The sequence below is a fragment of the Lissotriton helveticus genome, chromosome 1_1 (genome assembly GCF_964261635.1).
Source record: "Lissotriton helveticus chromosome 1_1, aLisHel1.1, whole genome shotgun sequence".
In the NCBI taxonomy this organism is placed as follows: Eukaryota; Metazoa; Chordata; class Amphibia; order Caudata; family Salamandridae; genus Lissotriton; species Lissotriton helveticus.
The window spans coordinates 945,807,234-945,879,322 of NC_136057.1; positions in this window are offsets into that span (position 1 = coordinate 945,807,234).

The following is a 72,089-nucleotide window of genomic DNA, read 5'->3' on the forward strand; positions in this document are numbered from 1 at the left end:
TGACGTCTTCCTGTCTTGCCGGGCTAGAGCGGTCTTGGTCGCTGTTATCACTCTGATTCGGGGAATCAGTGCTGGAGTCATAGATGCGAGCTTCGTCACAGATAATGGGTGTGCACCTTTTAAAGTGTGATATGTTCGGGGTTATTCGTTTGTGATCAGCCTCTGCTGTGATCATGGTCCCTTTCCGACTGGAGACTCACAGGGGATGAGCAAGATATCGACTGTCTGCTTTCGTTTTGCGATCAAGCCTGACCATCACCCAGTCTCCTTCTTGGATGTCTGCATGTCTTACATGCCTCCGTTTGTCGTCGTAGATTTTCATCTTCTGCTTCTTGTCGTGGTCTAGTTTGACCAATGTGTCATGATCAGTGGTCACAGTGTGAGATTGTGGGACATTATTCAGAGCGGGTAGTCGTGTGCGGGGAACTCGTCCGAGCCTTAGGGTGGCCGGGCATTGATTTGTGGTGCTGTGAGGCGTGGTGCGGTGTGCTCGCAGTACTTTGTTCAGAACTTGTTGTATGTCACGGTGAGTAAGTTCTGCCTGTTGGACTGCCTTCTTGAGTGTCCCCATAAATTGCTCTACCATGCCATTGGCTTGGGGCCATAGCGGTGTTATCTTCTTGTGCTTGAAATTAAGGTGTTTTGCAAATTCGGCAAACTCGTGACCATTGAATGGTGGCCCATTGTCTGATTTTACTCCTACGGGGATACCCCAGGCTGCAAAAGTCTCATCAAGGACAGGGATTACTGCCGTCGCTTTGGTGGAGGATACTTGATGTGCTATGGGGAATCAAGAGTATTCGTCCATGATGACGACTATGTACTTGCCCGACTTTAGAGGACCAAAGAAGTCGATGGCCACTTGTTGCCATACACCGTCCGGTAGTTCCGACATTTGCAAGGGAGCCGGTGGTTCATCACGGCTTACTAGTTGGCATGGGGTGCAATCCTTGAGTGTATTTTCCACCATCTGGTCGAGTAGTGGGAACCAAATGCGTTCCCGGAGCGCTTTCTTGGTGGCAACTATTCCTCTTTGGCCTTCGCGGGCCAGGTTGATGATTCCTTGTCGTAATCTCTGCGGGATTACTATCCTCGCTCCTCTCAGTAATAAACCATCCATGCTGATCGACAGTTCCTCTTGAATATGTTTGAATGCCACAAGTTCTTGAGTGTCATGGGCTGTGTCTGGAGAGTTGTCTTTCAATTGTCTCCATGAGTTAGTACGTATGCGATCCATGACGTCTTGAAACGTGGGGTCTTGGGTTTGAGGGTGTCGGGACATGTAGTCCGCTGGATTCTCTGATTTTCCAGGCTTGTGAATGATAGTGTATACATAATCTTGAAGGCGCAATCCCCATCTCTCGATGCGCGGGGGCATTTTAGCTCTGGGATTGCCGAATATTGTGATGAGGGCCTAGTGGCCGTGATGAGGGTAAAATGCTTTCCGTACACGAAAAGATAAAAGTGTTCACAGGCCCATACCACAGCAAGACTCCTTCTCAGGCTGCGAGCATGCCTTTTCGGTGTCGGTGAGACTGCGACTGGCATAGTCGACTATGTGGCGTTGGTCAGAGTCCTCGTGATATTGTGCAAGGATGGCGCCTAGTCCCACGGGGCTGGCGTCAACAGTTATTTCCGTCTTTCTCTTGGTGTCAAAATATGCTAGGTTGATGGCAGAGCTTACAGCCTTCTTGATCTTGTTGAATGCTTGGTCACAGGCATGTGTCCATAGGAATGGTTGACCCTGCCGAGTGAGTCCTCTGAGTGGGTAGCTGATAGTTGCGTAGTCTTTGATGTAGCGGGCGCAAAAGCTGGCCATCCCTAGAAATGATCGGAGGTCACTGACATCTTGTGGTTGTGGAGTATCTGCGAGGGCTGATACTTTCTCTGGGTCTGGTTTCATGCTGTCCTTGGAGAAGATGTGACCATAACATTTTGGGGTTGATTTGTGAAATTCACATTTGTCGGGGTTCAAAGTGAGATTGGCATTTAGCAGTGGGTGGCATACTCTGTCTAAGGCTGTGTCATGTTAAGTCTGATTGTTTCCGAACACCAAAATATCATCGCTGTAGTTGAAAGCATTCGGGATACCTTGAATCACCTGACGGATGGCTTCTTGGAATATCTCGGCGGCCGAGGATATCCCAAAATTAAGGCGTTTGTAGCGGAAAAGCCCTTGATGAGTCATGAATGTTGTGATGCAGCGTGATTTCTCATGCAGTTCTAACTGGTGGTATCCCTTGTTGAGATCCAATTTCGAGAAAACTGTCGTCCCGTTGAGGCGAGCGATCATATCGCTAATGCGGGGCCCTGGATGTTGCTCCCTTTCGATGGCCGTGTTGGGCACGCGCATGTCCACACACAAACGCACTTTGTTGTCTTGCCCTTTCTTGGGTACTACCACCACCGGCGATACCCAGGGCGTGGGTCCTGAAGAGCATTCGATGATGTTGGTTCTTAGTAGGTCTTGTAGTTCATCATCCACTGCCTGTTGTAGGTGAAATGGTACCTTTCTGTGGTGTTGCGCTACAGGCATTACTTGCTCATCAATATGCAACTTGACTTTGAATTGGTTGAGTTTCCCTAGAACCTTAAAGAGATTCGGAAATTTACTGACGATATCTGGGGCATCTTCTATCATGTAGAGGAGTTCAACGAGCTTCAGGCGTTCTGCGGTGGGCAAACTGAGGAGGCAGTCTGCTGCACCAGGACCATCAACTATGTGAACATAAGCCTGGATCTGTCAGTCTTTGTAGGCTAGTGTCGTGCGAAACCGGCCTAGACATGGTAAAGGTTTCCTGGACATCCATGTGTAAACTCGGACGGCCGCTGGTTCTAGTTTCGGTCTGGGTTTCATGCTTTGGTATTCAAGGGTGCACATATAATTCAGGGATGCTCCTGAGTCCAGCACAAATTTAGCAGGGTGATTTCCTATCCGGATGTCCAATTTGGGGTACTTCTTTAGTCGGTCTGGAACGGACACCATGCATATATATTCGTCGCTGTCCTGTGACACAGGTGTGGGTGACGATGATCCACTCCATGTTGATCTTCGGGATCTGTATGAGCTGACTGAGCGACCACTAGATCTTGACGAGCTAGAGGAGCGCCCTTCTCTCCCTTTTACCACTCGAGCATGGTGACGTGCACTCGGTCGTGATATGGTTGCCTTCCGCTCCGACTGTCGTGTTTGACAGGCTACTTCAAAGTGATTTTCTCTTCCACAGCGGTGGCATTGTTGGCCAATAGCAGGGCACTGCCCCGAGTGAGGATATTCTTGACCACACCTGTAGCACTTCGACGCCGGTTTGCTGTTCCTACTATATCGTGGTTCATGACGTGATGACATTCCTCGGGAGGTCTGTGTGGATTTCCTCGATTTGTGGTGGTCCGAGCGACGTTTCGTGTCCGTGCGGGCTTGCATTCTGAACGCCTGTTCCTTCTCAGGCTTGTTGGCTTCAATCTTTTTTGCATGATCTTCAGCTTGATCATTTATTCGTGTCAGCTCCTCTATTTCTTCCAAAGTGTAGTGTTTCTTCACTAATCGCCGACGCAGGGACTCGGATTGGCAGCCTTCGATTATGAGCAGTCGCAGCGCGTCTTCTGTGGTGAAGGTGTTGAACTCACGGTGTCGGGCTAAACGCCTAATGCGCGCAATGAAGTCACACATGGTTTCATCCTTTTCTTGTGACGCTAGATTGAACGTATAACGCTCAAAGTCCAGGTTATGTTTCTGTAAGAATTTCCGGTCGAGGGCCCCCTTTACATCATCATAGGAGGCGGCGCTGGCAGCGGGCAGTTCTTTGATAATTTGCTCAATGTCCTTCCCAACCAGGTTTCACAGCGCTATTAGTTTTTGTGTGGGATCCTGTACCTGGGACCCTGTCATTAAGTCTTCAAAGTCATCCGCCCAGCTTTTCCATTTGGGTCCCATGCTGTTTCCAGAAGTCAATTCCAGTGGGTCTGGTGGGCGTAAGTAGGATACCCCCATGAATACTTGAGGCGATGGTTGGGGTTGGGCCGCTGCCCCAGCGCCAGAGGTGTTAGGCTGAGTGGTCATCTTGACTCCACTTATCAACTGGTTGACTGGTTGCCACTTAATATTTTGTATTTTTGGTGATTTGTTATGTCTTGCCTGACTCTAAAATGGTCGCCGCAGAAAATCCAATGGCGGTCTATGGCCAGCGCCTGACTTCAAGATGGCTGCAGCTTAGGACAAACTCTTCTTTCACACTCTCGAGTTGCCTCTCTTCAGACGTTATCACAATGTCTCTATTTGCAACACGTCAGTCAGGCACATCCCTCGCTTGCTCTGCTTTCACTTACAGTGCTTGGAGGGGAAGAGCTCCCGGCTTCATCTCATTGTTCTCGCGCCTTCCACGCGCACTGCCAAGGTTCGGCCGACTCTCGGTGCGATCTGAGCCGTGATGATGATTTCTGCACTCGGGCTGCAAGTATTTGGCAGCGCTCCTGCTGGGCAGCGTCCAGGCGACGCACGGAGCTCCTCCGCGATTTCTTCGCGCCTTTTGTCGTCGCGGTGCTGCCGGCTCTCCCGTCTTCAGCCGTACGCTTACGGCAGGGGCGCAGGTGCTGTGGGTTGTAGGAATCCCACCCTCGTCGCCAGTGTACCGCCGTTTGCCCCCAATAAAGACTCAGAGCCAGGAGTTATATTAGGCACGTCTCTATTTCTCCATGCCTACCTCGATACTGCCGTTTTCTGGTCCCTTCCTGTTCCCCACCTGCCCTGTCTCAACATAGAGTCAGGCGGAGGCGATACGGGCGTAACACAGGCCCACGCATCCCCCGCAGTGCGGGCGGGCCCTCAAGCTCAAGGGAGCCCCCTCAGCACTGCACTTCGGCCTTAGAGCTCCTAATAGAGCCCAGAATCTGAGTGTGTTGCAATCTGGGAGCAGACCTGATTTAAATGTGAGATGGAAATGTTGTTTGTCCCTTTTCCCCATGTTGCACACTATTCGCTCAGTCATTCTACACTGGCGAAAATATGAAGACACGCACAGACTCCTGGAGAATGATTCACAAGTGTTCAGCGTATGGTGTTAGTGCACCATGTTAATCCACTTTATCCTGGGGACCTATATGACACACTGTCAATCTTCCATGTGCACTCCGCTTCCCTGTGCACCTTGTCGCCTACTACAAGCCGTTATAGGGCAAGGTTCTTGATCTGGGAGCAGGCCACACACACCCTCAACTGGTCCCCAGGGCCACTGGGCTGGTGGACGAGCGCCTGTAAATTCCAGCAGCACAACTAAAACTCACAGTGGCCAATCTCCTCCACCATGACCACACCACAATCAATCCTGCAGCCTAATGCCATATGATCCTGGGGTCTAAAATAATACTCTTTGCCAAATGCTAGTAGGAAGCCTCACTGATGTCTCAACGTGCGCTCACTCAGCCTGCCAGTGCCCACAGTAGCCAGGCACACAGCAGCCATCTTCCTCCTATCTTCAGCACTCACAGGATCCTGCATTATGGTAGGTCACATCATGTCTCCTCGACCTCTGTCCTGGCCGCCCTTCTGTCCCAGCCCCAGTCAGGTGTCGATCTGTTTCAGAAATCACCACAGCACCCAGCTCGGCTGACTGTCAGTCCAGCAGCTCTCCTCTAGTGCCGCTAAACAAGTCGAATTCCACGGGGACAGCCTAGCGGGTTCTGGCTGCTCACCACCATAGCCACACAGCACAGATATAGCCTCCTGCTCCGCTCCTACCACACGATGTGGCTCCTGTCAGTCCTGTGTTTCATCACTACACCCAAATTCTCAAACAGATGGTCGCAGCCACCAGGCAGGCCAAATCGGCTGGGCTGTTCAGAGCAGGAGCCCCTTGCAAGACCCCGTCTTTCGGCACCGCCTCACAGGCCAAATCTTGCCGCCATCTTTTCGCTGCCCTGTCGTTACCACCTAAGAGTTTGACAAAGCAGGCTGTCAAAGAAAAAACTAATTTCGACCCTGTCACAGTGTAGAGATTTTCTCTACAGCATAGCCTTAGTTTAAGGGTCGGATGGTAGCCTGTTACCTGTATATTTAATGAATATTCATGTCCAGCCGACAGAGCTGCCCGAATGTGCGACCATCTTGCCGTGGGCTCTCTAGCACCCCCTCAAATCAAGTATATTTGAAAGAGCAGTGAGCTTTTTTCTGTGTCACTATGTAAAAAAAATATATGACAACTTCATCCCAAATATAACATTATAACACTTGACAGCATTATGAAAAAATAATTGCTTCCTGCATTTCATAGCATCGCGCGCATTAAAGGAAGGCTCACTTCCCCTCTGAACCTACTGAACAATGATGTGGATTGGCCTGGGCAGCCTTCCTGTCTTAAACTGAAGAAAAGCTAATCCTTCATAAACTAAGACATCTATGTCGTTCCATGACAAATAAGGCATAGCGTATTGTTTTCACGTAGAAAGGAAACTGGTTATAACGATGCATTGATTGTTCCTTATTGTGACCTCAGCGGTGCAAAGCATGGAGGAAAAGGATTGTGCTTTCTTCTCCATGCGATACAACAACACATTTTCAAATATATTTGCAGAAGAATGCAACAATGTCAAAGCCGAAGGCCTCATGCTGGTTATTCCAGAGAGCTATTTTTGTGTATTAAATGGCACGTCAGTTATGCGGAAATACATTATACTGTGCATAAAAATAACGCCTATTCTTTGTTGTTATTTGAGAATGTATGCTGTCTTTGAATTCATTTTGTACATGTTCCTTCACTGGAGTAGCCAGCAGTGCACAATGATCTATTATGGCACAGAAACGCGGAAAATAAACTTGGAAACTTCAAAATAATGCTGTGCTAATGTACAATTTTTTTAAATAGAAACAACTCTATCTCCTGCATGTCAGCATAATGCCAAATACAGTGACATTGTGCTTTGTTTTATGCTGCAATGTAACTTAAGAACCGTCCTTATAGCATGCAGAAGAATGGCCAAGTAGAGACCTTTATAGAAAGTCCCTGATATTCCTCGATATTCCACCTAATATGTACTTTTTCGATTGTCGGAAATTACATATGTCCTTTCTTAGGTTCACAATTTTTAGTATTCCTTGAAATACTGCTAAAGGTTGCCTAATAGATTTTGAAGTGGATCAAACAACGTGCATTAAGTTAAACAGAATAGAAAATGGGGCATGTCATTTCCAGTAGTGGCCGGCATTGCTCATGGGTGGAGGGCAGGCACTTGGGTGGCGGGGGGATTCACTGAGGGTGTCACGGTGGCAGGAGAATAAAAGAATAAAAGAAATACAATTAAACTTACCTTTCCACCGGATCCTGCGTCTTCTCTGCTCCTGCTCTCCTGCCTCCTACAGGAACAGGAAGCAGGCAGCCAGACTCCCTTCCTTATCTAATCACAACTCTGCAATGGCAGCGTTGTGATTGGTCGGGACGGCACCCAGCCAGGGGCTAGTGTGGTGGGCATGTTCTCCATGCAGGATGCAATGCAGCCTGCATGGAGAAGGGCAGAGTGCGCATGACTGGTTTGGGCAGCCAGAGAGGGCACACCAAACAGTCTTTGCACACTCAGGAGTGGGCAAACCACTCCTCCCTGCCCAGCTCAAAGAGCAGAGCCGCCCGACCACCCACCCGCCCTCACTGAGCAAAGCAAACATAAAATGGTAATACCTAAAAGTTATTACCATTTTATATTTTGGCTTTCTCGCACTGTGAGAAAGCAGTGGGATGACGTTCCTCCACCCCATCCGCACCCGCTCAATTCTACCAGCACTGTAGTAAATTGTTGTAGGCATACCTGGATCTGGGGGAAGGGAGAAACAGAGGAGGCTCTATATTACAATCTCTTACCCCTGGGTTTGCGTTTGGCATCCTTATGCCTAATTGTGCAATCACAGGTCACATAGCAGGCACCAAGCAGACATGCTAAAAGTGCCTTGATAAGTCTTGAAAGACAATTTCAGTCTCTTCAACTTCTCTTAAATACCTCACCACTTGTTATGAAGTACCATTGTTGAGGTGTGGCGGGTGGGAATGGCTTCTTCAGCTACACCATGCAAGAGGTGTGCTGGAGGGGGTCTGCTACCTGGAAGCATAACTGCTTTCTCTCCTGCAGTGAAAATAAGAGCCAGTCTAAACAAAAGTGTAGGTAGTAGAGGCACTGTGACAGTAAGTGGGAAGATACTGCATCTAAGTAAGGCTATCTAATAAAGTAGTATGACTTTTGTGCACCTCTTTGCCAGTCCTGGATATTTTAAGACAACATAGCATCAGGACTCAAGACCCAGAGCCAAATGATTAGGGCATCACATCTAACCTGTCTAAATATCAATTTTAAAAGTAATTGTGCCATGATGGGAATCACCTTGGCATTTTGAACAGAAAATAGGTATATTTGGGGGATGGACTGATGCTTGGGTCAGAGTATGACTTTCAATAGATTGCAGCATGGTAGCTGCTCTGCCACTTATGAAACCGTGACCCAGAATTAGGTTGTCTATGAATATTTTAGCACATGAACATGCAGTGCACTAAGGGTGATGGAGGTGGCCCCCTTCCATCCGTGCTCGTCCCCAAGCGAGGGGCTATACGCACTGGCTCAGGAGCCAGCTAAACCAGACCAACCACGGTTCCATGGCACTGTGGTATTGTTACGTTTTAGGTAACCCTGGGCGTAGTGAGCGTGGTGGGGCTACGCAAAGCTTCGTGAAGTGGGGAGGGCGCTACGCCCACCCACACACTCCGTGTAGCCCCACTACGCTCCGCCCACCTCCCTCCCGCCCTCTTCTACATGGTTCTATTAATGTAAAATACATTTTAAAGTACATTAAAAGCACTTACCGTCTATGCAGCGTCCCGGGGCTCCATCTTCAGATGACGCGGCGAGTTCTTCTAGCCAAATGCGCATGCGCGGGCGCCCGCGAATGCGCATATCTCGCAAGAAATTATATTATAATAGGAATTATCATTTGAACAAACTTTGAAATTCACTGAAAAAACCATAGGTTTCAGGCACGTTATAGTTGGGAATTAGCATTTAAAAAACCTTAGAAATTCACTGAAAAAAACATAGATTTCTGGGGAGTTATAGTTAGGTGGACATTTCTCTTATACAAAACCATTGAAATTCCCCCGTTATAGTTAGTTCAGCTAACTATAACTTGCACGGCAGCAATGCACTGCTGATCACGTTACATATTACATCACTCATGACATGGTCAGTGATATCACTCATGACATCACTGATGACATCTCAAATTCTGTTTTCAAATGTACACTGCGATCAAAAGAGTTTACCACTTGATACCAGTGGCGCATAAGAACTACAGACAACATAAAATTCAGTCTCGATTTATTTAAGGTAGAAAAATAGTACTGTGTCCTCAGATTTTGTTAAAATATGTGACAAAAAAAAGCATTCCTCGATGTCTGTGTCAACTACTGCCTTCGATGTACTCTGCGGACAGCAGGGTTCACAACTTGAAGTCACCTTTGCATGTATACTACGGACAGTAAGGAATTCAACCTTGAATATTTTAATGCCGAGACAATTGTACTGTATGTGTTCTGATTTTGTTAAAATAAGTGACCAAAATAATTTGTCCATATCTCTGCTGACTACTGCCTTCGATTTACAGTGCGGACAGCAGGGTTCACATCTTGAATTCAGCTTTGAATCTATACTACGAACAGCATGAAATTTACCCTTTTTTAAGGTAGAGTTAATTGTACTTTGTGTCCTCAGATTTTGTTAAAAGATACGAGAAAAAAAATTCTTGATGTCAGTGATGACTACTGCCTTTGATCTACATTGTGAGGGCTCACCACTCAGATAGAATGATGAGTGTACATGATGCATTCCAGTAGACAAGAGACATTATACCACTGCGACCCCCCTGAACCACGAATCGTTACAGGGTACGCACACGCTGAGTTCTTTCGGTACTACTAACTCACTGCACCACAAGTCATTTCCCCGTAGCCTTATTAAAGCAGAATTCACTAGGCAAAAAACATTGCTCCCTGTACAGCCCCCCTGCATTACGCATTATCGCAGGGTACGTACAAGCTCAGCCCCAAAGATACTACTAACTCAGTGCACCACAAATCATTGGAAAGAAGAGTGAACAGTTGTATCTCAACAATGAGGCATACTATCACTTTTAAGTGGAATTCGTGCAGAATCCAATCGACAACAGACATTACTCCAATTACTGTGCCCCCCCAAGACAAACCATTATCGCAGGATATGTACACGCTAAGCACCAAAGGTACTAGTAACTCAGTGCACCAAAAATGATAATCACGTAGCCTTACTAAGGCAGCATTCACAACACATAAAACATTACTATCAGTACGGTAAGCCTGGACCACGCATCATTGCAGGCTCCACAGAACCTTGTTGAATTGGATACCACTAACTCAGTGCAAACCAAACTAAGTATAACACCTATCAAACCCTACACAATATCCCTTTATTATGCTTCCTTGAAAAACTTATTTTATATCACTTATAGATTTATTTGAATAATAAAATTTACGCTGCATATATGTTCTATCTTCTACTTCAATCATGACTGCAGATGATGCAGCCACCCTTAGTTGTACACTGAGGATAACAGGGTTTACAACTTCAATTCAGCTTTGTATCTACACTACAGACAGTAGAGAATTTAGCCTTGCTTTATTTAAAGCACACACAAAATATACTCCTGTTGCACTGCTAGTATGCACAAGCACGTGTAATCCCTACATCCTGTCAACTATGTTTACTAAGCAAGTACAACACAGCACCAAAATGTACCTCCACCACCTGCAATACCAAGCACCTCTGGGGTATCACCTTTAACATCGCAACCAGACATACGTCCCCATTTTGAGAAAGTTAGAATGCACTGAGTGAAATGCAATCATTTAATTTCTTATGGAGAGCAATCAGTAGACATAGTTTGCAGAACAATTGATAACCATTGATGATAGTTTTTTTTTAACCTCAAAATTCATTCCTGCACACCAGTATGCAACACTCAATATTTTGGGTACAGACCCCTCGAACCACGCATCATCTCAGGGTGAGCACACACTGAGCACCAGACGTACCACTAACTCAGTACACCATAAATAATAGCCACATGGCCTTATTAAGGCAAAATTCAGTTGCCAAAAGACATTCTTACCAGTTTATTCTGCTTGAACTACGCATCATCGCAGGCTCTACATAAACCGCCCCTACCTCAGTGTACCACAATTCATGAACACTTTCCGATAGAATCTTCTGCCTATTATTTCAAATATAGTGCTCCTACCTTAGTACAGCAGAAGTCATAAACCGTTTACGATTGAAAGTCTGTGTATGATATTATGATTGCTATTCTACTTGTTACCAACAGCAACGTAATAAAATGGAGTTGAGCGCATGTGTACCCACTTCAACTATCTATATGTCTATCTGTGTCTATGTATTTATTATGTTTCTATAATGCTGCTCCTGCGCCCTGCCACATTATATTGTGCTATAAATAGCGTATGCAACCGTCTTACCTCTGTCAATAAGTATGGACTATTCCTACTTTTTTTTAGCGTATTTCTACAGCGGAAAATCAACCCAAAACTATATTAGCAATTTATATGAGCAGTGTATTTACAGTACATTTTCATGCACGCATAGATAACGTCATTACTCTGCAATGTTAGGATGTGGATGCAATTCCAAACCTCGAACTCTGATTTCCAGCGCCAAGTTCGACAGTCTACCTGAAAGACCACATACGTATATATATTAGCTGTCCTTCATGTGCCAAAAACTGCAACGTAAACCTCTTACAGCCCTGTATCACTACTGCTATAACACTCCTCTGAATGTACTACAAACATTCATAAATCACAGAAATGCGTCACGTCCACCATCTTTTATGTGTGCAACTATGAATGAATATAGAGTCAGTGATACCCCGTACACATTTATACCAAATGGGAGTTCCATGGTGACTCATAGTGACCTGGATGTCGCAGTACAGAAAGGGAAGAAATACAACAGCGCTAATACAACAATTAGGCGATAAGGTAAAAGATATGAGAGAGTAATATAACGGAAGGTACAAGACAGTGATACACCGTAACTTTCATATTGGCCATTTGTGGAAATTTACAGACATAATAATACATTCGCGTTTAAGACCCTGGAGATCTCAGCACTACAAAACGGACACCCGATCGACTTGAATTCTCATATAACTCACAATGGAACCACGCCCATAGCTCCAGAATCATGGTTCAGAGCCTCGCGCAGCACTGGCATACGTCAGGCCAGCCCACTACGCGTACGCATCCAGGAAAAAACAAAAATGCAACAATTCCCAGATTTCCATTGTACTGATTTCTTAGTTCCAGGTCTAGTTGTCAAAACGGCACACACATACTGCCTCATGGCTGATATACACCCACACCACACCCATCTAGCCCATGCGTCACTACACACGTGACCTTGCAATAAAAAAGATGGAGCACACGTGCTCTATGCCATTTTAGAGTTGCTCCTATTGCCAGCGCTGTGATGGTCCATCCTGGTGGTTCAGACACCTCATGTAGGCCCGAACCACTGAGTACAAGGGCCAACCACTATGTGCCTGACCTCTTTGGTCACTGAGTTAGTGGTACCGCAAGGACTGAGCGGGTGAGGAACCTGCGATGATGACGGGAGCATGAATATGTTGTTAGCCATACCGATATCAAGACTCAGCACCATATATCATATTTCTTGGTGCCAGAGTGGGATTGCATGATGTAGAAGGTATCCTGTCCACAAAAAGGTGAGCAGTGAGGCCTCGGTGCGCATAGGAGAGAGTTGATAGGGTACAGCACACTAGATACAAAAAGGCGATGCAGCTTTTTAGGCATACACAGTCCTATATACCGTATCCTATTGCATTTTAAAAATTCCAATAGCAGGAACGTTTTTATAATCGGTCAAATGTCCGGTATATAAACTGTACAAATTGTTGTTTTTAAATGCAAGAGGAAAGGTGTGTGAAAGGGCAATGTAATTCTACTCCACATTAAGAAAGTAACAAATACCAATCATAACATCTTTCTTTTACTATCTTTTAGATGTAGAGCTTCAGGGTGCATTATGTCCCGGCATGTGGTGAAAAACACACTGGCGACAGAAAGGAGAGCTGCAAATATTCTTTGCAGTCACTCTCTCACTTCCTCTCTCCTTTGATAAACAAATGACACACAATGTTAACGTCCTTTTTTACTTACAGGTTGTGTTTCAAAAATTGGCGTTACCCCCCGCCCAAACACCTCCAAAGCTCTACGTTCGTGCATTAAGCGATGATGCGTGGCCATCGTAACAACGTCTGAGAAGGTTGCTTCGACACGTGGTGAACCCTCTTTAAATCACGCCAATGGTACAAGGTGAGCAAAGAAGGTTGTTTCCGAAACAACGACAAGTCATCTATGGACGGAGAGAGTGGATAGTGTGCAGCAGCTTCACTGCATAGGAATGTACAATTACCTCCGAGCTGTGAGAATAGATAGGTTACAACAGTCTGAGGGGCAGATTTACAAGACCCTTGCTCCACTTCTCCTTTACTTTTAACATAGGAAAGTGGTGCTCGGAGCTTGTAAATCTGCCTCTGAGTTTGCAGGAAAAAGCACTCACCTCTGGACTCTGCGAGTCAATGGGGTGCAACAGTCTAGATGCCACAATATTGAGAACTCACGGCTATGCAGTAGGAGTGTATGGGAGATAGCACTTTGGAAGAAAAAAAGCGCACAGACATCTCCTTACAGTGGAAGTTGATGAAATACATTATCCTGAGTGTACAAATAAATAAAGAAAAAATATATGTGTGCAGTTGTATGTACTATGCTATTACTAACTCTATATACTATCTTTCAGATCACTAAACTGGAGGGTGCACTATGAACCAGCACGTGCTTGGACACACAACAGAGGCAAAAGGTGAGCTACGAGTAATTTCTCCAGTATTAACTGCTCCATCTATAACTTTCTCTCTCTTACAGTTTTAATGTTGTTTTTTCTCTCTTTCTCTCTCTCACTCTCTCTCACATAGTTTCTCTTCTCTTTTAAAGTTATGGACACTGCTGTCCACTCTGCTGTGTACAACCAAAGCTGAGTTCAAGTTGTGAACTCTGTTGGTCACAGGGCTTACATAAGGTAAGCAGAGCGGCCTAGATATACTATGCCTCAGATTAAATGCATTAGAAACAAAAGAGCTTATTTACAATCCCCTTGCACCACTTTTGCATCACTTTTAACATGGAAAAAGTAACGCAAAAATGGCGCAAGGGGCTTGTAAATAAGCCCGAAAGAATATTGTCCTGCATAATGTCTTGATCTCTCACCAAATTCTGTTTCATCTCTAAATCATTTTAAAGACCTGTTAGTCCATACTGTAAATCTGATGCTGTATGCACTTCCGTACAGACACCTCTTGAACGCGGGCCTATAAGAGAGGTGGAATGTATCAGGCACACAGCAGACGTGCAAATAACCAAATATTGCCAAGTATTATCTTACCTTGTAATGTTTGACCTCATTTAGTCACATCGATCTAATTTTGAACACTTATTTTCATTTTTGTTTTGCAGATTACCTACCCTACTTCTATTGGAGTCCATATCACATTTTGTTTAATTGTTTTTTTAAAGTTATGTTTCTAGTTATTTATTACTTTGTTATCTTTAAGTTACGTTTCCAGTTATGTATTGTTGTTTTAATAAAAGTTAGTAAAAAAAAGTATATACGTCTTCTTTTTCTGACAACATTTCACTATTATTTAGTGTGATAATAATACAGTTAGAAAACATTTAAAAATTGAAATAATATTTATAACTTGAAGTATAATACTGAGGCTAACTCTTTACCAGCTCTTTACCAGAGTCTATAGCTACGACTAACGGATCCTATGGAAAACATTTAAAACTCCACTTAAGTGTTCCATGAACTGTTACTATTGTAACAGGCAGTAAGGCGTTTGGGGATAGAGTTGAAAGGTAGTGGCTGTACAGAAACCGTTATATTTACCCAGGATCCTCTACATGACAGAAAGGAAAGCAAAGTAAAACAGAACACTGTATAACAGATTTACAACCCCCTTGTGCCACTTTCGCATCCAAGGCCCCCCCCTGCAAAATTAGAAGTACGGGGCCTCAACGACCCCCCTCAAGCCCCGGGAACCACCACCCCTGGGGATTTGTGTGTTATGGGAAGCAGACTGCGTGGCCCTCCGCCTGGAGCCCCGAGGGCCTTGGAGACCACCATGCCCCAGGGCCGGCTCCTGTAGTGTCCCGGGGTACCTACCCCCGTGACACTGCTGTTTGCTATGAGAGGGCGGGAGTCTCACGGCTTCCACCCTCCCATAGCAAATTGGCTTGGATTTTGAAAGACAGAGCTGTGAAATCTATTCTCACTTTCAAAATCCAAACCAGATTGCTTTTCCACATGCAACTTAGCATCTCCCCATGTGGAAAAGTAATGCCGGCTCCCGAAGGATGCGGGGAGCAGGCGGGACCGTGAGGGCATTGTGGCTCCCCCTACGGTCCCCAACATTTTTTATAAGACCCGGGGCATAGGGGCTATTTTTTACGGTAAAATTAGAAGTTGCGCACCCAGTGCAGCGCACATTGCGGCCCCCTGGTGTGCACGTGCTGGATGCACGACTCATAATCTGTAAGGTGCGCAACTCCAGTGCCTTTGGTGCACGACTTCTACGCGTTTGGGAGCCAGCAATGCTTTTCCACATGGGGAGCTACTAACATGCAGCTCCCCATGTGGAAAAGAAATCTGATTTAGATTTTGAAAGAGAGAACTAATTTCCTTGCTATGGGAGGGCGGGATAGATACCCCGGGACACTGCAGGAGCCGACCCTCCCACAATACGTAATGCCCCGGGTAGTGGTGGACCCCAGGGCTTTGGAGACCTTGCAGCACCCCCCCTTAATTTTTTTGTAGCCCCGGAGGGTAACGGGGCCCTCGAATACTCCAGGAGTAGGGCCACGCAGTCTCCCTCCCACAATACATAAAGCCCCGGGGGGTGGTGGTCCCCGCGGCCTTGGGGCCCTTTGGGACCCCCATAAAATGTAATAATTTTGCCCCTGGTATTTACCCCCCCCCGGGGGCTAATTGTAAAAAAAGTTCCCTTTTATTTATTTTTAATTTTTTTTCGACAGAGTCCGTGCACACTACAGAAACCTGCTGGGTTTTTACAAAAATAAAAAAAAATTAAAAAAAATTGTGGGCCCTGGGTGTCGTTCTGGGACCCCCTAAGCAGGTCTAGAGGGTAAAAGTATTTCTACCCTGCCCCCTTTCTATGTATTGCACACATATTCCACTGACTTCTTCAGCCTCGCTTTTACCGATGCACAAAATGGCTGCCAACAGTTCCTTGTTTTGAATGTTGGCAACCACTTGACAGCCAATTAGCATTCAGCGCGTGATCGGAAGGGTGCGCTTATGGTGTGCTCATGGTGCGCTCTGGGTCCACAGGTCGACCGCGCCCATAGATATATACATGCTTTTAACTGTAATTTCTCAGGAACTACTGAACAGATTAACACCATTTAAGCAAAAGGCACAAGTCTGAACTGAGGACTACATCTTTGCCAAATTTGGTGCGATTCCGTTCAGCAGTTCGGGCTGTAGCTGTGGCTAACGGTCCTATGAAAAATTGCATGGGGAAAAATGCATTTTGGTAACCCCCTTTTTTCTCGGCCCCTGCTTGACAAATCATCCTGAAACTTTCAGGATAAGTGCAGACCAGAGCTGGCCAAGAGTTTGAAAAATTTTGCAAAGATTCATCAATCGGTGCCAAAGTTATTGGGAATAGAATGCTGCGGATTTCCAATGGATAATAGGTCCTAACTATAACTACCTACTGGCATCCTCAGTGATGTCACTGACCATGTCATGAATGATGTAACATGTGACATCATCAGCAGTGGATTGCGAGTGCGCAAGATATAGTGAGTACAACTAACTATATTGGAGGAATTTCAATGGTTTTGTACGAATGAAATGTCCAGCTAACAATAACACCCCTAAAACCTATGGTTTTTTCAGTGAATTTCTAAGGTTTTTTAAATGCTAATTCGTAACTATACCAGACCTGAAACCTATGTTTTTTTCAGTGAATTTCAAAGGTTTTTTAAATGCTCATTCCTAACTAGATCAGACCTGAAACCTATGGTTTTTTCAGTGAATTTTGAAGGTTTTGTACATGATAATTTTTAAATGTACTAATTGTTATATTTATTTTTTTGATACTGATTTACTACATTTTTTTAACTATTTATTTTTAACTATTTTATTTTTTAAATTACATTATAATTACATTATACATTACATTACAAAATATACTTTCTTAGAATGAAATACTTTAGTTTAAGTACTTTGCAAATAAGCAATAGACTATTAAGTACACTAGTTACAGTTGTTGCAATGGGCAACACAATTTCAAACACAATGCAACATTGATCTCAATGTGAATTTCTAGTTAAATGCAATTATTTACTTTATGGATTACTTTTCTAACCACAGGATTGGATCCTAGATTTAGTCCTTGGACATCTCCTGTAAACGGTTGAGTAAAAGTGTTTTAGTTACAGTCGTGATTTTTAAGAAATATTATTGTATTTTAAAAGTTGACACTTAGAAATGTTTTCACATATAATTACCAATGTCATCCTATAGCAGGAAATTCCTTTAGCAGTTAAGTAGTGCTATTGTCACTTTTTCTTACTCAGTGGTGGATCCTGGATCCAGCACTGGTGCATCTCCTGTAAACAGTTGAAAGAATGCGTTTAAGTCATACAGGCGATTTTTAAGGAATACTTTTAGTTTGTGAAAATAGACACTTAGAAACTTTCCTGGTGAAAACGAGACAATGGATTCCTATGGAAGGAAATACAGGTTACTTGTAAGTATGGTTAGAATTACTTTTCAGGGTTAGTGCCTGGCTAAAGAATGCAAAAACAACAAGTGATGGACTGAATGTGGATCAATGTCACACACTCCCCCAGTCAAAAGATCTGGGCCCAAATCCATCGTTTTTTTGCACTCCACACCACCCTGGGTTAGACAATGGCGATATGCAAATCAGCTCTGACCCTGTTGCCCCATGGGAACAGTCCAGTCCGAACTACAAAAGCCATGTCCTTCCCAGAACGGAATCAAGCATCCGAGGACCGGACCGGTTTCGAGGTAACACCTCTCTTCAGCCCGGCTAGCTTGACTCCAAGTGGTGTGGAGTGCCTGGGACCCACGTCTGGGCATCCCCAGCGCACTTAGGGCGGCAATTGCAAAAACAACAAGTGATGACTGAATGTGGATCAATGTCACACACTCCCCCAGTCAAAAGATCTGGGCCCAAATCCATCGTTTTTTTGCACTCCACACCACCCTGGGTTAGACAATGGCGATATGCAAATCAGCTCTGACCCTGTTGCCCCATGGGAACAGTCCAGTCCGAACTACAAAAGCCATGTCCTTCCCAGAACGGAATCAAGCATCCGAGGACCGGACCGGTTTCGAGGTAACACCTCTCTTCAGCCCGGCTAGCTTGACTCCAAGTGGTGTGGAGTGCCTGGGACCCACGTCTGGGCATCCCCAGCGCACTTAGGGCGGCAATTGCAAAAACAACAAGTGATGGACTGAATGTGGATCAATGTCACACACTCCCCCAGTCAAAAGATCTGGGCCCAAATCCATCGTTTTTTTGCACTCCACACCACCCTGGGTTAGACAATGGCGATATGCAAATCAGCTCTGACCCTGTTGCCCCATGGGAACAGTCCAGTCCGAACTACAAAAGCCATGTCCTTCCCAGAACGGAATCAAGCATCCGAGGACCGGACCGGTTTCGAGGTAACACCTCTCTTCAGCCCGGCTAGCTTGACTCCAAGTGGTGTGGAGTGCCTGGGACCCACGTCTGGGCATCCCCAGCGCACTTAGGGCGGCAATTGCAAAAACAACAAGTGATGGACTGAATGTGGATCAATGTCACACACTCCCCCAGTCAAAAGATCTGGGCCCAAATCCATCGTTTTTTTGCACTCCACACCACCCTGGGTTAGACAATGGCGATATGCAAATCAGCTCTGACCCTGTTGCCCCATGGGAACAGTCCAGTCCGAACTACAAAAGCCATGTCCTTCCCAGAACGGAATCAAGCATCCGAGGACCGGACCGGTTTCGAGGTAACACCTCTCTTCAGCCCGGCTAGCTTGACTCCAAGTGGTGTGGAGTGCCTGGGACCCACGTCTGGGCATCCCCAGCGCACTTAGGGCGGCAATTGCAAAAACAACAAGTGATGGACTGAATGTGGATCAATGTCACACACTCCCCCAGTCAAAAGATCTGGGCCCAAATCCATCGTTTTTTTGCACTCCACACCACCCTGGGTTAGACAATGGCGATATGCAAATCAGCTCTGACCCTGTTGCCCCATGGGAACAGTCCAGTCCGAACTACAAAAGCCATGTCCTTCCCAGAACGGAATCAAGCATCCGAGGACCGGACCGGCACTCCACACCACTTGGAGTCAAGCTAGCCGGGCTGAAGAGAGGTGTTACCTCGAAACCGGTCCGGTCCTCGGATGCTTGATTCCGGTCTGGGAAAGATATGGCTGTTGTAGTTCGGACTGGACTGTTCCCATGGGGCAACAGGGTCAGAGCTGATTTGCATAAAGCCATTATCTGACCCAGGGTGGTGTGGAGTGCAAAAAAACGATGGATTTGGGCCCAGATCTTTTGACTGGGGGAGTGTGTGACATTGATCCACATTCAGTCCATCACTTGTTGTTTTTTGCAATTGCCGCCCTAAGTGCGCTGGGGATGCCCAGACGTGGGTCCCAGGCACTCCACACCACTTGGAGTCAAGCTAGCCGGGCTGAAGAGAGGTGTTACCTCGAAACCGGTCCGGTCCTCGGATGCTTGATTCCGGTCTGGGAAAGATATGGCTGTTGTAGTTCGGACTGGACTGTTCCCATGGGGCAACAGGGTCAGAGCTGATTTGCATAAAGCCATTATCTGACCCAGGGTGGTGTGGAGTGCAAAAAAACGATGGATTTGGGCCCAGATCTTTTGACTGGGGGAGTGTGTGACATTGATCCACATTCAGTCCATCACTTGTTGTTTTTTGCAATTGCCGCCCTAAGTGCGCTGGGGATGCCCAGACGTGGGTCCCAGGCACTCCACACCACTTGGAGTCAAGCTAGCCGGGCTGAAGAGAGGTGTTACCTCGAAACCGGTCCGGTCCTCGGATGCTTGATTCCGGTCTGGGAAAGATATGGCTGTTGTAGTTCGGACTGGACTGTTCCCATGGGGCAACAGGGTCAGAGCTGATTTGCATAAAGCCATTATCTGACCCAGGGTGGTGTGGAGTGCAAAAAAACGATGGATTTGGGCCCAGATCTTTTGACTGGGGGAGTGTGTGACATTGATCCACATTCAGTCCATCACTTGTTGTTTTTTGCAATTGCCGCCCTAAGTGCGCTGGGCATGCCCAGACGTGGGTCCCAGGCACTCCACACCACTTGGAGTCAAGCTAGCCGGGCTGAAGAGAGGTGTTACCTCGAAACCGGTCCGGTCCTCGGATGCTTGATTCCGGTCTGGGAAAGATATGGCTGTTGTAGTTCGGACTGGACTGTTCCCATGGGGCAACAGGGTCAGAGCTGATTTGCATAAAGCCATTATCTGACCCAGGGTGGTGTGGAGTGCAAAAAAACGATGGATTTGGGCCCAGATCTTTTGACTGGGGGAGTGTGTGACATTGATCCACATTCAGTCCATCACTTGTTGTTTTTTGCAATTGCCGCCCTAAGTGCGCTGGGGATGCCCAGACGTGGGTCCCAGGCACTCCACACCACTTGGAGTCAAGCTAGCCGGGCTGAAGAGAGGTGTTACCTCGAAACCGGTCCGGTCCTCGGATGCTTGATTCCGGTCTGGGAAAGATATGGCTGTTGTAGTTCGGACTGGACTGTTCCCATGGGGCAACAGGGTCAGAGCTGATTTGCATAAAGCCATTATCTGACCCAGGGTGGTGTGGAGTGCAAAAAAACGATGGATTTGGGCCCAGATCTTTTGACTGGGGGAGTGTGTGACATTGATCCACATTCAGTCCATCACTTGTTGTTTTTTGCAATTGCCGCCCTAAGTGCGCTGGGGATGCCCAGACGTGGGTCCCAGGCACTCCACACCACTTGGAGTCAAGCTAGCCGGGCTGAAGAGAGGTGTTACCTCGAAACCGGTCCGGTCCTCGGATGCTTGATTCCGGTCTGGGAAAGATATGGCTGTTGTAGTTCGGACTGGACTGTTCCCATGGGGCAACAGGGTCAGAGCTGATTTGCATAAAGCCATTATCTGACCCAGGGTGGTGTGGAGTGCAAAAAAACGATGGATTTGGGCCCAGATCTTTTGACTGGGGGAGTGTGTGACATTGATCCACATTCAGTCCATCACTTGTTGTTTTTTGCAATTGCCGCCCTAAGTGCGCTGGGGATGCCCAGACGTGGGTCCCAGGCACTCCACACCACTTGGAGTCAAGCTAGCCGGGCTGAAGAGAGGTGTTACCTCGAAACCGGTCCGGTCCTCGGATGCTTGATTCCGGTCTGGGAAAGATATGGCTGTTGTAGTTCGGACTGGACTGTTCCCATGGGGCAACAGGGTCAGAGCTGATTTGCATAAAGCCATTATCTGACCCAGGGTGGTGTGGAGTGCAAAAAAACGATGGATTTGGGCCCAGATCTTTTGACTGGGGGAGTGTGTGACATTGATCCACATTCAGTCCATCACTTGTTGTTTTTTGCAATTGCCGCCCTAAGTGCGCTGGGGATGCCCAGACGTGGGTCCCAGGCACTCCACACCACTTGGAGTCAAGCTAGCCGGGCTGAAGAGAGGTGTTACCTCGAAACCGGTCCGGTCCTCGGATGCTTGATTCCGGTCTGGGAAAGATATGGCTGTTGTAGTTCGGACTGGACTGTTCCCATGGGGCAACAGGGTCAGAGCTGATTTGCATAAAGCCATTATCTGACCCAGGGTGGTGTGGAGTGCAAAAAAACGATGGATTTGGGCCCAGATCTTTTGACTGGGGGAGTGTGTGACATTGATCCACATTCAGTCCATCACTTGTTGTTTTTTGCAATTGCCGCCCTAAGTGCGCTGGGGATGCCCAGACGTGGGTCCCAGGCACTCCACACCACTTGGAGTCAAGCTAGCCGGGCTGAAGAGAGGTGTTACCTCGAAACCGGTCCGGTCCTCGGATGCTTGATTCCGGTCTGGGAAAGATATGGCTGTTGTAGTTCGGACTGGACTGTTCCCATGGGGCAACAGGGTCAGAGCTGATTTGCATAAAGCCATTATCTGACCCAGGGTGGTGTGGAGTGCAAAAAAACGATGGATTTGGGCCCAGATCTTTTGACTGGGGGAGTGTGTGACATTGATCCACATTCAGTCCATCACTTGTTGTTTTTTGCAATTGCCGCCCTAAGTGCGCTGGGGATGCCCAGACGTGGGTCCCAGGCACTCCACACCACTTGGAGTCAAGCTAGCCGGGCTGAAGAGAGGTGTTACCTCGAAACCGGTCCGGTCCTCGGATGCTTGATTCCGGTCTGGGAAAGATATGGCTGTTGTAGTTCGGACTGGACTGTTCCCATGGGGCAACAGGGTCAGAGCTGATTTGCATAAAGCCATTATCTGACCCAGGGTGGTGTGGAGTGCAAAAAAACGATGGATTTGGGCCCAGATCTTTTGACTGGGGGAGTGTGTGACATTGATCCACATTCAGTCCATCACTTGTTGTTTTTTGCAATTGCCGCCCTAAGTGCGCTGGGGATGCCCAGACGTGGGTCCCAGGCACTCCACACCACTTGGAGTCAAGCTAGCCGGGCTGAAGAGAGGTGTTACCTCGAAACCGGTCCGGTCCTCGGATGCTTGATTCCGGTCTGGGAAAGATATGGCTGTTGTAGTTCGGACTGGACTGTTCCCATGGCGCAACAGGGTCAGAGCTGATTTGCATAAAGCCATTATCTGACCCAGGGTGGTGTGGAGTGCAAAAAAACGATGGATTTGGGCCCAGATCTTTTGACTGGGGGAGGTGTGACATTGATCCACATTCAGTCCATCACTTGTTGTTGTTTGCAATTGCCGCCCTAAGTGCGCTGGGGATGCCCAGACGTGGGTCCCAGGCACTCCACACCACTTGGAGTCAAGCTAGCCGGGCTGAAGAGAGGTGTTACCTCGAAACCGGTCCGGTCCTCGGATGCTTGATTCCGGTCTGGGAAAGATATGGCTGTTGTAGTTCGGACTAGACTGTTCCCATGGGGCAACAGGGTCAGAGCTGATTTGCATAAAGCCATTATCTGACCCAGGGTGGTGTGGAGTGCAAAAAAACGATGGATTTGGGCCCAGATCTTTTGACTGGGGGAGTGTGTGACATTGATCCACATTCAGTCCATCACTTGTTGTTTTTTGCAATTGCCGCCCTAAGTGCGCTGGGGATGCCCAGACGTGGGTCCCAGGCACTCCACACCACTTGGAGTCAAGCTAGCCGGGCTGAAGAGAGGTGTTACCTCGAAACCGGTCCGGTCCTCGGATGCTTGATTCCGGTCTGGGAAAGATATGGCTGTTGTAGTTCGGACTGGACTGTTCCCATGGGGCAACAGGGTCAGAGCTGATTTGCATAAAGCCATTATCTGACCCAGGGTGGTGTGGAGTGCAAAAAAACGATGGATTTGGGCCCAGATCTTTTGACTGGGGGAGTGTGTGACATTGATCCACATTCAGTCCATCACTTGTTGTTTTTTGGCTAAAGAATGCAGCACTTAGTTCTCTGCTGATAACAGATGAGTAAATCGGAATTCGTAGTACAGCTGAATTTAGAAGAATATTTGTACAATGGTGAAGGAAGGGGGCGGGCCTGAGGTAACATGTGTACAAACACGCCCTGTGGCACGTTTTAAGTTGCATGATTAAGTGCCCTTGAATCCTGGGGTCCGCTGGGGGGCGACTAGCTCACCAGGTACCTCCAGTATGCGCCAGGAGGCTGCATTGCAGAGAGGTGTTCAGAGGCCATGCCCCTTTTTACAACACTCTGCAACGCAGCTCCTTGGCACTTACTGGAGGTAGCTGGTGGGCTCGTTGGCCCCCAGGGACCCTAAGTATTGACAAGGAATTAATTCCCTAACCTAAACCGCACCAAAGGCCGTGTTTGCACACATGTGAACTCAGGCCCCGCCCCCTACCTTCACCACTGTGCAAACACGCCCGTGGAGCATTTTAAGTTGGGGGAATAAGTCCCCTTGAATCCTGCGGTCCCCTGGCGGCCAACGAGCCCACCAGGTACCTCCACTAAGCACCAGGGAGCTGTGTTGCAGAGAGGTGTAAAAAGGGGCGTGGCCTCAGAACACGTCTCTGCAACACAGGCCCCTGGCACATACTGGAGGTTCCTGGTGGGCTAGTTGCCCACAGGGACCCCCAGTATTCAAGGGGAATTTGTTGCCCCTCTGCAAACGCACCAGGGGGTGCATTTACAGAGTGATGCTGGTAGGGGGCATGGCCTCCAGCCCGATCCCGTTTTCTTATTTTATTTTTTTAAGAAGGGGGGCTGCCCTGCCCCCTCCTATGGCCAGTTCTGGCCCAGTGGCCCCAACCCCGAGCCGTTTCTTTTATTATATGTTTTTTTTTGGGAGGGGGGCTGAGTGGCCCCCTCCCGGGTCACTACTAGCCCTGGGGACCCAGCCCCCGGGGCTGGCCCTTTTTTTTGGGAACCGTGGGGGGGTCCCTAATCTCCCCACGGTCCCGCTGGCTCCCCGTGTCCTGCAGGAGCCGGCATTGCTTTTCCATATGGGGAGCAGCTAACATGCTGCTCCCCATATGGAAAAGCAATTTGCTTTGCTTCATTGAAGCGAGAACAGGTTTCCCTGCTCTCGCTTCAATGAAGCAAAGCAGTTTGCAATGGCAGGGTGGGCACCCCGGGACACTGCAGGAGCCGGCCCTGGGGGTGGTGGTCCCCAGGGCCTGTACAAGTTCCAGGAGGGCCTCCCTCCCACATTTTCTAGAAGCCCTGGGGGGTGGTGGTCCACGGGGCTGGGGGGCCTGAGAGCCCCCCACCCATTTGTTTAAAGCCCAGAGGGGTGGCGGTCACCGGGGCTGCGGGGGGCCCCATGAGCCACCGCATACATTTAATTCTTGCCCCTCGGGTGGTGGTCCCCGGGGCTGGGGGGCCTGAGAGCCCTCACACCCATTTGTTTAAAGCCCAGGGGGTTGGTGGTCCCCGGGGTTGGTGGTCCCCGGGGCTGTGGGGGCCCCTGTGAGCCCCCCTCATACATTTAATTCTTGCCCCGGGGGTGGTGGTCCCCGGGGCTGGGGGGCCTGGGAGCCCCCTTCATACAATAAAATTGAGCCCCAGGGGGTGGCGGTCCCCGGGGCTTGGGGGGCCTCACAGTCCCTAGTTAACATTTTAAAGCCCCGGGGGTGGCAGTCCCCGGGGCTGCGGGGGGCCCCTGAGCCCCCCGCATATATTAAATTAGAGCCCCCCAACTTTTTTTCAATAATGCCCCCCGGGGGCAAATTTACATATTTTCCGCGAAATATGGCATTTCCTTTTTTTTTTACTATTGCTTGGATTCGCGGATCCTACGCGAATACCCCGATTTAAAAAAAAAAAAAAGGCTAGCAGGCCTAGGGGGTCAGGGTGAGTCTACCCTGCCCCCTTTTCGCGTTTTGCAGCGTTTGTTTTTGTTTTCTTGTGCCTCTGTTCTACCGAGGCACAAGATGGCTGACAACACTTCCTGAATTTGACAGTTGTCAGCCAATGGTGCTTGTAGGCTGCGTGTAGGGTACGCGGTCGCCAGTAGGTAGTTATAGTTAGGACCTATTATCCATAGGAAAACCACAACATTCTATTGGCAATAACTTTGGCGTCGATCAATGAATCTTCTTGAAAATTTCCAAACATTTGGCCAGCTCAGTTCCGCTCCTTCCCTGAAAGTTTGGGGTGATTGGTCAAGCGAGTGCCGAGACAAAAGGGGGTCCCAAAATGTGTTTTCCCCATGCAATTTCCCATAGGACCTTTAGCCACGGCTACAGCCCGAACGGCTGAACGGAATTGAACCAAATTTTGCAGAGAGGTATTCCTCAGTTCCGACTTGTTAACCCCTTCGACGCTCATGACGAGCCCAGCTCGTCATGGAGTTTCCATTGGTTTCAATGGAAATTACATGGACGATCATCAGGTACCCTTAGCATCCAAGTGGTTAATCTGTTCAGTAGTTCCTTAGAAAATTATGGTTAAAGTCATTTATATATCTATGGGCATGGGGGATCCGCGGATTGTGCGAGGATTGTCATCGTATTGTAAGTGCACCGCCCTGATCACGCGCTCAATGCTAATTGGCTGTCAAGTGGTTGTAAACATTCAAAACCAGGAACTGTTGGCAGCCCTTTTGTGCCTCGGTAGAAGCAAGGCGTAAGGAAGTCATTGGAATATATGTTCAAAACAGAGAAAGGGCCCACATTTTAATATTTTTAACCGTGATGCGTGTAGGATTTGTGGACTGTGCCGGAAAATAAATGAAATAAAAAGGAGGTTTTTTTTAAATAATTTGTCTCTGGGGGATTAAATTCTGGGGGCAAAATTATTAAATTTTATGTGGGGCCCAGAGGGGACCCCCAGCCTCGGGGATCATCAGTGCTTGGGTCTAAAAAGAAAAAAAATGGTTTATGTATTGTGGGAGGAGGACTACGTGGCTCCCCTACTGGAGCACTCGAGGGCTGGTTCCTGTAGTGTTCCGGGGTGTCCATCCCACACTCCCATAGCAAGAAAATCTGTTCTCTCTTTCAAAATCAAAATCAGATTGCTTTTCCACATGGGGAGTTATATGTTAGTAGCTCTTGATGTGCAAAAGTGGTGCCGAGTCCTAAACGCGTGGAAGTTTTGCATCAAAGGCGCTGGAGTGCGCGACTTAAAACAGCCCCTCCCAGTAATTTCCAATGTCTCCGGGGACCATATCCCCCGGGCCTCATAACAAATGTTGGGGACCGTGAGGGGAGCTACAATGCCCCCATGGTCCCGCCGGCTTCCCACTTCGGGAGTCGGCATTGCTTTTCAGCAAGGGGAGATGCTAACTAGTATGTAGAAATGCAATCTGCTTTTTATTTTGAAAGTGAGAACAGATTTTTCTGCTCTGTCTATCAAAATGCAAACTAAGTCTGCTATGGGAGGGTGGGAGCCGTGAGATTCCCGCCCACTCAAAGCAAACAGCAGTGTCCCGGGGGGTAGGCACCCCGAGACACTGCATGAACCGGCCGACGGGCTCCAGGGCTCTCAAGGGCTGTAGGCATAGGGTCACGCAGTCTGTCTCACACAATACACAAATTTATTCAGGTACACTGTAGAACTTGGTGCTGGAAATCAGTGTTCGAGTCTCGGAGTTGCATCCACATCCTGTTATTGTAGAGTAATGATGTAATGTACGCATGCCTGAAAATGTATTAGTTTTGGGTTGATTTTGCGCTATATAAATATGCTAAAAAAAAGAAGGAATAGCCCACACTTACTGTCACAGGTAGAATGGTTGCATACGCTAATTATAGCACAATATAATGTGGTAGGGCGGAGGAGCAGCATTTTACAAACACAATAAATACACAGACAAATTCAACAGATAGTTGAAGTGTGTACGGGCAGGTGTGCTCAACTCCATTTTATTACCTTGTTGTTGATTAGAAGTAGAAAAGTAATCATGATATCATATACAGATATTTAATCATAAACGGTTTATGACTTCTGCTGATGCGTGGTCCAGACAGACCGCACTGGTAAAAATGTGTTTTGACTATAGAATTTTACCTTAACAAGGGGACGTGGCTACTATTACTTACGGTGTACTGAGTTAGTGGTACGTCTGGTGTTTATCGTGTGCTCACCCTGCGATGATGCGTGGTCTGAACGGGCTGCACTGAAATCATTCTCTGTTGCATACTGGAGTATATGAACTTTTGAGGGGGAAAAAATAGCATCGATGGTTATCAATTGCTGTGAAAACTAGGTGTAGTGATTGCTCCTCATAACAAATTACACGATTCCTCTTCACGCAGTGCGTTGTAACTTTCACAAATTGGGGACGTATGTCTGGTGGCAATGTTGAGGGTGATACCCCAGAGGTGCTTGGTATTGCTGGTGGTGGAGGTACATTTTGGCGCAATCTTGTACATTGTTTGTTATCATAGTTCAAATGATACGCCTATTGAAGGTGCTTGCACATACTAGCAGTGCAACAGCACTATTTTTTTCTCTGATTTAAATAAATCAAGGCTGAATTTAATGCTGTCCGTAGTGTAGATGAAAAAATAAATACAAGTTGAGAACCCTACTGTGCACAGTGTACATAGAAGCTAGTAGTCGGTACAGTTATAGAACAATTTTTTTTTCACTTATTTTAACAAAATCTGAATACATACAGTATAATTGTCTCTGCATTAAATACATCAAGGTTGAATTTCCTACTGTCTATAGTGTAGATGCAAAGGTGCATTCAAGTTGTATACCCTGCTGTCTGCAGTGTAGATCTTAGGGTGGAGTGCATCATCAGCAATCATAGTGGAAGATGTCATTTAAGATGTCATCAGTGATTTTATCAGTAATATCACAGACCATGTTATGAATGATGTAATATGTGACAACATCACCAGTGGATTGTGGGTGCGAGAGTTAAAGTTCGTACAACTAACCATAACAGAGGAATTTCAATGGTTTTGTATGAGTGAAATGTCCAGCTAACTATAACATTCCTAAAACCTATGTTTTTTTCACTCAATTTTGTAAGGTTTTTTAAATGCTAATTCCTAATTATAACCTGCCTGAAACCTATGTTTTCTTCAGTGAATATATATATATATGTGATCACTGGGGGCCATGCGGCTGGGAATTCATCGAGCCGTTAATATGGAACATCAGCTTTTGGGATTATGGGCGGTCAGACTAAGCGATGCCCATCCAGGGTTTTGCAAACTTTTAAAACTTTGCAGAAGCTAAACGCACTACAAAGCCCAGGAATCAAAGCGGCCCAAATTAGGGCGGGCTATCAAGTTAAAAGTGCGTGGCAGTATGGGCACTCAATTCTGTCGAGCCTCTGAGGAAAGCGCAACAAGCGCTGAAACGCTTCAGGCTATATCGACTTTTTGGGGCTGCAAATAATATCGCTTTGCCTGTTCTTGTCCATACTCATTAAAGACCTGGCTGTCAGCTGTTGTGGTGTGCGTTCCTGTTGCTGAGGGGCAAAAGGAGCATTCATTTTTACACGGCGGTCCCACCCGTGAGGAGCGCACCATCCCTTGATCACTGGGGTCCATGCGGCTGGGAATTCATCGAGCCGTTAATATGGAACATTCGCTTTTGGGATTATGGGCGGTCAGACTAAGCGAGGCACATCCAGGGTTTTGGAAACTTTTAAAACTTTGCAGAAGCTAAACGCACTACAAAGCCCAGGAATCAATGCGGCCCAAAATTAGGGCGTGCTATCAAGTTAAAAGTGCGTGGCAGTATGGACACTCAATTCTGTCGAGCCTCTGAGGAAAGCGCATCAAGCGCTGAAACGCGTCAGGCTATATCGACTTTTTGGGGCTGCAAATAATATCACTTTGCCTGTTCTCGTCGTTACTCATTAAAGACCTGGCTGTCAGCTGTTGTGGTGTGCGTTCCTGTTGCTGAGGGGCAAAAGGAGCATTCATTTTTACACGGCGGTCACGGCCGTGAGGAGCGCACCATCCCTTGATCACTGGGGGCTATGCGGCTGGGAATTCATCGAGCCGTTAATATGGAACATCAGCTTTTGGGATTATGGGCGGTCAGACTAAGTGATGCCCATCCAGGGTTTTGGAAACTTTTAAAACTTTGCAGAATCTAAACGCACTACAAAGCCTAGGTATCAATGCGGCCCAAATTAGGGCGGGCTATCAAGTTAAAAGTGCGTGGCAGAATGGACACTCAATTCTGTTGAGCCTCTGAGGAAAGCGCATCAAGCGCTGAAACGCGTCAGGCTATATCTACTTTTTGGGGCTGCAAATAATATCGCTTTGCCTGTTCTCGTCGTTACTCATTAAAGACCTGGCTGTCAGCTGTTGTGGTGTGCGTTCCTGTTGCTGAGGGGCAAAAGGAGCTTTCATTTTTACACGGCGGTCCCGGCCGTGAGGAGCGCACCATCCCTTGATCACTGGGGCGATGCGGCTGGGAATTCATCGAGCCGTTAATATGGAACATCAGCTTTTGGGATTATGGGTGGTCAGACTAAGCGAGGCCCATCCAGGTTTTGGAAACTTTTAAAACTTTGCAGAAGCTAAACGCACTACAAAGCCCAGGAATCAATGCGGCCTAAATTAGGGCGGGCTATCAAGTTAAAAGTGCGTGGCAGTATGGACATTCAATTCTGTCGAGCCTCTGAGGAAAGCGCATCAAGCGCTGAAACGCGTCAGGCTATATCGACTTTCTGGGGCTGCAAATAATATCACTTTGCCTGTTCTCGTCCTTACTCATTAAAGACCTGGCTGTCAGCTGTTGTGGTGTGCGTTCCTGTTGCTGAGGGGCAAAAGGAGCTTTCATATATATATATACATATCGGCTCCAACGCGTGCAAGGTACAGCACACACGGGCACTCCGGGAAGGTTTAAAAACACCTTTAGTTTTGCAGACGCGTTTCAGCAGTGGGCTTTTATCAGTGCATTAAGGTGTTCAGGGTGTTAATTGTTCGTTCACAGCGCTTCGTTTTTGAAGAGAAGCATATCTCTCTTGATTGGTCAGTTTCACAAGCGTGGCAGTTGAAACAGGACTACGCCAAGAGTAATATTTTGTGAAGTTCTTACAATTTTGCTGCACATATTCACGATATTTTCTGTGCTTTTGGTGGCGTTTAAAATCAAGTCCGTTGTAATGTTATTAGCCACAAACGCTGTGCTCGCCTTTCCTCGCCAAGCCTCTTCTAACAGGTCGGGACCCCAGGCAACAATAATTAAAGTTGTACCTCGAATTTGCATAATTCAGACATATGGTCGCGGGCCCTTCCACGAAGAGACGGTTCAGCGTCTGTTAAAGTTCAACGCTCCAAGTTCCTTCACAGCAGACTTTAGAACTCAAGACGGGTGCTCTCGTTTATGTGAGGAAGGGACTCACTTGTAGATATCGTCTCCAACGCGTGCAAGGTACAGCACATATGGACACTCCGGGAAGGTTTAAAAACACCTTTATTTTTGCAGACGCGTTTCAGCAGTGGGCTTTCATCAGTGCATTAAGGTGTTCAGGATGTTAATTGTTCGTTCACAGCGCTTCGTTTTTATATATATATATATATATATATATATATATATATATATATGTATATATTTACCATAGTTGTTATCCTTAGCGAGAATGTTGATGCCTGCTGGCCACTTTGGAATAAAGGCTGTACAAATAATGGATGTTTTGTGAACAAGGTACGATATGATATTTAATACTTTGATACGTAATGATTAATATATTTATATTGGTCTTTGGCCTAAGCAAGTCTCAAGACAAAATTTGAAAATCCAAATAGCCTTTTTCCGGACTGTGTTAAGTTTTAAATTAGATGCAAATAGTTTTTGTACCCAATTTCAAACCGATTGTTCCAATTTAATTGCGGTATATCCCAGTTTTTTTTTCCAACACTGTTCCTTTCGATACTGTTGAATAAACGTGTGATATCAAAACGTGTAATAAAGGACATACCATGCAGTAAAGCTAGTATTTTAGTGTATTTTCACATGTTATTTGAGTGTATTGGCGGAGAGACATAAATTGGGCTAAATAAAGGACCAGATACAGAGCAGTAATATTTTTCCCCCTCAGGCTTGGTTTACCTCTAATTTTACATCACTACAGGTACTGAGTCTGAAAATAGTTAACAGGAAGAGCAGTCATAATAGCAATAGGATACAGTTTGTTGAGGACCACCAGTACAGTTATCAAGCATTGCTCAGAAAGTTCATGAATAGCAGATTTAAAGTATGGAAAGTGAAGGACGAGCTGAGTACTTACGTGGCCTGGCAAATACTCAGAGGACTCTTCTCCGACTTCATCCTTTACATTTTTTCTGGCAGACGATCTGTTTATTGGATGATCACAGAACCCCTGGTGGCATGCAGGCAGAACAAAACATTAAATTAATAGTGTAAAGTCACTACTAGTAAGCTTTCACATGAAGGCAGAGTTCTCCGGCTCAAGCCTAGAGACCCCCCTAAAGCACAGTATAGTGAAAATGTAAAAAGTAAAGTGAAAACACAACACAAGAGAAAAAGCCCAAACCATTTTGGAAAAAATAGAGTATATTTGAATAAATGATTTGACACCAAAATAACCAAACTCCCTTTGACAGAACCAAAGTTAGGGTTTTTTAAAGATTTTAGTGAAAATAGCACCAAAAAGCACAATGGAGTGCAGGTCAACTACAGTCACCAGACGAGTCCCGCTGAAAGTTCACCTTTTCAAATAACTACCTATAGTCCCATTCACAATGGTGGGGAAGCGAGGAGAAGGGAGAGCAAGGAGACCATCATGATACGCTGCAGAGTATTGTGAAGAGCAGGCTAGGTATTTTATCTGGAGCTTTGCATTTGCGGTGCCACAAGTGTTAGAATCTGTAGAGTGAAAAGGCAGGTGATGGAGCTTCGCATTGAATGGCAGTGTGGGCAGCAAGATCTTGGCATGGAAGGGGCCGCTTACAGCCATGAAGAGCCCAAAATCTTTAATATAGCTCTCCGAGGCAACACCAAGGGTCCAGGACCTGAGGGGCATCTCTTGGGGTTATGAACTCACTTCAGCTGTGTCCAGGTGCTGGTGTAGAATGTTGGGGGCCTTTTTATGTCCTTGAGGCTCAGATCCGGAGGCCAACAGATTAGCCCTTGGAGTCACTCTAGTAGCCCAGGGTTCAAGATGAAGTTGCATGTCCAATCTCTTTTCCCAGTCAAGAGGGCAGCAGGGCGAAACAACAGTAATTCAGCAAGGCAGCAGCACATTAGCAGTCCTGTAGAGTGGCAGTTCTTTCTGAAGCACATCAGTCCTTCTTCCTAGCAGAGTATCCACAGGTCCAGAAGTGTACTGAAGAGTTGGTATCTGAGATCCCCTTTTTACCCGTTTTATCATTTTTTTTCTACTGTAGACTATAGTGTCTCCACACCTAAAAAAACTTAGGTCAGTCCCATATTTTTATGTGCGGAGACTCCACAATCGTAACAATACTTCTGGTAAAGTGCGTTTCTGTTTCAAAAACTATTGTAAATTTACACAGAAGCCTAAGTTTACCTTTGTGAATTGTGCCCATATTGAACAGAGCTGCTTTTACCTTAAAAAATATACATCCACAGGGCTTGTTTGTGTGTCCTTGTGCAATTATCGATGCCAGTTTGGTTTGTGCACTTGGGCTGCTTAGGGCAAGCCCCCCTCCCCACCATTAAATGTGTATGCATAAATATTTTTAAAAAATTCTCTGATCGAAACTCGTTGCAAAAAATGAATACTCCTCTTTTATAAAAAAAATTCCACTAAGCATAATTAAACGCTTCACAGGAAATCCAACTCTAAACCTTTGAAAGGAAAAGCTGGAGATAAATCCCCTTTGGCTAACCGCTTTGCACACCGATTGAACTTACGTTATTTGGAACTATCTCTATAAATCAAGCCTTAATGCCTCAATGTTATTTTATTGTAGTATGATAACATTTCCCTACCCTGTACAGTCATAAAATAATCACCTCCCTTCTATTTCTAGTGTGCATAGTTATGCTATATGCAGGCTGACTATCAAGTCTCTTTCTCTCTGCTGCTATTAAGTTGATGGCAAGCACATTAAAAAAGATTGCATATTTTTACATTTGCTCTCTGAGTACAGACTTCAGATATTACAGCTACTTTGTAGAAATGGTCTTGTAAATGGAGGTACTTCACTGCGTTATTGAAAAGTCTCATTACATCTGGTAAAACCGTTCAAGGTATCTTCATTTTTCCATGAGAGTAGTAGTTCTTACGTGCCTTTCATGTAAAGATTTTACTGAATGTTTTAAACATCTTCTGGAAAAATAGGGATAATGTAAGGGACTGAAAGAGAATGATCGTTTAATATATAAGGTGTTTGAGAGATTTATTATTTGAATATTAATGAACACCCATAGATAACAACATTGGCTGCAAACAGGTTTTAAATATCATGTGCAGATGAGCCGTGTAATATGCTATTTTTACCATTCTTGAATGTGATGAGGGCCAATGACTTATGACAAGCAAAGTCTGAATAAGCCATGATGCACCTCCTTTCTTCATCAAACATTTGCATATTACACCCTGCACATTTGCATACGAGGTTTATACCATGGTATGTTTTCATGCGTACTTCTTTCAACAAAAACTATTTAACCATATCTAGAATGCAAGGGGGAAACGTATGCAGTGAGGTAAAATTATATGCAAAAGATATCTGACTATTAGGAGAGGTAAAGTAATTGCTATATGCAGTATGTGAGGCAGTAAATAGTAGTTCACAATACAAATTGTGCTGCAGTGTGATAATGAATTAAAATTGATCACTGTCATACTAAATGGAATCATGGTTTATAAATGTCACTATAACGTTTTGATGGTAATATAGACCCATATACTACAATTAGTCTGTCATTGCAAACCGCGACCAGGCATCAGGCACCAGCACTCTCTTGGGGACTTCATCCCCCAACAGCCTTCGCAGCAGGCACCGCCAACGCAAGTCACCCGTGCCAGGAGGCATTAAAGGCAGCCTGGGGCTCCCGCAGTGCCGGAGCACATCATTGCATACTGCGACAAGGCATCAGGCACCAGCATTCTCTTGGGGACTTCATCCCCCAACAGCCTTTGTGACAAGCTCCGTCAACGCAAGTCACCAGCGCCAGGAGGTGTTAAAGACAGCTCAGGGCTCCCGCAGCGCAAACAAAAGGTTGTTAGCAGGAATCAGGTACAGGAGCAAGCTGCCTTGCATCGTAGAGGGCCTGATAGTGAGGGTGGTAATGCATTGGAGACCGCAGTAGATCTGTCAACCTTCTCCTGTAGTAATAGCTTTCCCCCCCTATTAGATAACGTTGAGCCAGAGGACCTGCCGTCTAGCCAGGGTGTAGTACAAAAAGATAGCATGCAGACAAATAAACTCCTAAATGCGGATGACATAGCAGCAATAAGGCCAGTTCTAAATAGTCTCGATGCCAGTTGCGCAGGTAGCTTATCAAGTTGTGTTGCGGAGATTCTGCTCATACACAGAACTATGCACAGGAGTTGTACCTTCCTACCACCTTAGTACCTAAAATCCCCAAACCGACTAGCTATAGTGTCTCATTCGTTCTCCGAACACAACACTCCCAACTCTCCCAGGAATCGAGGCAGCAAGACATATCCACTCACTCACTCGTACTTGTCCACAATACGGATTGTCAGAGTCACTGTATAGTTCAAAATGTTTATTTTAACCATTGTGCTCTATAATGCAGTATAAGAGCCACTATCAGCAGCAAAATGCATAAACCTAAAACAGTTAGCATTGTTACAATACCGTAGAATATAAAAGGGGATGTCAACATATACAGACAGTGGAAAAAGGACTAAATGGCCTAACCACCCCCCCCCCCCCTTGGTAAGTTGAAGTTTATTATATAAACAAAGATGTCTGGGCTTTCTCAGCAGACCCCATACCTTAGAGCCTAGATGGTAGATTTACATCATAGGAACCGCATAGCTCTTCTCGAAGGAAAGGTCTCTCTTCAAATGTGTGTGAACAACATGCATCCTGTAGTATCAAAGCATGAGCTTCCAGCAGTGCAGCTGTGTTTAGCATGTTTTGTCTAGGTGCTAGGGACTGACCAGAACAGAAAAACAAGGGGCATGTTTATTGACCCTGCACATCGTGGTCAGACTAAAGTCCAGGAATAAGCAGAGAATGCAGAAAGCTGACAGTTCCCATGTGAAAGGCACAAACAGAGTCTTGCAAAATAAAGTCAGTCAGTAACATGCGCAAAAGCAGCATCATGGCAGCAGAGCTCATGCTAACTTATCAATGTCGTGAATAACCCTAACGGCCATAAAACAACCTCCCCTTGGTAAGGTCGTAGTATATAGACAAAAGACCAAAACAGAGTTCAAAGCCAAGCAGAGGTCAGAAGCGCTTGAAAAAAACTGTTTAGAATTAAAAAAATTAAAAATTACGTTGTTTACATTTTGTTGTTTCAAGGAAAACGCGATTAAGAAGGAAGGTGGATAATCCATAAAAGTATGTGAGCTTTTGAATGCAGTTCGTTCCAAAAGGTCATCCCTATCGTTAGTAGAAAAAAGGGATGCCATCCAATTAAGTATCATTAAAAACCACAGGGGAAGTCCAACAAACCTGAACTAAGGACAGTCAGTCTATACACCTAACAATTGGTTCAAGAGGAAAAATTGTTTAAAGCATACAATTCAACACATCAATATACAAACATTAGTAATGTGTCCTTCTATATTTTTTGCCACATTAAGAGTCAACAGCGTTTCGACCACTGTACAATTACTCGGTCATCATCAGGACTCTGATTTCTCTTGAGGGTCACAAACACTTCTGTTTAAAAGCACGGTCCAACCATCTTTCAATTACTTTGGGCCACGAGAAATTTCAATAATTGTTAAAAACGGCGAATATTCCTTCAACCAGTCAGAATCATTATTAGAATTCACGTTAGTCGTATCTCCCCTTTATTCAGAAGATAGAGTTTGCACTCCAGTGAGCAAATCACCACAATACCTTAGCACAGCAGTCTGATAATATTTCTGTGTTGCCGTTCCGATTTCAGAAGTCACTGCAAACAACACAGTGTTTTGCGGTGACTTCTGAAATCAGAACGGCAACACAGAAATAATGTCGGACTGCTGTGCTGAGGTATTGTGGTGATTTGCTCACCGGAGTGCAGACTCTATCGTCTGATTAAAGGGGAGATGCGACGAACGTGAATTATAATAATGATTCCGACTGGTTGAAGGAATATTTGCAGTTTTTAACAATATTGAAATTTCTCGTAGACCAACCTAATTGAAAGATGGTTGGACCGTGTTTTTAAACAGAAGTGTTTGTAACGCTCAAGAGAAATCAGAGTCCTGATGATGACTGTGTACTTGTACAGTGGTCGAAACGCCATCGACCCTTAATGTGGCCAAAAATATTAAAGGACACATTATTTTTGTTAATGTTGTTCCTCTATTATAATGTGTGTTTCTTTGTTTGCCACTTGTCTGGTTTGTGATATGTTTTTGTTTGTATACCAGCCCTTTATCTTGAAATTGAAATTGAAATTAAAATATTTATAAAGCGCACATACACCACGTGGTTTCTTGGCGCTAGGGACACAAACCAAGGGGGAGTGAAGAGCCGGACGACTAACGTGGAAAAGCTTGAGCAAACAAATGTTTTTAGAGATTTGCGGAATTCTAAATAATGGGGAGAGAACCTAAGGGAGAGGGGAAGGGTATTCCAGAAGGTGGGCGCGAGCGTAGAAAATTTTACGCCACCAGACCTCTTCTTCTTGAAACGAGGGACAACCAGAAGAGATTGTGAAGAGGAGCGCAGCTCTCTGCTGGGGCAGTATGCCTTGATCTCGGAAGAAATAAAGTGAGGGGCTATCCCTGCCCTAGCCTGGAAGGTGATACAACCCATCTTAAACAAGGCACGTTCCCGGATAGGCAACCAGTGCAGAGCTTTAAGCAGCGGGGTAACATGATGAGACTTGGACAGATTGTACACAAGTCGGGCTGCCTGCTTCTGCACCAGTTGGAGTCTCCGAATATTGTAAGCGGGGACACCGTTATACAGGGCGTTACCATAGTCTAAGCGGGAAATCACCATCGCAGACAAAATGAGTTTAAGGGCACAAAAAGAGAAAAAACGGGACACCTTACGAATAGTGCGAAGAGTGAGAAAGCATGAGGAGACAACTGAACTAATCTGTGAGTGCAGGGTGAGGTGCGCATTGAGTTTAATCCCTAAGGTTTTAACCGAGAAAGAAGGGGTGGGAGGGGGACCCAGGGAAGAAGGCCAAAAAAGAGGGGACCAGGGACTGGAGGAGCCTCCCGTCAGAACCAACTCGGTTTTGTCGGGGTTAAGCTTCAGATGGTTAAAGCTCATCCAGTGCCTAATCAAAAACATGATTGAGTGAAAGTAGTGAATAGACTCAGGGGAAGAGGATAAATTAAAAACCAATTGAAGATCATCAGCATAGTTGTAGATGGAAACGTCCATCTGCTGAAGTGCAAAAATAAGAGGGGAAATGTACAAATTAAACAACAAAGGAGACAAAGAGGAACCTTGTGGCACTCCGCAGTGGACCGATTGAGGGGAAGCAGAGAAGTTGTCCAGATGGACGGCCTGAGTGCGATCCCTCAAAAAGAATGCCAGCCAGACCAGGGCGGACCCTCCGATGCCGGCTGCCTCGACACGGGACAGAAGGATGGAATGGTCCACCGTGTCGAAGGCGGCGGACAAATCAAGGAGAACCAAAGCCTGGGGCTGGCCAGCATCCATGCCCTCTCTGAGGTTGTCCATCACAGAGAGGACAACGGACTCTGTGCAGTGTGCTGGACGAAACCCAGCCTGGCGGGAGGCTAAGCAGCCGTTCTAGTGACATGACGCTCCAGAATTTTGCCAAGGAAAGGGAGGAGGGAGATAGGGCGATAGTTAGCAAGTGAAGATGGGTCGGCACCAGGCTTTTTTTAAATGGGAATGATGATTGCCGATTTGTGGAACTGAGGGACCGTACCATGAGCCAGAGAGTTATTGAGGAAAGTGAGCGGAGGGGAGGGACAGGCCAGATAAATTTGTTTTAAAATGTGTGCAGGGCAGATATCGGATGGGGAACCTGACTTAACCGTCGAGAGGAGAGACAGGAAGGCTTCTGTAGTCAGAAGGGGAAAGTGTTCAAGATGCATCTGAGGAGAAAAAGGCTGTGGATCTGAATAAGAGGGGGAGGGAGGGACAACATTAGACTTAATAGCTATGATTTTGTCTGAGAATTAGCTATTGAGTGAATCACAGAGGGTCTGGGAAGGGGAGGGTTTGAGGGTTGCTCTGTCAGAAAAAGCCAGATCTTGCACAATAGAGAAGATGTCTCTGGGCTGGTTTTCGGCAAGCAAAATTTTAGAAGAGAAATACTCGGTTTTGGCAAGAAGAATGGACTTCTTGTATTGGTTCAGAAGAGTTGTGTACTGAATTTTAAGGGTGGGACTGTAAGTGCGTCGCCAGGCACGCTCCGCTTGTCGGAGAGCCAGTTTTTCCTCTTTCAATGCGGTATGAAACCACATATTAGCGTCATAATTGCGCCTGGCAGAAACTCGTCTGAGAGGGGCCACCAGATCGCAGCCTCTGCTGAGCCAATTATTTAGGGAGTCCATTTGACAGTGGAAGGGGAGATCTTCAAGATTAGGGCGAGAAACGGGGAGGGAGGAGCAAAGCGAAGGCATGTCCACATGAGTCCAATTCCGGGCCCATGTGTTCCTAGGGAGGGGAGAATTCTTAACAAGGGTAGGGCACAAAGAAAAAGAAACTAAAAAATGATCAGACCAAATAGAGGGGGAGACCACCAAAGAGGAAACAGGACAATTGAGCGACCAAACCTGGTCTAAAATATGGCCATGGATGTGAGTGGGACTGTGAACATGAGACACAAAATTGAAAGAGGAGAGAGAGTCAGAGAATTCTTTAGACGAAAAATCCTCAGCTGGATCGGAAGGCCAGAAATTAAAATCACCAAGCACCAGGATGGAGGAGTTATTGACTGCTAGGGTAGCTAGCAGGTCCTGGAAGGCGTGGAGGAAGTGCGCTGTAGTTTGAGGGGGACGATACACAAGCAAACAAGTGAGAGGTGGCGAGAAGGAGGCAGAGCGAACAACTAAGTAGTCAATGGGGGGAGCTGGTAATATCTGGAAGTGAAGATACGTACGGGCAATGAGAGCCACGCCACCACCAGCCTTGCCGGCCGGTCGGTCGGCGCGGATGGCATAATAGGAGGGGGGAGGGTGGCCAAGAGGGTTGGGAGAGATTCTGGGCAGAACCAAGTCTCTGTAAGAAGCAATAGATCAGGTTGGTGCGTGTCTAGCAGAACAAAGAGTTCATGAGAATTCTTGACCGCCGATCTAGTGTCCAAAAGGAGGACAGAGGTTGCAGCAGTCACAGGGATAAGAAGGGGCAACGCTGGAAGGCCAGGGGAAAGAGGGACTGGGGACGGAATATGGGGGGTGGGAGAAGTCGGCGTAAAGCCGAGTTTTGAGATTTTGGCAATGATCGAATCGGCCAAAGTCCACGGACCTTGCATAGTTCGAAGCTGGGCTGATGAAAAAGTTAAAAATTGGGCAGAGTGGAGTGCCCCTAGCCCCGGCGGCCGCGGACGGGCGCAGACGGGCTTGCCTTTGGCGCACCTTTGGCGCGCCGCCAGCGCGTCCGCTGCGCGTGCGCATGGGGCATCCCTTTTGAGCAAATGGGAGCGCGATAACTACAGCGCTCACCCGTGACCCACCATTGCCCCACCAAAGATAACTGGTAACTGTTCCAGCTGCTTTTACTATATGTAATAAATACCTTTTGATATATGACTTTTTGATTTAGGGGCTTCTTCTACTCTTCTCCCTTCCTTTTTCTTTCTTAATTTATTCTCTGATTCACTAAAGTTTATATATTGATGTGTTGAATTGTATGTTTTAAACGATTTTTCCTCTTGAACCAATTGTAAGGTGTATATCCAATTAAGTATGTCGAAGGAACAGACATGCTCTTCATATTGTGATACTTTGAAGAGCATATCTAGACAACTTGCTTGATATTCGATGAAACTTAGTAGTAGGAGTTTCTGCGCAGCCGCGCAGATATTCCATTCAGCCAAGATCCAAGTGCATCAGCACGTGCAATCTGCCCATTACCAGAACGGGCATGCTCATGGACCTCTAAGAGAGGTTGAAATCCGGTTATAATCTGGTTAAAATCCGGTACTGTACATGACGTATTGGAGAGGCATACATCCAAAGTCCAATAGAAAGGGCACCGCTGACAGTAGAACACAGGTTGCAGGCAAGTGAAGTAAGCAAAGCAAAAAGTTAGTCGATAATTCACGCTAAACGTTGCTGATGGCAAGTATCCAAAAAGTTGTTGCATTCAAACACAGTACAGTTGCAATTGGCCTGGTATGTTAATTAATACAAGATGAGCAGCCATTGTGTAGTAGAAGCAGAAGAATCTGTATTCCACCTGCAAGCGCCACTAACAAAGGCAACACACCGAAGCCGGTATTACTCCAAATCTCATCTGAAAAGAAGTCACAAGGCTGGATCCCACAAGTTTAAAAAAATGAGCAAGGCCTGTGGTATCAGACGCATTAAATATTTGATGTATAAGTTCCCCAAAGTGAAGTGGGAGGTTAGTATTCAGAAGTGACTGAATTTTGCTAGATATACTCGCCACCTGCAACTGAAATGTCTCTCAAGCTGAAGTGAGTTCCACTTCTTTTTGAAACAATAGCGCTTTGAGCCTGCTTAATTTGTTGAAATCTGTTTTCAAAGTAGGAATGGAAGGCCTAATAGAACTATATACTTTCCCATGCGAAGAGGAAAAAGCACATTGCTGCAACAAGTAACTTGTTGTGAAACTGTTACTAAATACTGGATTCCTGCCCGTATACCACAGCAGTCGTGGTTGTTCAAAATAAGATGACTGCCGTTAGTAAACAATGTAAAAGTGAGAAATATTGATGGAACAGGAGTTCCTTTAAAAAACAAGCAAGATTAGGCGCAGAAACATTGCAAGCGCCGTGCAACTTAACGTGTTTGCAAACCAGGAAATTTCCTACTGAGGAATCACAGCCCTACCCTGTTAGGAGAACTTCCTTATCCTCCAGTTGACATCTGTAAGTGAAAGGAAGGGACCATAATTCATAGAGAAATGCAATACCCAGGGGGTTCAAAATGGACTATAAGAAAATATTTCATACATGTTTTAAACAGAGAGAATGGGAGAGATATAACCCCATGAATCAATCAAACAGCTAAGTCTGTCTCCGCCACAGAGAATGGCAAGGGCTTTAATTGTTCAATGTGTAATGGCTTGTATGTAGCATGTTTCATGGACATAAATCTTTGTTTATCAGTCATATTAAAGGGTGAAAACAAAGCAGATGCATTTCAATAATCCGAAGGGACCTTACCCATTTTGAGAGTCTGTAATGTCCATGCAAACTGAGTAATTGATCTTAATTGAATTTGACCATGATATAACACAAATACATCATTCTGACCAATATCAATAACAGATAAAACAATATTATACAAGGTATAAATGTGTGAAGACCATGTATTGATGCTATTGTCGATCACAGAAAGGACCTTTTCCAAATTTGCCTGATCAATTTGACACAGATGAAAAGTTGCCTCCATCTGTGAAAGTTTCCAAATCTCATTGCAAGCTGAATTGAAAAACCTTTTATTTCTAGGGGCTCTAGGACCTAAGATAAAATCTGCCAAATTGATGTCACTCGATAAGAGTGATAAGTGTTGTTTTACTGACAACAAAGTGGAATGCTCTAACCATTGTTGGAATAATTTACCCACAGAGTAAGTGGTGACAGTATCTGCACTTGGAAAATGAGGATCTGGTCTAGCCTGTGTGAAACCTGATGTGACAATATAAAAACGCAGTTGACATGCATTTGAACTTATTTGCGAGACCAACAACTGGATTGGTCAATCTCTGAAACATTGAAAGTGTAATTTTGATACAAAGCTTGTAATACATCCAGCATATAATTAGTGTGTGTATTCCAATTATCATATTCCGCTAAGGAGAGGATAGATGGGATATTCAAATGTTTAGCTATTGGTAAGCCAAAACAAGTGGTTTGGTGCACTGTGTCATGTAAAAATAAAATGTAAGTCAGAATCAAGCGTGCACGATGCAGAGCTTCAGTACCCTGAACCTCCCAAGTTTTAGTGCCACAAATTGATTTTAAATCAATGGTATCTTTCCAGTGATCATAACCCTGTTTGTCCAACTCTGTTCTAAACTAATTGGAATAGATCAATGTAGTATGGGTAAGAATAAATTTGGGCAGCGATGAGGAATGCAATTTACAAAAATTGGATTCTGGATTAGAAGTGTTATAATGAAGAAAATGTATCTCTAATTGTTTAAGAACTACCCTGGATGGGGGTTGCACTATGTCCCCATTGAGTGTAATTAAAGACAGGTTGCAACATGTTTGTTTTGTTTAAGTAATGATACCCATAATGTTGATAACAGAATAAACCAACATATTTGGCAGATTTTAAATAAAAATCTTTAGCATCAAAAGCAGCATAATAGTTCAAATCAGAAAGCAGTACATGTACAGCCTGCACATCCCAATCATCGAAATGTATGTCCTGTGTTATAACATCTCCTAAGGAGACCAAAACACGTAAGGTATCTTACGTACTTCAATCGGGATGTGGATTTCAAAAGCTACTTTATCCCATACAATGCCATCTGCAACCGGGAAAGCCAAAATGTTCACAAGAGTTTGATCAAGTCTCATGATATTTTTTTTTTTTTTTTTTTATTTATACAAAATTTATAGCGCGCTCAGTTACCCAGGAGCATCCCGGCGCGAAACAGAAGAAGAGAAAGACAGCTGCTCAAGGCTACACGGGGAACAAATGAGTCTTGAGAAGTTTCCTGAAAGGAAGGATTTTAGACTCCGAACGAATCTTAAGGGGCAGGGAATTCCACGAAGACGCCACTTGCACTGGGAAACATCTGCCTCCAGAGCGAGCCTTCCTAACTCTAAATGACTGCAGAAGATGTCCTTGATCCGAGCGCAAGGGCCGTGTGGGCTTATAGGGGCGTACCATGGTGGAAAGAATGGGGGGGCCCTTGCCATGTAGAATCTTGTGGGCCATACACAGCGCTTTAAATTTCACCCGTTCCCTGACTGGGAGCCAGTGCAGCGTTTTCAAGGCCGGGGCAGCAGAGTGTCTTCTGGGCACATCCATCAACACTCTAGCAGCTGCATTTTGTGTTTGTTGGAGAATTTTAAAAGTCGCTTCGGGAGCACCGAGAAACAACGCATTCCCATAATCGAGCCTTGACAAGATTAGGCCGCGAATCAGCAGCTTCCTTGCAGGATCAGGAAGCAAAGGCAGCACCTTGCGGGCTGACCGCAGCAGCCCAAAACAGACCCCCGCGGTCTTCCTAGCGTGGGTCCTAAAGGACAGATTTTCATCCAACCAAACTCCCAAGGTCTTAATCTCCTTTTTGGGAGCTGGTGGGTCACCCAAAGACCGGGGCCAACAACTAGGAACAATGGAGGGACTAGATTTGCCTAGGAGCATCAGCTCAGTTTTTTCTCCATTAAGCTTTAATGCAGAGTGGGACATCCAACGATGGACATTGGCGAGGCAGTCATGCAAAACCTCGGGTTGTTCCCCTAGCTTGGTAAGGCCTACCACCAGCTGAGTATCATCAGCGTAGCTGATGATCTTTACTCCTGAGGGGGCCACCACTCTTTCAAGAGGAGTCATGTATATATTAAATAAGGTAGGGCTCAAAGATGAGCCCTGCGGGACTCCACATTGAAGAGGGAAGAGGGTCGATTTTTCTGCTCCTTCCCAAATTTGGTAGAAACGGTCGGAAAGGAAAGATTCTAGCCATTTTAGGGCCGTCCCTGACACCCCCACCTCTGACAGTCGTTGGAGGAGCACCTGATGACTTACGGTGTCGAAGGCAGCACTCAAGTCCAGGAGGATCACTGCCACTGACCCTCCTGTATCAAGAATGCTCCTTGCTTCCTCCACCACTGCCAGAAGAGCCATGTCAGTCCCCTGGCCGGGACGAAAGCCAGTCTGGGAGTCTCCCAACAAGTGATGCGACTCTAGATGACAAGAGAGCTGCCGGTTGACCAACTTCTCCGTAACTTTAGAAAAGCCGGGCAGAAGTGAGATAGGCCTAAAGTTGGCCAAATTAGAAGAATCCAGTCCTGGCTTTTTCAGTAGTGCTTTCACCACTGCCTTTTTCCATCTCTGTGGCACCATGCCCTGAGAGAGTGACAGATTAACTAGGTCAGTAAGCGGAGTAGACAGAGTGTTAGCTACTAGTTTAAGGTATTTCATGGGGACAGGGTCACTAGGAGATCCACTCTTCATCTCTTTCAAAGCTGTAATGACCTCCTCCTCAGAAAAAGGACCAAAGGAAGATAGCTCGTCCGGGCAAATAACTGGACTGACATCTGAGACCAGGGTCTGAGGAATTGCAGGCAGAGAGGACAAAATCTTCTCTATCTTAGAGTGAAAAAAGAGAGCCAGTTCTTCACACTTTTCTTTAGGATTGTCATATACAACTGGAGGGACGGGGGCCTTCAGAAGTTCCTTAAAATTTTTAAAGGATTCCCCTGGTGAGTTACTTGCCCTCTCGATCCTGACGCAGAAGAAATTCCTTTTGGCATCCTTCAGCGCATTTTTATATTTCCTCATCTCTCTTTTATAATTTTCTAGCCTTTCTTTCGTCCCCTCTCTCCTCCTTGCACGTTCTAATCTTTTACATGAGGTTCTAAGACCCCTAAGTTCGGGGGTATACCATGGAGCTGAGCCAATTCTTCTTTCCCTGACAGGTCTCCGTTATATGGGATATGGGACGAGATATGAGGTGCCAGAACTCCGTCAACCAAATTCACAGCAGAGTGCTCTGGCAAATAATGACCATTGATCAGCAAGGAATATACTGTGACAAATCCAATTGACATGAAAAGGAAAATTAGGATAAGTACCAACCAGATGTAGGCCCAAGGTGGGACCAGTTAAGTCTTTTTGAACCAAGAAATTAAAATACACCATTTTGTACATTGATGTGTCAATGTAGAAGATGAGGAGGATGAATCGGAAGAGAAGCTGGCATGATCTCCAAAGTAACCACTTGCACTCATGTTTATTAGTAGTGGTAGGGAGGCATCAGCATGATGTTGTCAAGGACTCTTCGATACCTCACTAGTGGACTCATCTGTAGGGTAAGTATACTCAACGTCTGTATTGGAAGAAGATGGAGGCAGAACAGGTGAGAGGTCAATAGCGGTGCCTATTACTCCCTCAACCACACAGGCACTAGTGGAAGAGGATGAAGTCGGTGGATTGGCTTGGCAGTTCGGGCTGGACTGTTTCCATGAGGCAAAGGGTCAGACTGATTTGCATTTGGACATGTCTGGACTGGGTTGGCAGAGTGAGCTAAAGAATGATGATGGATTAAACCCAGCTCAGTTGACTGGGGGTGTGTGCTTGCAATGTTCAACACTCTGTCCATCAACCCCTATGGTTTTGCTTTGTTCGCCCTAAGTTGGCAAGGTATGCCCAGACATGGGTCCCTTGCTCACTTTGCCACTGGATTCAAGCTAGCCTGGCTGATGATGGCTGATTAGCCAGAAACCGGTCCCAGGATTCTTGGTTCCAGTCCAGGGAAAACATGGCTTGGCAGTTCGGGCTGGACTGTTCCCATGAGGCACAGGGTCAGACTGATTTGCATATGGTCATGTCTGTACTGGGGTGGCGGAGTTAGCTAAAGAATGATGATGGATTAAACCCAGATCAGTTGACTGGGGGTGAGTGATTGCAATGTTTAACACTCCGTCCATCATCCCCTTTGGTTTTTCAAAGATAAGCATGACATCAGCTGATATCAAAGATGTAGCCCATTGAATCCAACAGGGATGTAAAGCCTTACAGTTTGGTATGCTTGCCTTTGTCACGGCTTCTAAAATATGGAGAGGCATAAGACCATAAGAACATTTTTCCCTTTGCCAGAGAGCGTTTCAGAATCACCATTCGGACTGCAGTCAAAACTTTTCCAATATTAAAAAAATTGAATTTCAGCAGCTGTGTATAAATGGGATTTGTATGCAATAATTACTCAACTTGTAATGAATTTTTCACTGTTTGACTTTTTATTGGTTTTAAACATGGATGTTTTATGAATTTTAGAATATTTTATTGCAATGGTTTTAATTACCTTTGCAAAATAAAAATAAACTTAAACTTAAACCCTCATTGAAACCCATCGTCCCAGGCACTATATGTATTACCAGGTTCGTGGTATTGTCACACATCAACATGTAGTTAGTACCAAGCAAATCAGATTGCAAAGATTGCAGAATTGAGGTATGTTCAAGAATGTTGGTTGTATCAACGCATATAGCAGTTTAATATGCTGGGCGTAATCGGGAATGTATGTCCTCCCGAAATTCAAGAAACCCAGCAAAGACTGAAGCTTTTTCATTGTAGAAGGAGGTCACAATTGTGCACATTTCTCTATAAAGTGGGGGGCCAACCCCCTACCTTCCATATGGAGCTTGTAGCCCAAAAAGAGCACCGCAAAATGTGGAAAGTGTAATTTTGCAAAATTTAATTTGTATGCATAGTCATTACATGACAAAATAATGCGATTGACTCGGACAAGATGTGACATTAGTTCATTGTCCATCAGATAAATATCATCAACGTATGAGAACGCATCAGGATCTATGCTGTCTAACAAAGACACAACACATGCAGCAATAGCCCAGGGGCTATTTTTATACCCTATAGGCAAAGGTGTACATTTTTTATGATTTTCAACAGCGGTGAATGCAGTCAAGTCACTGCTCTCAGGAGCCAAGTTGTGACTATAGAAACCATTGGATATATCCAGTGTAGTTTTGTATTTTTTACGAATTAGACTGTTCACTAACCCAGAGGTGTATGTGTTTTGTTCCGCAAATGTAAAACAATGACTATTCAAATTTCGATAATCTAAGACAATGCGATACAATCCGTCAGATTTTGATACCGGAAAAAGAGGATTATTCATCGGTGTTACGCAAGATTCAATCACTCCTTGATACTCCAACTGAGTCAGAATATCACAAATGGGAGCCTTAGCGTCTTGTTTGATTGGATATTGCGGCTGTGGCTGAGGCATAAACCGTAATGGGATCTCATGTGCTGGGAAATCTCTATCCCAGCCCACCTGATTACCGTACACCGCCGGAGCAAGGGCCAAAGCCCACTCGGCTGCAAAAGACTTTGCATGTTCATCAGGAACATAACTCATAAAACTCAGAAGTATCAAGTCTTTCCATTTGGGAGCGGCTAGCACAAATGGTGGTGGCCAATCTGCCTCTGCTAACAAAATGTCATATGAAGAGGCGAGATTTTCCCAGGAAACTGCTGTGATTGTACGCTGTATATCACCTTCAATTTGGAAGACTATTTCATAGAGTCTAACTGGCGGGGGCAACTTGTGTATCTGCTGTTTCTATTGTAATGAATGTATCAGCTGCTTTCGCCTCCAGATAGGGACGCAGTGCCTCCCGCACTATGGTAACGTCCGCTGCGCTGTTGAGCAGAGTCACCGCCCATGTCCAGTGTAGAAGATGTGTTCTCACCATCTGAGGCAAATTTTGCTGTCAAAGCAGCAACTTTCTTCTTCTGATGCGGTGGTTTAAAACAAGGCAGATCCTCTTGTTTGGCTTTAACATCAAACTGTCGAGGTTGATCTCATCACTGTTTTGTGGTCTGACCGTTGCCACAATCCTGGCAGTCGTCTCCACCAACTTGAGATTCCAATGTGTCCTGTAAAGAATGAGGAGAGCACAGCTCTATATGATTCCCTTAACTTATACTTTATACACCAGTTCGCTAAAATCAAAAGTAGCATCCCCTCCCGCACACTACCCACTATCTAGGCACCTACTATCAGAAATTCCCATGTAGTGGACCAAATACCTTTGATATCCGAGGATGAGTTCTTAGCTCTTTTATAAAAGGTATGTTCATGCTCCCCCGCAGATTCTTGTCCTCCTCACATCTTACAAGATGTTTTCACCATCTGCCCCAAACCGCCTCTGGCACTCCTCAATAACTCTCTAAGTTCAGGTTTAGTCCCCGATTCCTTTAAGATAGCTGAAGTCGTTCCCATTTTGAAGAAACCCAATAATTGCAGACCCCTTCTAAATGTGCAACTTTCGCCCCATTTCGTTGCTCCCTTACCTTAGTAAGGTGCTTGAGGCACATGTCACTAACTTCCTTAGTTCATACATTGAACGTTCCCAGTTCCTTGACCCGCAACAAGCAGGCTTCAGGCCAGCTCATTCTACTGAATTAGTCATCCTTTCAGTCATGGACGAACTTAGGAGGGGAGCGGATCTTAAGACCAGCTAGGCCTTAGTGCTCCTGGATTTGTCAGCTGCCTTCGACGCGGTCGACCACAACACCCTAATCGACCGTGTCGGCGACGCCGGCATCCAGGGACCGGCCCTCAGGTGGATCTCCTCTTTCCTTAGTAACCGACATCAGGCTGTCCGCCTCTCCAACTTCTCTGCGAAAAAAGTTAAGCTGACTTGTGGTGTCCCCCAGGGATCCTCCCTCTCTCCCCTTCTTTTTAACTTTTGCTTGACTCCCCTCATTTGGTCCCTACGCGGAAACAAGGTCACTGCCTTTAATTATGCAGATGACATTCAGCTGGTCTTCGATATCGATCCCTCAGATCACTCAATTTATAACTTTCAGTCCACCATGGGCCTCATCAGTAATTGGATGGAAGCCAATCACCTAAAACTCAGCCCCGATAAGACTGAGTTAATCTTGACCGGAGGTACCTCTAATCCGTGGAATTCTATCTTTTGGCCCCCTCGCCTTGGCGTTCCTCCCTGCCCTGTTGTCTCTGCAAAAAGCCTGGGAGTCATAATCTCTAAAGACCTTTCCATGAAGTCCCAGATTAGCGCAGTGGTATCCTCCTGCTTTTTCCACCTCCGCAGAATTCGTAAGATCTCCCGATTTTTAACTACGGAAGCTTTAACCCTGGCTCTCCTGGCCCTGGGTATCTCCCGTATTGACTACGCCAACTCACTTTACATTGGCATCCCCGCCTACCAGCTCCGTCGTCTGCAGTTGGTACAAAATCAGGCTGCTAGGCTCATTTTTCATCAACCTAGGCACCATCATGTCCGCCCCCTCCTTAAAAGTTTTCATTGGCTCCCAGTGGCCAAACGTTGTAAGTTTAAACTAGGCTGCATCACTTTTAAAGCACTGGCCGGCCTCGGTCCAGCCTTTACTTCCTCCTTGCTTCACCGCTATCTTCCCTCTCGCAATCTTCGCTCCTCCCACTTGGCTCTACTCACAACCCCCACATTTATATGCAAGAAACACGGAGGTCTCAGATTCTCTTTCCTTGCCCCCTCCTGTTGGAATTTACTTCCTCTGGAACTTAGATCAACTACTTCCTACATCCATTTCAGATCCCGCCTGAATACGTTACTGCTCTGCCAGGTCCATGAGTAACGCACTGTGCATTAACTTTCACTGCTGGTCTCTGCTTCCCCTCACCGCTCATAGCGCCATGAAATCGCCTGGTGTAAGTGCGCTCTAAAAATAACTTTAACATAACATATCAGGAGTCTTAATTTTCACACGATCGCACAAGTCATAAGTTATTATTATTATTATTATTATTAAAAACTCTTCTAGAGCGCGTAGTCACCCGTAGGTATCCCAGCGCTAAGAACCCTACCCTGAACCTGACATGGGGGGACCAGACGGAGGGGGAGTGAGGAATGGGACGGGGATACAGTGGTTCGGATAGGAAGGGATCATTAGGGAAAAAGAAAAGTCTTCAGCTGCTTCCTGAAGCGGAGGTAGTTTGGTTCAGTTCTCAGGTCGTGCGGGAGTGCATTCCAGAGGCTTGCGGTCTGGACTGTAAACCGCCTTCCACCTGTGCGTACCCTCCTGACTCTAGGAGCGCTGATGAAGTTCTCCGTGTCCGATCTGAGGGATCTGCAGGATTTGTAAGGTTTGATAAATTTCCTAAGAATGGGAGGGCCTTGATTTTGTAATAATTTGTGGGCTAGACACAAGGCTTTAAATTTAACTCTCTCCCTTATAGGAAGCCAGTGGAGGAGTTTCAATGCTGGTTTGGCCGAGTCTCTGGCAGGGGTTTTAGTGAGAATCCGGGCGGCTATGTTTTGGATTCTCTGAAGTTTATTCAGTGTTGCTTCCGGGGCGCCCAGATATATCACATTGCTGAAATCAAGCCTAGAAATTATCAAGCCTTGTATAAGCAGTTTTTGGGAATTGGGTGGCAAAAGGGGCAGGATCTTTCTCACTGATTTCAGCAAGCCGAAGCATGTCCCGGCTACTTTTTTTGCTTGTGTGGAAAAAGACAAAGTAGTATCTAGCCACACACCTAAGCTTTTTACTTCTTGTTTTGGTTCTGGAATAGGACCCAAACAATCAGGCCAGATATCTGGGGGGAGAATGATTCCTTTTTGACCAAGAAGAAGGACATCTGTCTTTGTTCCGTTTAGTTTCAAGGCTGAGCTGTTCATCCAGTTTTGAACCTGCGTAAGGCAGTTAAGTAAATCTGCTGGTTTTCGATTGGGATGGGATAGTGATACCACTAATTGTGTGTCGTCAGCATAGCTGACGACGCTCACTCCGAACGGGGTGATAACCTCCTCCAATGGGGACATGTAGATGTTAAATAATGTGGGGCTCAGGGAGGAGCCCTGAGGCACACCACATTGGAGGGGAGTTTCGGAGGAGCAGGTGTTGTTTTCCCAGATCTGAAAAGTACGCTGGTCCAAGAAGGATGTGAGCCAGGATAGGGCAGAGCCTACCACACCGACTCTTTCGAGCCGTTTAATGAGGAGTTGGTGATTGACGGTATCGAAGGCCGCACTCAGGTCGAGGAGGATCACTGCCACTGATCCTCCCTCGTCTAAGAGTGTCCTGGCCTCCTCTACCGCCGCCAGGAGGGCGATGTCGGTGCCCTGCCCTGGCCGGAAACCTGTCTGAGAGTTTTTTAATTTGTTATTGTCTTCCAGGAACTGAGACAGTTTTTTATTAACCAATTTTTCGGCAATCTTGCTTATCCCAGGGAGAAGGGAGATTGGCCTAAAATTGGCCAGGTTTTCGGGATCAAGGGAGGGCTTCTTCAGTAGAGCCTTCACAGCTGCAGCCTTCCAGTTCAGGGGAACAATGCCCTGTTGGAGAGAAACATTGATCAGGTGGGTAAGAGGGGGAACAATGATGGGGGTTACTTCTTTCAGGGTCCGAAGCGGGACAGGGTCTCTGGGAGATCCACTTTTAATGGATTTTAGAGTATTTTCCACATCTTCGGTGGTTACTTGGCCCCAAGAGGGGAGACAACTGAGTGTCTGGGTGTTCGTAAGACCGCTATCTTCGCATGGGCTGGCGGGGGGGATTGAGGCAAGGATTTTTTGGATCTTTTCTTGAAAGAAGTTAGCCAACTGTTGGCATTTTTTCAGATCCACAGTGGGGTCTGGGGGGTTTGTTGGTTCAGGAGCTGGGGGTTTCAATAGCTCTTTCAGAATGGCATAAGATTCTTTGCTCGAGCATAATGCTTTTTCTATTCTTTGCTGAAAGAATATGGTTTTTTCCTTGCGGATGGATGATTTATAAGTTGCAAGGGAGGTGGAATACGCTCCTTTGTTTGTAATAGATTTATCTTTCCGCCATATGCGTTCGGCCCTCTTGCACTCCTGGCGCATAGCTTTGAGTTCTGCGGTATACCATGGAGCACAGGGCGCTCTTTTGGTGTGTTTAAGAGTGACCTTTTTAGGGATTAATTTGTCAAGTGAGGAAGTAATCCAGGTGTTAAACTGTTCATTAGCCATATTGAGGTCAGAGGAAAACACAGGAATGGAGTTTGAAAGAGTGGTAGCCCATTCTGTAGAAACAAGTTTGTGCCACCGTCTATCAGTGACTTGAGATTTCCTAGTTTGAGGGATCTTAATGGGGACATCCCAGGAGATCGGGACTAGGAAGTGGTCGGTCCAAGGTAAAGTCAGAGGTGGACCAGTGGTGATATTAGCGACATTGGTGAGAACTGGGTCTAGCAGGTGTCCTTTATCGTGGGTAGGCTCATTATTAATCAAACGAATATTAAAAGACGACAGGTCTTGAAGGAGCTCGACCGCTATTCGATCGGTGGGGTCCATGAAATGCAAATTTAGATCGCCTACTATAAGAAAGTCAGAAGCAGAAGAGGCTAGTTGTGCAACCGCTTCAGTAATGGCATTAAGAAATTTCCCAGGGGTACCTGGGGGGCGATATATCAAGAGTCCCGACAAGGTGTGGGCCGGGGAGGTTTGAATAGAGAATTTGCATCCCTCGCAGTCATCAATGTGAGCGCCAGTTCACTCAGAAGGCTTGGTGTAGGTAACCCAGCACGCGAACCCACCTTCTCTTGTTGCTGCCCCTGTTTTTTCTTTCTCCAGTTCCTTTTTGGAATGAACAGGCGCTCATCTTTATCAGTCTGGGCCTTTTGTTGACTATAAGTCTGAGTTTGTGGTTGAGTAAACGGTTTGATTATTAGTTATCAAGGGTAGAGGAACAGCAAGGCTAGTTCTCTTCATCTGAAATATATGTATTATCAATGGGAACAAGCCTCAAAGGGCATAGGGATACTGTGTTTGTACGGAAGAAAGAAATAATATTTCTTTTGAAAGTCCTCATCCGCCAACCTAGTTTGTGGCATGCTTCATCATCGGGCTCCACCCGGTGACACTGAATGTGTCCCGGGTGTGCTTCAACGCCTGTTTACAGCGGAGCTGGTTTCGTGGCGAATGAGTGTGCAGTGATAGTGTGTGATTGTGAATTAAAAACTGTCCTCTGGTCCCAATTCCAATACTAGGTAATTTTATTAGCGGGCCCTTGGCCGTGTTAAAAACAAGGCAATGGATGTGTTGTGGAGTTATCTATGGTCTCCCACATCCTGTGTGGTCACCATGTTTCAGCCAGGCCTTGATAATGAGCTGGTTTTTTTCAGGACCTAAAAATGTATGAAGTGCTCGTGAAGTGATTTAAAAAAAACGGCTGTGCAGGTGGTTGTGCAGCAGCGCCAGGTGGTCCCACCTGGAAGTTGTGTGAGTTGAACTGTATAAAAATTCTATGTATACGTATTAATGAAGTATGTAATACGCATAACTCTACGACTGTAGCAGTGAGATAAGTTGGGTGCAGGGTGTACCCAGCCAATATGGGCCAAGTGGCCCCCTCTATTGATAAGGGGCCTAAACAGACGGCTGTTATTGGGTGTGGATGGGCGCCATTAAACCATATCTGGTGTTGCCAAGCTGTTAGCAGAACCTCAAGAGTTCTATAAGGTCTATATTCCCTCGGAGTTGCGGTGGCAGTATATTCGTGAAAAAAATGATCTTATCCATCGACTGCCGGAAAGGTGACTCAAGAATAAAATACCTCGAAGCGGAATGCTGGATCCACTTCCACAACAAAGATAAGCCCAACAACTGCATAAGGTACTCTGTATTGATTCAAATAAGCCCTGAGAGGTGCGCGGTTAGGAGGTGTTATGGCAACCGCCATCATGAATATTAGAAAACAACAACCTATGCGTGTCAGTGCAATGAAGGGTTAAAAGAAAGAGAAAGTCCTTTTAAAATTCAAGCTTGAAAAAGCTATAAAATATCACAATATAGGAGGCTACACCATCACAGCCGTCTCCGGAAACAGAAGTGAGGGGATTGTGGACAAGCACTACTCAGGAGTCTCACAGATAAGAACCAGACCAAGCGTTGGTGGCGACCTGTTGCAGGGCTTCTGCACATACACAGAACTATGCGCTGGAAAATAGGGCCTCAGTGTATAGGAGTTGAACCTTCCTACCACCTTAGTACCCAAAATCACAAAACCGACTAGCTCTAGTGTCTCATTTGTTTTCCTACATAATCATAAAGCTACAAATGAATAAACAACCCGGAATACAACACGCCCGACTCTCTCAGGAATTGCGATAGCAAGACATACCCTTTCGCTCACTCACTCGTACTTGTCCACAATAAGGATTGTCAGAGTCACTGTGTAGTTCAAAATGTTTATCTTGCTCTATAATGCAGTATACTAGCCACTACCAGCAGCAAAGTGCAAAAACCTATAAACCTAAAACAGTTAGCATTGTTACAATACCATAGAATATAAAGGGTGAAGTCATCATGTACAGACAGTGGAAAAAGGACTATAAGGCCTAACCACCTTCCCCTTGGTAAGTTGAAGTTTATTATATAAAGGAAGATCTCTGGGCTTTGTCAGCAGACCCCATACCTTAGAGCCTAGATGGTAGGTTTACATCATAGGAACAGCATAGCACTTCTCCAAGGAAAAGCCTCTCTCCAAGTGTGTGTGAATAACATGCGTCACCGTAATATAAAAGCACAAGTTTCCTCAGTGCATCTGTGTTTAGCATGTTTTTTCTAGGTGCTAGGGACTGACCAGAACAGAATAACAAGGGGCATGTTTATGGACCTTGCACATCGTGTTCAGACTAAACTCCAGGATTAAGCAGAGAATTCAGAAAGCAGACAGTTCTCATGTGAAAGGCACAGACTCTCTTGCTGTTTCTATTGTAATGAATGTATCAGCTGCTTTCGCCTCCAGATAGGGACGCAGTGCCTCCCGCACTATGGTAACGTCCGCTGCGCTGTTGAGCAGAGTCACCGCCCATGTCCAGTGTAGAAGATGTGTTCTCACCATCTGAGGCAAATTTTGCTGTCAAAGCAGCAACTTTCTTCTTCTGATGCGGTGGTTTAAAACAAGGCAGATCCTCTTGTTTGGCTTTAACATCAAACTGTCGAGGTTGATCTCATCACTGTTTTGTGGTCTGACCGTTGCCACAATCCTGGCAGTCGTCTCCACCAACTTGAGATTCCAATGTGTCCTGTAAAGAATGAGGAGAGCACAGCTCTATATGATTCCCTTAACTTATACTTTATACACCAGTTCGCTAAAATCAAAAGTAGCATCCCCTCCCGCACACTACCCACTATCTAGGCACCTACTATCAGAAATTCCCATGTAGTGGACCAAATACCTTTGATATCCGAGGATGAGTTCTTAGCTCTTTTATAAAAGGTATGTTCATGCTCCCCCGCAGATTCTTGTCCTCCTCACATCTTACAAGATGTTTTCACCATCTGCCCCAAACCGCCTCTGGCACTCCTCAATAACTCTCTAAGTTCAGGTTTAGTCCCCGATTCCTTTAAGATAGCTGAAGTCGTTCCCATTTTGAAGAAACCCAATAATTGCAGACCCCTTCTAAATGTGCAACTTTCGCCCCATTTCGTTGCTCCCTTACCTTAGTAAGGTGCTTGAGGCACATGTCACTAACTTCCTTAGTTCATACATTGAACGTTCCCAGTTCCTTGACCCGCAACAAGCAGGCTTCAGGCCAGCTCATTCTACTGAATTAGTCATCCTTTCAGTCATGGACGAACTTAGGAGGGGAGCGGATCTTAAGACCAGCTAGGCCTTAGTGCTCCTGGATTTGTCAGCTGCCTTCGACGCGGTCGACCACAACACCCTAATCGACCGTGTCGGCGACGCCGGCATCCAGGGACCGGCCCTCAGGTGGATCTCCTCTTTCCTTAGTAACCGACATCAGGCTGTCCGCCTCTCCAACTTCTCTGCGAAAAAAGTTAAGCTGACTTGTGGTGTCCCCCAGGGATCCTCCCTCTCTCCCCTTCTTTTTAACTTTTGCTTGACTCCCCTCATTTGGTCCCTACGCGGAAACAAGGTCACTGCCTTTAATTATGCAGATGACATTCAGCTGGTCTTCGATATCGATCCCTCAGATCACTCAATTTATAACTTTCAGTCCACCATGTGCCTCATCAGTAATTGGATGGAAGCCAATCACCTAAAACTCAGCCCCGATAAGACTGAGTTAATCTTGACCGGAGGTACCTCTAATCCGTGGAATTCTATCTTTTGGCCCCCTCGCCTTGGCGTTCCTCCCTGCCCTGTTGTCTCTGCAAAAAGCCTGGGAGTCATAATCTCTAAAGACCTTTCCATGAAGTCCCAGATTAGCGCAGTGGTATCCTCCTGCTTTTTCCACCTCCGCAGAATTCGTAAGATCTCCCGATTTTTAACTACGGAAGCTTTAACCCTGGCTCTCCTGGCCCTGGGTATCTCCCGTATTGACTACGCCAACTCACTTTACATTGGCATCCCCGCCTACCAGCTCCGTCGTCTGCAGTTGGTACAAAATCAGGCTGCTAGGCTCATTTTTCATCAACCTAGGCACCATCATGTCCGCCCCCTCCTTAAAAGTTTTCATTGGCTCCCAGTGGCCAAACGTTGTAAGTTTAAACTAGGCTGCATCACTTTTAAAGCACTGGCCGGCCTCGGTCCAGCCTTTACTTCCTCCTTGCTTCACCGCTATCTTCCCTCTCGCAATCTTCGCTCCTCCCACTTGGCTCTACTCACAACCCCCACATTTATATGCAAGAAACACGGAGGTCTCAGATTCTCTTTCCTTGCCCCCTCCTGTTGGAATTTACTTCCTCTGGAACTTAGATCAACTACTTCCTACATCCATTTCAGATCCCGCCTGAATACGTTACTGCTCTGCCAGGTCCATGAGTAACGTACTGTGCATTAACTTTCACTGCTGGTCTCTGCTTCCCCTCACCGCTCATAGCGCCATGAAATCGCCTGGTGTAAGTGCGCTCTAAAAATAACTTTAACATAACATATCAGGAGTCTTAATTTTCACACGATCGCACAAGTCATAAGTTCACTCAGAAGGCTTGGTGTAGGTAACCCAGCACGCGAACCCACCTTCTCTTGTTGCTGCCCCTGTTTTTTCTTTCTCCAGTTCCTTTTTGGAATGAACAGGCGCTCATCTTTATCAGTCTGGGCCTTTTGTTGACTATAAGTCTGAGTTTGTGGTTGAGTAAACGGTTTGATTATTAGTTATCAAGGGTAGAGGAACAGCAAGGCTAGTTCTCTTCATCTGAAATATATGTATTATCAATGGGAACAAGCCTCAAAGGGCATAGGGATACTGTGTTTGTACGGAAGAAAGAAATAATATTTCTTTTGAAAGTCCTCATCCGCCAACCTAGTTTGTGGCATGCTTCATCATCGGGCTCCACCCGGTGACACTGAATGTGTCCCGGGTGTGCTTCAACGCCTGTTTACAGCGGAGCTGGTTTCGTGGCGAATGAGTGTGCAGTGATAGTGTGTGATTGTGAATTAAAAACTGTCCTCTGGTCCCAATTCCAATACTAGGTAATTTTATTAGCGGGCCCTTGGCCGTGTTAAAAACAAGGCAATGGATGTGTTGTGGAGTTATCTATGGTCTCCCACATCCTGTGTGGTCACCATGTTTCAGCCAGGCCTTGATAATGAGCTGGTTTTTTTCAGGACCTAAAAATGTATGAAGTGCTCGTGAAGTGATTTAAAAAAAACGGCTGTGCAGTGGTTGTGCAGCAGCACCAGGTGGTCCCACCTGGAAGTTGTGTGAGTTGAACTGTATAAAAATTCTATGTATACGTATTAATGAAGTATGTAATACGCATAACTCTACGACTGTAGCAGTGAGATAAGTTGGGTGCAGGGTGTACCCAGCCAATATGGGCCAAGTGGCCCCCTCTATTGATAAGGGGCCTAAACAGACGGCTGTTATTGGGTGTGGATGGGCGCCATTAAACCATATCTGGTGTTGCCAAGCTGTTAGCAGAACCTCAAGAGTTCTATAAGGTCTATATTCCCTCGGAGTTGCGGTGGCAGTATATTTGTGAAAAAAATGATCTTATCCATCGACTGCCGGAAAGGTGACTCAAGAATAAAATACCTCGAAGCGGAATGCTGGATCCACTTCCACAACAAAGATAAGCCCAACAACTGCATAAGGTACTCTGTATTGATTCAAATAAGCCCTGAGAGGTGCGCGGTTAGGAGGTGTTATGGCAACCGCCATCATGAATATTAGAAAACAACAACCTATGCGTGTCAGTGCAATGAAGGGTTAAAAGAAAGAGAAAGTCCTTTTAAAATTCAAGCTTGAAAAAGCTATAAAATATCACAATATAGGAGGCTACACCATCACAGCCGTCTCCGGAAACAGAAGTGAGGGGATTGTGGACAAGCACTACTCAGGAGTCTCACAGATAAGAACCAGACCAAGCGTTGGTGGCGACCTGTTGCAGGGCTTCTGCACATACACAGAACTATGCGCTGGAAAATAGGGCCTCAGTGTATAGGAGTTGAACCTTCCTACCACCTTAGTACCCAAAATCACAAAACCGACTAGCTCTAGTGTCTCATTTGTTTTCCTACATAATCACAAAGCTACAAATGAATAAACAACCCGGAATACAACACGCCCGACTCTCTCAGGAATTGCGATAGCAAGACATACCCTTTCGCTCACTCACTCGTACTTGTCCACAATAAGGATTGTCAGAGTCACTGTGTAGTTCAAAATGTTTATCTTGCTCTATAATGCAGTATACTAGCCACTACCAGCAGCAAAGTGCAAAAACCTATAAACCTAAAACAGTTAGCATTGTTACAATACCATAGAATATAAAGGGTGAAGTCATCATGTACAGACAGTGGAAAAAGGACTATAAGGCCTAACCACCTTCCCCTTGGTAAGTTGAAGTTTATTATATAAAGGAAGATCTCTGGGCTTTGTCAGCAGACCCCATACCTTAGAGCCTAGATGGTAGGTTTACATCATAGGAACAGCATAGCACTTCTCCAAGGAAAAGCCTCTCTCCAAGTGTGTGTGAATAACATGCGTCACCGTAATATAAAAGCACAAGTTTCCTCAGTGCATCTGTGTTTAGCATGTTTTTTCTAGGTGCTAGGGACTGACCAGAACAGAATAACAAGGGGCATGTTTATGGACCTTGCACATCGTGTTCAGACTAAACTCCAGGATTAAGCAGAGAATTCAGAAAGCAGACAGTTCTCATGTGAAAGGCACAGACTCTTGCAAAATAAAGTCATGCAGTAACGTACGCAAAAGCAGCATCATGGCAGCAGAGCTCATGCTAACTTAGCAATGTCAAGAATGACCCTAACGGCCAAAGAACAGTTGCACACCCAACACATAGATCCCTAGCAGCACAAATAATAGACATAGTGCAGGAAATTAGAGCAGTAAATGTAATTTTTGGTAGTCTTTCAGATTCCTTAAGTAAGGTTCACACAGATGTCCAATGAGTTAAGAAACAACTAAAATGTCAAGTAATTTGCCCAACAAGCTTCCAAGGGGGTATCGATAGTGGAGCAAACAAATAGATAACCCTGGCCAACAAAACCCCGGAAGCTTAAGTAGAGAAAATCCAGCACGGAGCTCCAAAGCTGATCCCCTACACCCTAGACACACTAGAGCAGTAGGGCAGCTCAGGGCTGGTTCATGGCAACCCACTTATTTTAATAAGGCACATCCCCCTCTGACAAGCCTTGCTTATCAGCAGGTAAACCAGCCACAATCTTCATACAGTGCAGATAAGATCCCAGACAGAAGACAAACAGTTTACATGGTCAATGTACCAAGGCTTCCCCCTAGCTCACACAGAGAGGATGAGGGATCCCTAATTAACAAATGTATCCATTGGATCTGGCGAGTGAGAGGTTGTCGGTCCTTAATAAAAGAAGAAATGACTGGGTCTAAGAGGTATTCTTACCCAGGGGGTACCCCAGATGCCATTGACCCCGCAGCTCTCACTTTCTAGCATCACACCCTTGTGGAAAAACTGGTGGCATTTGACAACCACACTAAACATCACACCAAAACTAATATTTGTTTTAAATATAACCGCACATAGGTTACTCCAGTAATGAACTCTGCTCACCATGTAGCGTCCCATACCAGTGTGCCATCTCTGCTAGAGATAAACTTTAGGTCCCCTTCACCTCCCGCTGCTAGCATTCAGGCCACAAATACAGCACTTGTCAGTGAGCTCACCGTACTCCATCAAGGACTAAATCTTCCTGCAGAGACGAGCTGCCCCACCAGCGTAGTGAATGAGAAAGATTGCATCCTAGAGAGTATAGCTTCTGGGGATGGGCCATTGTCAGAGGTACAAAGAACATCACGTAGGTTAGCGATTTTATCATGGAATGTTGCAGGGCTGAGGGCCAAGGGAGTCTCACCTGATTGAAATCTTTTTGTTGAAGATTTTGACATATGTGTTTTCCAAGAAACCTGGCTAGTAGAACCATTTTGCTCACGTGAGATATCTAAACTACTACATACCAGCCTTCCAAGGTAGCAAAGGATGTCCTTCCTGTGTTCTTACAATCTGGATTAGACAGGACATTGGCTTCAAGATGCAGGCACTACTAACAGAGAGCAATGATATTCTTGCAATCTGGTTGATGAGCGGTTCTTATGGCAATATTGACATTTACAATGTTTATGTGAGAGGACTCATCGGGGGACTAGGTCAGAAAGTGTAGTGTAGTTCCTATATTCCCAATAGGCTCTGCGCATTGGAATAATATATCCTATAGATTTGATTTAGGACTTATGTCTACTTGGTCTCTATTGAACATATTAAACTTAATTGTGTGTGCCAGCTATCTCAGAGGTGACTAGAAACTTTCTCGAATAAACAAGAAGGGATTAGTTTCTGACAACCGCATAAACATATAAACTTTGTTTCCCCAAGAAACAAGCAGGTTCTTTCAAGGGATTACAAGTCTACCCCAAAGCACACTGATGCTCCACTTGCGGCATGACCTAGGTAGAAAGGTACTGTTAGATCTAGCAAGAGTAAGCCCCATCCTTTACTGGTACAGAATCTAGTGTACGCCAGAACTGGCTGCCTTTGCTGAAGGCCTAAGGAACATTATGTCTCCGTACTGCCCTCCCCTACGCCGCCTACATCGCTATCTTGCAGCAGGAATACCCCCACTATACACCAGGGAACCCTAGGGCAAGGGTCGCTTCCTTAGGGGGCTAAATTATTTCAAGACTTTTCTGCCCGCCCTCGAAACCCCCCTCCCCCACCCCCCACCCCCAAGGACAGGCCACCTGATTTTTTTGGGTGTTTCTGGCCCCGGGAAGGGGGGCAGAAAAGCCCACTAGAGCCAGGGATATTTTAAAAAATAAAATAGAAGCGACCCCTAGGGCAAGGGTCGCTTCCAGGGTGCATATTTTTTTAATATATATTCTGCCCCCCCCGGGGGCAGATTGGCCCATTTATTCGTTTTTTATGCCCCCAGGGGGGGGCAGAATACCCCACTAGACACCATGGAGGTTTCTAAAATTTAAATGGAAGCGACCCCTTGGGCAAGGGTTGCTTCTGGGGGACACTTTTTTATAAATGTGTATTCTGCCCCATGGGGGGCAGATCGGACTGTTTATTTGGCGGGCAGAATACCCTACTAGACACCAGGGAGTACTTTATTTATTTATTTAAAGGAAGTGACCCCTTGGGAAAGGATTGCTTCCTTAGGGGGTACATTATTGTTAAGACCTTTCTGCCCTCCCTGGGGATAGATCAGCTGCATTTTTTAGCATTTCTGGCCCCGGGGGAGGGTGGGGCAGAAAAGCCCACTAGAGCCAGGGATGTTTAAAAAAATAAAATGGAAACGTCCCCATGGGCAAGGGTCTCTTCCAGGGGCATATTTTTGTATGTGTATTCTGCCCCCTCGGGGGCAGATTGTCCCGTTTATTTGGCCTTTATGCCACCAGGGGGGACAGAATACCCCTCTAGACACCATGAAGGTCTTTAAAATTTTAATGGAACTGACCCCGTGGAAAAATGTTGCTTCCATGGGGCATTTCTTTATATTTGTGTATTCTGACCCGGGGGCTGATTGGGCCATTTTCTGGCCTTTCTGCCCCTATTAGCGGCAGAAAACCCCACTAGAAACCAGGGACTAATTTTAAAATTTAAATGGAAGCGACCTCTTGGGCAAGGGTTGCTTCAAGGGGGCATTTTTTTATATGTATATTCTGTTACCCGGGGCATATCCGCCTGTTTTTAGGCACCAGTGATTTTGTTTTGTGTGTAATGGAAGAGACACAGTTGCTTCCAAGGGGGTAAATTTAGCTCAATGTTTTTTCTGCCCATCCTGGGGACATATCTGCCCCTATGTTGGCCTTTCTGCCCTCGGTGGGAGGGGGGAGTTAGAAAACCCTACTAGGCACCAGGGATGTGTTTATTTGCAAGAGGGGCACATTTCTGTCTGCTGTTTTCTGCCCCACCTGGGGGACAGATCGGCCAGGCAGACAACCTCACTCGATCCCCTGGGCAAGATCACCCCACATTTTTCTCAGCCCTATTTGAAGGCCTATCTGGCAGATTGACCATTTGGGTAGTTACATAGCGTGTTATAATGTTAATTGTTTTATTTCTCGTGAATAGCAATTGTAATGCTTTATTTCTCACTTTTTGTTTTAGTTCACGTCTTTTGTTCTTTAGACTGTTCCAGGTTGCGGTTTTGTTACTGGTGGTTCCGCTGTTTGTGTAGTTGCATGTGTTTGGTAAGAGACTTTTTTTTGTACAATGTAAATGAGTTTCATTTCTCTGCATGAATGTGTTTTTTGCAAATGGTGAAATAATAGCAGTATGTTTGGTTTCTGTTTTTTGAGTGCCAAAAACATTTTTCATTTGTGCTCGATGTGTATTTTGTTGTCTTGTGAGTGGGATATTGTTAATGTTTGCTATCTCTCTGCAGAGTAGGTGCTGGTGAGTGTAGCTTGCAAGAGAATTGTATAGTTTTTGAGTATATAGATCTTTGTGATAAAGGCACATATTTTTTTTACTTACTTATTTTGCACAGAGTTGGTTGTTGTTGACTGGTTTGTGCAGTCTTTTTTCTTAGTAAGGATAATGGCTAGCCGCAGGATTACTGCTCAGCAGGTTGTTGGTATGCTTTTTGAGTCTTCCTCTGACCATGGTTCAGAGACTTACTCTGCATCTGAGGCAGAGGGGAGAGTGGAAGCTTCAGGCAGTGAGATTTCTCTCCACATGGAATCATCAGCTGATGAAGCTACTCTCAGTGTGGATGTAGCTACTCTTAGTGCAGATGAAGTGCTTGTTTTAGAGGAGGACATTGATGTGAAGATAGTCCAGTAAGAGGCATCTGGGCTGCAGCCTGGGGCTGCAAGGTTTCCAGTTGGAAGTGATGACCTCTGGGTTGCCTCAGTCATGGTGCAGCCAGTATTGCCAGACTTTTCTGGTGTTCCAGGGTGTAGAGTGAATACAGAATTTTTTTGCCGATACATTTTTTCAGTTGATTATGAATGATGTGTTTTTGCAGAGATTATTGAGCAGACTAATTTGTATGCCGAACAGATTTGAGGGACAACAGTGCCAGCCTTAGGCCCCACTCTCGAGCGACCCGGTGGACTCCCACAAATCTGGAAGAGATCTATGCTCCAGGGAAAGAAATAGCAGTGGATGAGTCTTTGGTCTTGTTCAAGGGCCACTTGATTTTTAGGCAATACATTCCTAGTAAGAGGGCACGCTATGGAATTAAGCTGCATATGCTGTGTGACAGTAGGACTGGTTATGTCTCTCATTTCAGGGTGTACACCGGTAAGGAATCCAGGATTAACCCCCTGGTTGTCCGTCCACTTTTGGAGTGACTGAGAAAATTGTGTGGGAACTTTGTAGAGGACTTTTTAACAAAGGCCACCATTTATATGTAGATAACTTTTACACTGCTGTGCGGTTGTTCAGGGAATTGGCCAAAGTGGACACAATCCGCTCTAATCAAAAAGGTTTGCCAAAAGCTTGTGCGGAGACAGTGCAGTACATTGCATTGCAAGTAGGGGTGGGCGGAATTTGCGTAATCGCGTTATGCAACTCTTCGCGAAAATGTCAAAAATCTTCACAAACACGTGGAAATATCGTGAAGACACGGAAGTTCATTTCCCGCCTGTTCGCGTTGGAAATGTCTTGCCAACTTGCCCATGCGGTCGCCTATGGGCGCAGCCATCTTGTTTTCACTTGTCCCACCTGCTCGCAATGCTTATTTCCTATTCCAGGTCGTGCAATGCATGCTCGTGCCCGTTCGCAATACGTATTTCTTGTTCAGGAACGCTTTTATGTGTTCACACAACTTTTTGCGTGCTCGGGGGGAAAATATCACGCAAACTTGCCCACGTGGTCACAATGGGCGCGCCCATCTTGTTTTTCACTCTATTGCTATGGTTCTGGGGCCTGCTTTTTCAATCCTCCCTCTATCTTTTCAATCCTTTGTTTCTAGAAACTTTTTTTAAATCTTTTTTATTTATTATCGCTCTATTTTCCTGATTCTATATTTTTAGTTTTTGTCTACTTTTTGTGTGTTTTTAACTACGTTTTCACTCTTTTTCTTTTGCCTGCTCTTTTCATTTCTTTTACTTACTTTTTTAATTTTTACCTTTTCTTTCCTGCCCCGCCTACCCCAGAACTTTGTCCAAAGGGCAAAGGGCTCGACGCCGGAGCCAGAGCCGCGATTACCTTCCTTGCGGAAGGCGGCGCCTACAAGGGTTGCAGGTACGGGCTTTTTTGGGGAGGTGGAGTTGGCTGCACTGGTTCTCTTTGTGCAGCATCACCTCCCCTTAACCCTGGTAGCAGGTGGCAGGCCTGAGTCCTGGTATAAGCTCCGGGAGCAGCGGCAGCGGTGGGGGAAGGTGCACAGGGCAGTGTTTCGCTGCTCTGGTGTCCGGTGCACACAGAACCAATTGACGCACCGGTGGTCCGATATCCTGGACCGGGAGCGGGACCTGCCTGACCTGCTAGGAGTGGAGGTCCCGGGTCTTGGTGAGTAGCTATTTAAGTATTACTACTTTGTGCCTGTTCTTCTGCTCTGTGTTATATTGCAAATATCTTTTTTTCCCAACCAGCTAGAATGCTGCTTTACATTACAGGTAAATTACGTTTAAAAGTCTTCTGTGATTGTTATGACACAGGTGCTCTTCTGGTGTACTAATCTTACTTGTTTGCAACTTTGCGTTTGCACTTGCTTAGCGTGATTATGTAAGAGTTTATTTTAGAGAAATTAAGTTACGTAATGCTATAGTGACTCTAGTCCTTACTTTGTCCTGTCCCTAAGAGATAGGGATGGACTGATACTTAGGTTTAGTACCTAATTAGTATATGTTTGTAATTTTTTAGTGGTATGCGTGATGCTCCCTCTGTTACGTCACGTGCGGCTAGTGCTTACCCCAGTCCTTAGTAGAACTTTTTGTAGTTTGTTCAATGCATGGTAATAGGCTTAGCACTAGCAGAACATCAGCATCAATCAATCAACCAACAATTTGGTGTATGCAAAAATGTAGTCATGTATCCTCCATTTGACCATTTATGCATTTTTGAGGACTGAAAGAAGTGGAAATGCATACTAAATGTAAAATTGGCACGCCTGGAATAGATGGGCTAGGTCAGGTGGTATTTGCTACTTAGGCTTAGTTAGTATTCTGGAATCAGAATGGAAGACTGGATTAGTGTTGATAAATAATAAGTAGTCCATCCGCGAATCCCCCGATACTACTTTTTGACCAGATGAGATAGGTCAATTTATTTATTGCAATTGTTGTTTACATAAATGGTTTTTTGACCGTCCTTTAAAAATATTTTATTTGTTTCACACCAATCATCAATGTTTGTCTCTTTCTTATATCTTTCATGTTCAGCACCCAGGGGCAAGCAGACAGGGTCTCAGTTGGCGGGAGGAGCAGGACAACAACACCAGGTACCGGACAACGATGAGGGCTCTTCTGCTGGCCTGAGTAAGTCTTCTTGTTTTTAATAATAATAATTCTTATTCCCAAACTTTTAATACACCATATTTTTTCTGAACTATTGTTTCCGTTTCCTAATGCTATTTTTTACTAACAATTATCCTTCGACCTGGACTATCTGTTTCTAAATTCTTGTTATCCCTGCCTCTAATTGCTTCTCCTATGATGAGTCTCTGTACTACTACTATTAGTCTGTCTGTAGCTAAGCTTGCCCAGTTGGCCACTCTTTATTGAAAAGGTTTTAAATAAAACTCAGATTCTCCAGTAGCTCTAGCCATTGAGTCCAGTCCTTTGGGATGTCCTCTTGTACTACATCTATTCTTATTGATCTTGAGTCTTTGTTAATCTTTACGCTTTTCGACAATTCCCACCAACAAATGCCCAACCAGATTTTACTATTTTGATAGGATAGGACATACTACTACTGTTGTAGGGATTTTGCACATACAGAACTTTGCACAAGAAAATAAGATGTTGATGATGGTAGGTTGGACCTTCTTCACACCTCAATCAGAAGTTCAGATCTCACCACAATCCCCTGCTCGACTAGTTCTAGTAGTGTCTCATCATAACTATTAGCTCTCTGAACCCCCGCCCCAAGATACCCAACAAGTAGACAACCCAGAACATAACACACCCGACTTCTCAGTCATGGAAGCAATGCACATGCACACCCTTCCTTTTGCTCGTTCACTTGTGTAAGTCCACATCAAAATACCACTGAGTCTATGTAAGTTCTATCCTCTTCATTGCCCCTTTTTTATTTATTGTTTTGGTGGGTGGGAATCGGGCGTTGGGGTTTCTTTGGACAATTGGACATTAGGTTGGACTTTTTCTTTATGGTCATTGGTTTGGGTTAGGGAGAGGGGTGGGTCAGGTTTTGTGTTTTTTTTACATAGTTTATTTTTGTTACGGTTATTAAAGCAATATTTCTACTTTACATACAATGTTGTTAATGTTTTGTGGGTGGGGTTACTGTTTTACATCACACTGTTTCTTTGCTGGTGCAGGGCCGCCCATAGCCAGCGTTTGATTTAAATAATTGACTGACTTTGTAAGACACAAAAAGATTGATGCGGCACCCCTCACTGATTGAGTTGTCCTACTATTACTGTCCGTCTCTTCTAGTATATGCATTTTTTAACTGGACTCAAAGGGGTGTGTGAATTGATTGAAAACATGTCCATTATTAATTATGCCTCCCCAAACTTCTCTTACCTTTGCTTGATGTTTAACTTAGGCACAGTGATGGCTGCTTGGTGATGATGGTTTGCTTTCCTAACATGGATAACAACAAAGGAGTGCTAATATTTCTTTATCAAGCCCAGAGAGATTCGTGCCTGTGCCATAAAAATAATAATAATAAAAAACTCAAGAAAAAGTGGGGTGTGTACCAGAGTGTAAAAAAACAAATAGTTTTTTAAGAAAACCCTCACTCACCCACCTAGTGGGTGCCATGCTTCATCATCGGGTTCCACCGGGCGGGCCGAATGCCAACCCGGTGTGCTACAACACCTACAATTGCAGTGGAGCTGGTTAATAGTGTGTCAAGGAAGTGAATTTGGTGACAAACAGTGATGATTAAAAAAGGGCAAACTTGAGCCAAAAAATTATTTAATTAAGGCCAAGTGAGCTCTTATTAAAACCAGTGGTGGACAATCAAATAAGGCTTTTAGTTTGAGCCAAAGGTATCCAAATATTAATCATAAGGTCGACATGTTTCTGCTCATTAGTGCCAATTCGGCTGAGCTCTCATCAGGACCAGAGTGGTGAAAGAAAAGGCACTGGGCGGTCTATACGCGCTAAGGTATACCCTGACCACAGTGCACTAGTGTGAAAAATTGTAAAAAAACTCACAATTTTTTTCCGGACTCCCCTGTAAAGTAAAAAGACACACCAACACAAATAGCATTCAGGTATGTATGTGTCCTTGAACAAACAGACAAACACTGGGACAGACTCCAAGCCCGGTATGGTGTACAAACCCCTTATGGTAAATCAAATGGTGGAGATCAGAGTCCTGCCGCAATAGGTAGTAGACTCAATTATCAAGGCATTTGTTGTTTCCAAACACTGTATGGCATATGGGTCAAGTCGACATTAGGCCCTTAATTATTCCTTCACATGTCGTAAAATATCGACTGAAGGAGACCCTGCTAATTGCTCAGGGCATATCATTATCAATAGTGTGCATCTGTAAATACGGCTCGATTCGGGTTAGAAACGAGCCTTTTTAACAATCGCATCGCCCCCAAAGTGGAAGAATTTGGCCAAACTGGTGACAGTCACCAAAAGAGAGTTAGAAAGAAAAATGCATTACGTGAAAGCACTTTCGGCCTCACTTCATGGCGCGGTGAGCGGGGACATCTTCATGCCGGAGAAAACTGCAAGAAAAGAAGAGGGAGACTGCTTGGCAATGCCGCATCCACGTAATTGTTAACGGACGCTGAAATGCCCCGCATATGTCCCACACTTACTTCACTCCTGACAATTCCCTGCTTTGGACCTGCATAGATCGCTTACAACGCCCGAATAGTGAGGGCCATACCGGCTTCCGGCTGTATGTACCGCTTTGCGCTGAATCACGTGGTTGAGTGGGAGGAGTTTAAACAGTGTATTATTTACAGTCAGTTACTCTAAAATCGTAATCAAGGTTTCTAGGTAATGAGCTTACGAAATCATAATTATGGCTTCTACTACCTAACGAGCAAATTATGCAAGTGACTTGCATCGGAAGCGGTCACAGGTATGGTGTGGGCGGAGTCACGACGCTATCAGTAATAAATGCTTTAATGTTCTAAATACTCATGACTTGTGCCAGCAGCACGCTTTCGAGCAAAACATCTATTTATCTGAAAGAAAGCACATGTTTTGCTTGTATAAAAGGAGTCTGGAAAGCCTTGGACTTTCGTGCCATGTGTCATCGGTACCCTCCAGGTGCTCGAAGATTTAAAAGAACAGGAATCTTTATATCAACCAACTTTATTGTCCTCCTCTGCGATCAGAGAAAAAAAAAAAGACTGTAAGGTACCCAATGTTCCTTGCGTTTGTAATTGCGATGCCCTGATCATGATAGATCGTCTCGAACTACGGAAATTTACAATGCGGGCTAAGAGCAATGGCAGCGCAAACTATACAAGTGAGTCACACAGTGCTTCCTCTCGGAATAATGTTAGCGTGGTCAAGTTAAAGCATGTATCATCTGTTTCTATTGTTATGGATGCTCCCGACTGTTACATAGAGGAGCGCAGATGTACAGGAGATCTCACAAATAGACATCTTGTAATTATACTTATCTCTGGAGGGGCAAGGGGGAAGGGGCGTATATTATCAAATTAAACCAAGTTCACATTGTCCATAAGTGCCCTTTGTGTGCCACTGTGCTGATCGCTGCATATGAGTCATTCTGAACACTGAAAGACAGGATCATTCCCAGATCGTGTCTAGTATGCTGGGAAAATTCCAGAAAGTCTTTATGTAAACTGTTATTTGCTGCTGGTAGGAACAGACTATCGATGGAGTACTGTACCCCAAGGGATGGTGTCATTTAACCCTTGTACATGTGTTGAAAGTCTATAGACCCAGCGCTGCTCTTTCTCGAACAGTGACTCCTGCAGTCTGGCACCCTCCCCCAGCTGCTCTATCACTGTCCACTTCATATCGTTGGGGGTGTGATTGGCTTGAATAAAGTGTGCTGTTAGTTTCGTCGTACTCTTCCTGCACCTTATGTTGCTACGATGTTCGCAGATGCGTAATCAAATGCTTCTAGTAGTCATTCCTTCGTAACGCAATCCGCAACTGCAAGTGATCAGGTACACGACGTTGCTTGAATTGCAATTAGTATGTTGGCGTAAATGCCAGCATTTTCCTGGTTCCAGATTTAGGCTTTTTGCTGGGGCTGTTAAATGACATATACTACAACCCCCAAAGGGATAATGTCCTAGAATAGGGGGGAGACCCCATGCATTCAAGACAGTCTTCTCATCAGTGGTACGTGAAATGGTTGGTCGCGTGTGGACCAGTGAATCCCTCAGACTGCGAGCTCTTCTGTAAGAAAAGAGGGGTTTTTCCCAACTGTGGTTATTGCTCGTCAGGATTTGCCAATGCTTATTATTAGCCCGACATATCCTGTTGGATAATGGGTTATAGGTGGTGACACATGTTAGGGGAATGTCTTCACTCTGGGTCCTTGGGTTGTCCTCTAAAAGGGCATCCCTTGGTTGGTTTCTGGCCCTTTACGGCTTTTATTGAGTATCCTGATTGGGTAACCTCGGTGTTGTAATTTGTTCGTCAGATCTAGTGACTGTTCCTTAAAATCTCTGACTTCACTACAGTTACGCCTTAGGCGTAAATATTGTCCATAATGTAAGTTTTCCCGCAACGGGCGAGGGTGAAAACTTGTAAAGTGCAACAGCTGTTGACTGTGATATGTTTTGGTCTTCAACCGATTCCCGACCCTGGTGATGGTAACATCAAGGAAAACCATCTCTTTCTGGTCATAGGTATGGGTGAATTTTTAGTGTACATCACAGGTGTTTAACCAGGTCAGGAAATCCAGAAGTTGTGTTTCAGCGCCTCTCCAAATAACTAACACATCATCGATGTATCTTTGCCAGAAGTATACACAGGATGTGTAGGCGTTGGATGCATTCAGGATGTATTTACTTTCGAAATCGAATACATAAAGCCCAGCCACACTTGGGGCAAAAGTAGTGCCCATCGATGTTCCGGTGGCTTGGAGAAAACTGTCGTCCTTATATTGGAAAAAATTCTGTTTCAGGGCTAAGGTTGCACATTCTACCACAAAAGCGGGTGGAGTCCTGTAATTCCATTCTGAATTGGTCAGGGTATCATTGATAACCCTAATAATGTCATCCTGGGGGATGCACGTATAAAGACTTTCAATGTCTAACGCTACCAAAAACAGGGGACCTTCAGGAAGTGCAATTTCTTTGAGCACAGACAGCAAACTCTTCGTATCTTTTATATAGGTGCTAGTCTGTTGAATCAGTGGTTTAAGGAAGATGTCGCAATATTTAGAAAGGGGCTCCAAAAGGGAACCGATGCCCGAAACAATCGGGCGTCCTGGGGGAGGCAGTTTGTTTTTGTGGGTTTTAGGCAGAATGTAAAAATAAGGAATTTTCCCCTCGGAATTAGTAAGGAAATCAGCCTCCTGTTTACAAGTATAGTCACCATGTTCAGCTTCTGATACCAACTGAATGATTTAATCTTGGAGTGTCTCAGAAGGGTCCGCTTCCAGTCGTATGTAATTAGTGTTGTTACTCAGTAGATGTCTACATTCAGCATCATAAGTAATGGCATCTTGGATTACGACCCCACCCCCTTTACCAGCCGGTTTGATGACTATATCAGGGTTTTGCTGAAGAGTACGTAAAGCCTGGTATTCGCTGGCTGACATGTTCTTAAATATAGGGGGCTCCTGTAGGGCCTCTACCTCGTTAAATACTGCTT